At 45.7% G+C, this 53,242-nt stretch overlaps 1 protein-coding gene across 6 annotated transcripts; it reads left to right on the top strand.

The window, feature by feature from the left end:
* The first annotated feature begins 2,063 nt into the window (after window positions 1-2,063).
* Window positions 2,064-45,983, top strand: USP36 (ubiquitin specific peptidase 36). 6 transcript variants are annotated; one of them, XM_037808794.1, is made up of 22 exons: window positions 2,064-2,198; window positions 4,312-4,481; window positions 6,809-7,070; window positions 8,296-8,517; window positions 15,313-15,423; window positions 16,121-16,223; window positions 21,365-21,432; window positions 21,962-22,032; window positions 22,720-22,802; window positions 24,011-24,122; window positions 31,205-31,345; window positions 31,895-31,995; window positions 32,855-32,993; window positions 34,500-34,630; window positions 36,064-36,730; window positions 37,357-37,487; window positions 39,321-39,887; window positions 40,442-40,665; window positions 42,223-42,324; window positions 42,900-43,015; window positions 43,403-43,554; window positions 43,727-45,983. In XM_037808794.1, exons 3-21 carry the CDS (start codon window positions 6,818-6,820, stop codon window positions 43,532-43,534), a joined length of 3,474 nt encoding a protein of 1,157 aa, XP_037664722.1. In that variant the 5' UTR covers window positions 2,064-2,198; window positions 4,312-4,481; window positions 6,809-6,817; the 3' UTR covers window positions 43,535-43,554; window positions 43,727-45,983. The 6 variants fall into 6 exon arrangements, with proteins under 6 accessions (XP_037664722.1, XP_037664723.1, XP_037664721.1 ...); XM_037808793.1 differs by lacking the exon at window positions 2,064-2,198 and adding an exon at window positions 2,212-2,272; XM_037808795.1 differs by lacking the exon at window positions 4,312-4,481 and having other exon boundaries at window positions 2,112-2,198.
* Window positions 45,984-53,242: the final 7,259 nt, after the last annotated feature.

The raw sequence follows: 53,242 nt of genomic DNA, 5'->3' as shown, positions 1-53,242 counted from the left end.
GGATGAGCTCATCGGGTAGGGGGCTGTTTCACTTAAAAGAAGCATCATTCTACACGCCCAGCAGCAAAACAGGAGGTTGTAGGTGCTCTACATTCTCTCTGACCTGGAATCTTGATAACTGCTGCTATTCCGGTGTGTGTGAAATGTTCCTCCTTGTGGTTTTAATTTGCCCTCCTCTGGCGACCTTTGAGCCTGAGCACCTTTGACTTGTAAATTGCTCTTCACGACTGTTTCACCAGGAATTCCTGCTCTGAAGGCTTCTCGCAGGGAATGTGAAGGAGGGGGAGGGGAGGAGTGTGGGTGGCCAAAGACTCCTCCCAATCTCTAGATCTCACACCCAAGCGGAACACAGGCCTTTCAGTCAATTCCTTTGTCACCGCTTAAGAACTGTGGAATACCTCAGAGGCCCTGAGCTAGAGGGGTAAACTTGGAGGCTGACAGACCTGAGTTTAAACCCTTACTTCACCACTTGCTTGCTGGGATCTTGCACAAGACTCTAACCAGACTCGGATTTCACATCTGTATGGGAACCATGGTACCCTTCTGTGAAGTTATGAGGATTACATTAGTTAACATTGGTCAAGTGGCCAGTTTGGTATCTGGCACATTAAATTTGAGCTCAGCAATGGTAGAAAATGTCAATTTTGTTACTAGAAGAATTAAAGAGATGTTGATCGTCTTTATTTCACAGAGGAGGAAATTTAGGCCCGGGTAATTTAAAAGAGGCAACCAGCTAATTAGGGCAGAGGTGGGATAAAACTCAAGTCTCCTGATTCCCCTGCCATTGCCGGTGCTCCCTGCTCCCCAACTTTTAATATCATCTTGTACATTGTATCAAGCCCAGAAGAGTTCGAGTAGCCTTTGTTTGAGTCGTTGCACGGCGCAGGAAGGACTGATCGAAACTTGTGCTATGCAGAATCAGGCTCAATGTAAAGCTAACAGGTGAGGATTCTCACAGGCAAGAGGGCATACGCTCAATTTTGGACTAGTATCACATTCTGCTTTTGTTTTGCTTGTCTTTTTTTTTTTCCTAAATCACCAGCACCAAATAAGTAATGCAAGTTGAATTTTGTTCTGATTACATCTATTCTCTCTCTCCATTCCCAGTCCTTATTTAAGGACTGTGGGGAGGGATGAGATTAGCTTCAGGGGGTTCACCCCACTCATTACTCCTATTTATTTCTCAAGAAAGACACAGCAGATAGGATTGTGTGTGCAAAGCCAGGACTTTTGGAAATAGTAGTTTATTCCCATCCTCTGCCTCTGAGCAGTCGGGCCAGGAAGTGTACACTCTCTCTCCACTTACCCTGGGCAATGGGGAGGAAGCCAACTCAGGAACTCCAGGTGAATGCCACTTTGAAAAATCCTGCGAGAGCAATACGTTTTTGTAAAAACTCAGCCAAGCCCTTAATGCACAGTTGTCAAGAGGTGATGCTTTAGGAGGGAGGAGTGGGGCTAGGGAACGCGCAGGGGTCTCCGGACACTTCAAAGGTCGAATGTCAACACTTCCTGACCCCTTCATCGAGAAAAGCCCTCTTGACTTGCTATCCCCTGGCTTCTACTGAGCATGCTGCGCTCATCACGCACGCCCTTGAACTACAGGCAAGTCCCCAGAGCTTGGAGATCCAGGCTCCTACGTCTTTGCACCCGCTTCTCCCCAGAACTAGCCCACGATGCTCAAAAAGCTCACTTGCACCAGGATGGCCAGGTGCAAGACAGCAACACTTCATCAATAGGTCACTACCTCCCTCCAGGCCTGGGGAGACGGGTCAGGAGCCCGCCTACGGCTGAGGGCGGAGCTTAGCCGAGCACCTCCCCCTGGAGGGGCGTGGGGCGCGCGCTGCAGTCGGAAGGCGAAGGAAGAAGGCTGCTGCTGCCTGGTGACTCGGCCCCAGGCGCGCGCGCCCCAGCCCGACCCGGAAGTGGCGGCCGCATCACGTGCTCTGCGGGAACTGATTGCGCGTCGGCTTTGGCGCTGCGTGCTTGCGTCATTGCGTAGGCTGACTGGGGCCCGGGATGGGCTGGTGACGCCTCCGGCGCGTAGAGCGGCTGCGGGCGGGCCCAGGAAACTGGGGGCGAAGATAGCTCCGCCTCTTAAAGCTGCGGGGGCCTCTGAGTGTCCGTGCAGCGCGCGCCGCGGGGCGAGGCGCCTTTAAGCGTCGCTGTGACACGTGTGTGAGGCGCCGGAGGCCCGGATGGTGAGTGTGCGGGGCCGCGGGCCGGGGGGACGCCAGCGCCTTGCGGGCCCGCTGCAGGCCGCCCCCGGGCCCCGGTAGGCTGGGGGCCGGTCGTGGCCACTCGCAGGGTTGCCGCCGCGGGGACCTCGCGAGGCCCGGGGCTAGGGGCGGGGGTGTCGCCGGGCGCCGGGCGCTGGAAGGGGTGGCGGGGCGCTCCGAGGGGCCGCGGGCTCGCGTCCGCGCGGGGCCCGGGGTGTCCCCGTGGAGGGGCCGGGAGGAGCGCGCGTGCCGCTGCGTGAGGTCCCCCGTGAACCCCGACCGGACCCAGGGCCAGGAGAGCAGGGAACGGTCTGCGTCAGCGCCGGGCACAGTCTTTACCCACGAAAGCATCCCTCACGCCGGACCCCGACCTTTGGTGGAATGGTTTAAGCCAGGGTCGGGGAGAGCTTTGTGCCTGTTTCCTGTGACTGGGGTTCGAGGGGAGGGCGCCCCCCCTGGAGACGGTAACCTTCCTCACGGTCACGGCGGAGGCGGTGCCTGCGCGCCTGGTGCCGGCCCTGGGCTTTTCAAGCACGCGTTGCTGCTGCGGGTAATAGTCGGTCTCCTTGGGCCTCTGCTTGATAGGGCAGCATCTAAAACCCCGGCGGAGCCGGTCGATGAGAATTTCCCGGTGCTCAGAGTCCAGTTTCTATAATGAATGCCAGGAATCCGGCCTCGAAGGAGGAAGATGCTCAGTTTGCTCTTTTCCCAGCAGGGGCTTGGACCTCTGCAGAAAGCCTTGGAGGGCCTGGGGAAGCCCCGCAGCCCCTTCCTACTCCTCCCCCAGCAGCACGTGGCCGATGGTGTCACTCTTGAGTGCAGTTTATCCTGGAAAAGTGAATTTAAAGAGAGAAGGGAGTGAGAATGTGCTTGAATGCTGTTTTGAGGAAGCTATGTTAGAGTACTCTGGGAGGTAGATAAACATATTGATAAGTATAACCCTTTGCTGGACAGTAGGACACCTGAAATGGAGAGAGTATCCTTAGTAAGTTTTGAAGACTATCTGTGTTATCAAATGTGTGCACCAGACGGGTTGCCAGTGATTTCAAGGATGATTTTCTTTGGATTCTTACACTGCAGGGTAGGAAATCATTTTTAGGTTATTTATAATGTTTTGGGTAAAATTTTTAAAGTAGAGGTTGATCTATTTGTTACAACCTCTGGCTCCACATTCAAGAGCAGCTTGGGGAGTGGGTATCTGTTATTTAAGCTTCTTGTCTCAAATTTATCTGAATTAAAGGCATTTAACTCTTCTTCTGTTATGCTAGTTGCCTGTCCTAGACATGAGCCCACGGACTCGGTTGCTCCATGACTGAGTTCTCAGCTGTCGGTAGACGAAGTAATGACCTTGTAGGGAGTTTTGCATAAAGCTGAATATCTTTCAGGTTTATCCTTCCTTCCGAGAGTATGATCATTCTACTATTTTATGTTAATGTGCTTTTATTCATGGGTGAAATATGTCTGGATTTGCTTTAAAGTAATCTGGGGGTGGTAAGGTGAATGAAGGTTGAAATTTCATATGTAGAAATAATTGAAGCTGAATAATGGGAGCACAGGGCTCACTGTGCTGTTCTGTCTACATTTGGGTATGTTTGAACATTTTCACCGTAAAAAGGTTGTTTCCTAAATACCTGAATTCTGAGTAATCACAGTGATTGTATATAATAATTAAAGAAAAAAATCCACACTTAGCAAAACTTTGCAACCCTCATTATTCCTTTGATTTTGTTTTGGGAATTTTATTGGTTCATGAAAACCCAAAGTTTGGGATGGTGATCTGTTACCTTTTATTCTTTGGAAATGAGATTTAGACTGGAGTTGAGTGGCAAGTGAATAGAAATTTTGTTCACTGGAATTGCCATCGTCTGGGTTAAGATACAGAGCAGATGTATTATGCCCACTCTAAGGATTTGTATCTGGTCAGCGCTGTTCTCTGGATTCTTCCTGAACCTGGAGCTCTAGGTATTTCTTTAGCCTCGATGACGATTTGTTCCTGGTAGATGGTCCTAGTTCCTTAGCTGCATCCATGGGGAGGAGCTAGGGAGACAGTGGGAAGGGTTGGCCTCACCTGATGATCTTGCTGTTCGTTCCACAGATTTGCACACCCATTCCACACAAAACACGTGGCAACTTGGTGCTTTAACGGGCCAAGGAGCGCCTGAATGCGTTCACCTAGTATAGCGCTTGCTCTGTCTGACTCGGTCCCTTCCTTGATAACCTGAGTCGATGTTGCAGAGGCAACTGGCCCACGATTACCTGTTCCAGGTAAGCCCTCAAAGGCTTCTGTGTATTTGTTCGTTTTCAACGAGTACCTGCAGTGGTTCTTGAATTGGTGAGGACTCACAGAAGGGTCGCCTGCCAAAAGGATCTTTTAGTTCCTCAAATGAGAATTCACAGGTGCTTTTCTTTTTCTTTAATTAAGCTTCTTACATATCTCTTCTCTGTTTTTTTTTTTTAATTTTTTATTGTGAAGTATATATATAGAAAAGTGGTAACTTTCAAACTACGATTTATTGAGTAATTGGAGAGCAAATTTCAGAGAATGTTATGGGTTACAGTTCCACAGTTTCAGTTATTTCCTTATTGTGATGTATAACGTGTATACAGAAAAGTGGTATCTTTCAAAGTACGATTTCACAAGTAGCTATAGAGCAAATTTCAAAGCCTGTTAACATATCTCTTCTTTACAGAAATTTTTGTAGAAAAAGAATTTGAATCCATGTGCAGCATTAGCTGAATCATGTATGAGATGGTGGAAAAAGTCCTTGCTTTTACCAGAATAGAGTTCTGGGGAACCCCTGACTAGCTGGTTTCCTCCTGGCAAGCTGGATACTAGGCACCAGAGGGAGTCTTGCTTTTCTGATGTGAATGAGGAAGTTAAGGACACATTTTTCTGAGTGTGACTCAAATGGTCTTTGAGCCTTGGCTAAGCAGGTGCAGTTGTGAGGTAGTGAGTGGAGAAGCACTGAAAAGTAGATACAGTGTAGCAGTCGGAGTGTGACTGGGGCTTCCTGCTGGTTACAGTTTCTGTGCTGCTCCACTGGGCAAGCCTCAGGCATCTGCTGGGGATGCTGTGTAGCACTGCTCTCCCCTTACCGAGTGTGTGTTGTCGGGCTACTCCTGACAGCCACCTCAGGAGCTGCTTTATGTCCCCATTCTACAGTGGAAGACAGGGAGGCTTGGAGAAGTTTGGGTGACTTTACCTGGGCTTCCCAACTAATGGTTGATGGGCCGAGGAGTGACCTGGGCCTGCTGTGTTCCAAAGCCTGTGGTCCAGCCACTCGCCCACTTTGCTTCATTGTTCTTCTGTTTTGATAGCTTGTCTGCGGGAAGTTTTGCTTAAGTGTAGCCATCTTATCTATGCTATTTGCTAGTCCTATGATTTTTTTCTTTTCTTCCCCTTATTCCTCTCTCACTGTCTGGTGGACATATAATGCAGGCTAGAATTGTAATTATACAATATTATAGTAAACTCATTAAAAAATGAAAAGAAACAGATGAAATTAATTTTAATAGTATTTTTTATTCAACTCGCTATGTGTAAAATATAATTTTAACATGTAGTCAGTCTAAAAATTATCTAGAAACTCCATATCTTTTCTTATACTAAACTTTTGGAATCCAATGTGGTTTATATCTACAGCACGTTTCAGTTTGGACTGGCTTCATGTGCTCAGTGGGCCCAGGTGGCTTGTGGCCTTCTTAGGGAACAGTTCTGATCTGAAAGTCCATTTGGCGAGACATCCTTATACTAACTTCTTGTGTTAGTATCCTGGGGCTGCTATAACAAATTACTTCTAATTGGGTTACTTAAACAACAGAAATTCATTTTCTCACAATTCCGGACACTAAAAGTCCCAAATCAGGGTGTGACAGGGCTCTGGTCCCTCCAGGCCTCCAGGAGACAACCCTTCCTTGGCTTGTGGCGCGTTGCTCCGCTCCCTGCCGCCATCTTTCTTCTGTGTCTGTCTCTGTCCAAATTTCCTTCTTATAAGGACACCAGTTATATTGGATTCAGGGCTTGCCCTGAATATCACCTTCACTAGTTACGTCTGCAGAGGCCCTTTTTTTGGATGAAATCACATGCTGAGGTTCCAGGTGGACATGAATTTTGGAGGGACTCTATTCGACCCAGCACATTTCTTTGTCACATGGATTTTTGTGTGTGTCTATAACTGAGAACCTTAACCAAATTAGTGTTTCCCTGGTTTTAAGTAGACATTAGGTTCTCATAATGGCCTTTAGAGGGGATATTGGCAGTGGCACCAAGCCTGATATCTGCAGTCGTTGAGACACTTTTTGAAGAGAAGCCTGTGGAGGGGCAGCCTGGCCTCCTCAGTGTGGTTACTGGCCGTTTAGCTCTCCTGCGAAGGCACCTTGTCTTTTTGAGAGGACGAACGGGGACTCGAGCATTTCTGGATGGTCAGCAACGTGCTTCCGTGTATTGTACTTATCTGTAGGGTTGGAAACTTATCTGGAGAAGTTTTCTTGGTGGAGAGTGGCCTTAGTGACCAAGAGGGGATTTTAGGTGAAAAGGTGTTCCAGTTCCTGAGCCTTAGGTATTCACAGCCCGGTGTTCCTTGTCCCCACAGTGACACACCATGCCAATAGTCGATAAGCTGAAGGAGGCTCTAAAACCCACTCGCAAGGATTCGGCTGATGATGGGGACCTGGGGAAGCTCCTGGCCTCCTCTGCCAAGAAGGTCCTTTTACAGAAGATCGAGTTTGAGCCAGCCAGCAAGGGTTTCTCCTACCAGCTAGAGTCACTGAAGAGCAAATATGTGTTGCTGAACCCCAAGACAGAGGGCGTCAGTCGCCACAGGAGTGCTGAGGAAGCACAGATCCGGAGGCAGGGTACGTGCGCTAGGTGACGGGGCCGACGCACCGGGAGATGGGCACATGCCAGAGCTGGCACAGAGGCGCGTGCTGGGGGACTGGGGGGGTGGACTAAATATGGACTAAAATAGGAACAAAAACAGTGTGTTCAGAGGATTGTGAATTTTACTGGGATGGGGGGTGGGTCAGTGATTTTAGTTGAAGAAATATTGATACAGTGTAGGAAAGAGATCTGTGTCTTAGAGCTTCCTTGAGACTTGCTCCCTGCCCCCCCTGCCCCCAGTTTCATAGGATCATAAGCAGGGCCTGGAGATTTAGGGCAGCCTGGGGGGCAGGATAGGGTACAGGGTACCAGGGCCTGCTTCCTGTAGCTTCTCATTCTCTGAATCCTTTTTTTTTTTTTTAAGTATGTACTGCCTTTACATTAATAACACTGAATGTTAATGGATTACACTCCCCAGAAAAATGACACAGATTGGCAGAATTGATTAAAAAAAAAAATCCATGTATGTGCTGCCTATAAGAGACTCATTTTAGACTCAAAGATACAAATACGTTGAAAGTGAAAGGCAACAACTATATAATGGTACCAGGAATAATTGATTGTACACTTTGGATGACTGTATGACATGTGAACAATCTCAATAAAATTGAATTTAAAAAAAAAGAAAAAGAAATAAAAAGCCTCCATATCAGAAGGGAAGAAGTAAAAGTTTCACTGTTTGCAGACAACATAATCTTATATTTAGTAAGTCCTGAAAAGTCTATGACAAAGCTACTAGAGCTAATAAATGAGTTCAGCAAAGTGGTGGGATATAAGATCAACATGCAATAATCAGTAGTGTTTCTATACATTAGTATTGAGCAATCTGAGGAGGAAATCAAGAAAAAAAATCCATTTACAATAGCAGCTAAAAGAATAAAATGTCTAGGAATTAACTTATCCAAGGATGGAGGAGACTTCCGGGGAGATGGTGGAGGAGTAAGGTAGAACGGGCTTCTCGCCCATCATTCTCTGAATCTTGTCCTCTTGTCCATGGAAGGGTGCGAATCCTAGACCTGAGTGGTCTCGGTGGCTCCATTGGGTGATCACCTTTACTCCCAGGCTTTCTAGGAACTTCCAGTAAAGGGGAGCACTGGAACTCTCAGTGTTTATATAAGCAGTTTCTTTTTGTGGTCTAGCTGAAAGTACACCCGTGCCTAGACTTAGGCTGCCACTTTTCTCCCCTTGCCTCCTTCTCAGGCAGCGAGCATGGATATGAAAGCTGCAGCGATGGTGTCCCAGCCCCACAGAAGGTGCTCTTCCCCATGGAGCGGCTGTCTTTGAAGTGGGAGCGTGTTTACCGGGTCGGAGCGGGACTCCACAACCTCGGCAACACCTGCTTCCTGAACTCGACCATCCAGTGTCTGACCTACACGCCGCCTCTGGCCAACTACCTGCTGTCCAGGGAGCACGCCCGCCACTGTGAGTGGGCTCGGGGGTGGGGGCTTGGCTCTGGGCCCCTGGACTGGCCAGTGTCTGAGGCAGGCAGAGCCGTGCACTTGTGGCACAGCCGGTCTCGGTCTGGGGCTAAGTTTGGGGTAAGGTTCACGTATGTAGTAACCCACAAAGCCTAAATTTGAATTGTGCCTGCTGGGAGACTGGGTTGTGAAACGAATCATTCAGGTGGACTAGTAGTTTCTAGGCTTTTCTGATGATAATTACCCAAAGAGTAAAAATGTTTTCAAAAAAATCCCTCCAAAGTACGTATAGTCTGCTGTTTACAAATTCTATACACTTATCACTGTACCAGCATTTTATCTACATATAAAAGATACTTCAAAGTAGAAACTAAAAATGGGTGAAATAAAGACAAAATTAGGTATAACTTACCAAAACTGAGGAAAATAGAGTCTAGTCTTTGACAATTAAGGAAATTATGAAGCAATGGTAAAAATCTTTTCATAAAACACCATGTTGAGAGGGTTTTACGGTGACTGGTGTGGAACTTTGAAGGAACAGGTCATCCTGACCCTTCTCAAACTCTCCTATAGACTAGGAAGAGAGAGAATACTTGGATAACAAAAGTAAACAAGTACAATATGGGAAAGAAGCTTGTCTTATTCATGACTAGAGATATGAAAGTTCTTGACAAAGTGCCAGCAAATCGAATTCAAGTCTTAAAACACTATGAGCAAGTTGTGTTCATCCCAGAAATGTGAGAATGTGCTAAGATTAGAAAGTCTCCAGCTGTCCTTTACTGAGAGAGCACAGCACTGGAGTTGAGAAGCAAAAATTCTAGAGCTGGGCCTTCTGGGGTCACACCGTGGCTCAGCGTTGTGGTAGCTGTGAGTCCTGAACCTCTTTCTGTGTCTTGTTCCTCACCTGTGAAATAGTAATACTGTCGTCTTCATAGGAAATGAATTATATGAAGAGCTTAGAAGAGTACTTGGCACACAGGAGGTACTATATAAGCGATTGTGAATTCTGCAACTTTAGTTAATTACTTTTATATTAACACATTAAAGGAGAAAGTTCACTGTTCTAGTTTGCTAATGCTGCTGGGATGCAAAATACCAGAAATGGATTGGCTTTTATAAAGAGGATTTATTTGGTTACACAGTCACAGTCTTAAGGCCATAAAGTGTCCAAGGTAAGGCTTCAACAAAGGGTAACTTCACTGGAGGATGGCCAGTGGCGTCCAGAAAACCTCTGTTAGCTGGGAAGGCATGTGACTGGCGTCTTCTCCAAGTTCTGGTTTCAGAATGGCTTTCTCCCAGGGCATTCCTCTCTAGGCCGCAGCTCCTCTTCAGAATGTCTCTCTTGGTTGCTCTTGGGGCATTTGTCCTCTCTTAGCTTTTCCGGAGCAAGAGGCCATCTTCAAACTGTCTCTCATCTGCAGCTCCTCTCTCAGTTTCTGTGTGTTCTTCAAAGTGTCCCTCTCGACTGTAGCAAGCTTGCTCCTTCTGTCTGAGTTTATACAGTGCTCCAGTAAACTAATCAGAGCCCATGCTGAATGGGTGGGCACACCTCCATGGAAATTATCCAGTGAAAGCTCTCGCCCACAGTTGAGTGATCAGATCCCCATGGAAACATCCAATCAAAAGTTTCCAACCCAGTCAACACCAATACATTTCCTGCCCACATAAGACTGCATCAAAGATAATGGCATTTTGGGGGACATAATAAATCCAAACCAGCACAGTCACCTAAAAGTAGATGCTAAAAAGGAAAACCGTGACAAAATACTCTTAGCAAAATAGCAGTAGAAGGAAGTTTTCTTAAGTTGATACAGGGTATCTATTAAAAAAAACACAGAAAGCATCATTCTAAATAGGGAAATATTGGAGGCATCTTCCCTAAAACCAGGAGTGAGACAAGGATGGCTGCTGTCAGCCCTTCTGTTCACTTTTGTGCTCCCTAGCCACAACGGGGAAGTACAAGAGAGAAAGGTGGGATAACACTGTCGCGGTTGGCAAACAATATGCCTGTCTGCACAGGAAACCAAAAGAATAGTTAGATAAATTACCAGGAACTTGGCAAGGGGAATTTGGCAGCATGGCTAGATATAACATCAGTATACAAAAGTCAGTTGAAGTTCTCTACACCAACAATAAGCAAATTTAAAAATTTGCTATTATAGAAAAATTACAACAGCAACACAAAGGATAAAGTACATAGACCTAAATTTAGTGAGATGTGCAAGACTTGTATGTGGAAAATCTTTACTGAAAGACATTAAATGATACCTGCATAAATGGAGAGAGAGCATCTGTTCACAGAAGGAAGGCTCAATGTCATAAAAATGTCACTTCTCCCCAAATTAATGTAAAGGTTTAATGTAGCTCCAGTAAAAAACAAAAACAAAAACCAACAGAGTTTCAGTGGATCATAAGTTGAATCTAAAATGTGTATAGAAAAGGAAACCAAAGGACCCAAAATAGCCAAGACACTTCTAAAGAAGAAGAATGAGAAGAGACATGCCCTGCCAGCTATACAAGGTTCCTGTAAAGTCATAGAAATTAAGGCATCATAGTATTGGGTCAGGGAGAGACAGACAGACCAATGGAATAGAATAGAGCCCAGAAACAGACCTGCATATACTTGGGAATGTGATGTTTCAAAGCAATTTTTTGCATATAAGAGGACCTGCAGTTTTAAATAAATAGAGCTGAAAAAAATTGTTTTCCCATATTTCATATGGAAAAAAATGAAATGACTCCCATTTCATAGCATATACAAAAGTAAACATCAGATTCATTAAATACTTAATATCAAAAGTAAAACTTAAAAGTAAGAACTTTTGTTCATCACAAAACACCTAAAGAGAATTAAAAGGCCAACTACAAACTGGGAGAAGCACCTATGACACATAAACAACCAAGGGCTTGGTATCAAGAATATATAAAGAACCAAAAAATCAACAAGGAAAAGACAGAGACCTGGCCTGCCCTCAGGAGTGCCATTGGAGCCATGATGGTTGCTGTCTCATAGGTTTGTGATCGATAGGGACCCAGGAGCCTCACAACATGGCATGTGGTGGAGAGGATGTAGATCCCTGAGGTTCCTTGGAAACAATTTGTCACTCTCCTCATCTATTACCCATCGATCCTACTACCGAAAAGCTCTTGTACACGTATGCCAGGAGAGCCACTTGAAAATGTCTATAACAAAAAACTGAGCAATCCAGCTGCCCATCAACAGGGTGGAGATGGGAGTTAAGGTCGAGTCATGTGGTGGAATATTACACGGCAGTGAGAAGCATGAAGCAGTCATGTGAATGAGTCTTGGGACCACGAAGTTGAACGACTGCATGCAGCACAAATTCCTTTTACAAAGTCTAAAAACAAGCAGGACGAGAATGGAGTATTTAAGGATTCATATATGCGATAAAACCTAAAAAAACCGCACAAAAGCAACAAAAAAGAGGATAATTAAAAGATAGTGATCGAAGATCAGGATATGGCCAGACACTGGAAGGTGGGGGAGATGGGGTCGGAGTGTGGGAGGAGCATGCTACAATAAAGTGCTGGATCGCATGGCGTGCTCAGGGGTGTGATATTATTTAGAAAAATGAATGAAGGAAGGATGACCTTGCAGCAGAAATAATATTTCTAAATGTCTTTTAATTGTAATGAGTTCATAGTAGCAGTGGTTAGTCTCTTAAGGCACGATGTACACTTTTCAGATGGAGTTGACTGCTATAAATCTATTTCAAATAGACACCTTGCCAATTTTGAGGTTTAGTGTGGCAGACTTCTTGTAATATTTTACTGGATTGTCTTTGTTTTTATCTTGTGATGTTGATGACAAGATCCTACCAGTGGTAGGTTTGTTAGCTCTGCCGTTTATTTGTTAAAACTATGCTTCCACTATCTTCCATTCTTGGTTTTTCTGTAGGAATCTTTTTGAGCCATTTGTCAACTTTGTGAAGGTTAATATAATTAAAACTAGATGACGTCTGTAAATCCGCTTGACCTGACTTGCATAAGTCCGGGTGTGTTACAATATATTGATAGCAAGCAGAGTGTTAATAAACCTTAATTTATTAACTTTTTTAGAATAAAACATATGAAGAGAAGTCTTTGTACTTCTGCCTCTACACCGCTGCATCTCAGTGGCCCCTAGGTGAGCCTGGCTCTTCTCTCCTCCTCCTTGAGTTACACTGTTTGAAGATTCTCAGAGACCCTGCGATGTGCCCTTGAGCATGACAGGGTCTGCTGTCCATGCAGCACAGAGCACCAGCTCCTGCCGGGTGCTGCTGACCACCAATATGTAGCTAGAAAATAAAGACTTTTTGTAAAAAACCCAAAAGGAACATACAATTAAATCCTATTCTTTGGTACATTAAAATGTCTGTCTTGTAAGTGTTTGTCCACATGCCACCTAAATTAATCTCGAGTGCTGTGAGAGCTTTGGGAGACCTGAATCAGGTATTTCTGTCTCGAGTGTTACTTGCTCTGTTTGGGAGCGGCGCCTCTCAGGCTGACAGCAGCATTTTACGTATGTATAAAGGGTCGAGTCCACAGAGCTTTTATAGTAAATAACTTATCTCCAGTTAGGTATTTGGAAATAAGAGCTCTGCTTGTTTGTTTAACATTTGTTAAGCTTTACATTTTAAGATATTTTAAATGATGTGTTAGGTTTTTGCTTAATTTTGAGCCCCCCCCCAAAAAAAACCACCACTTTTGTCAGTTAAAAATAAATGTAATACAGATGAGGTTAGAAAAGCCCAAGAAGAAACGTTACAGTGAAAAACAAAAGTCTCTCCTTTATATAAAGGTAATCATGTGAACATTTTTGGGTGACTTCCCAAGATTTTTTTTATGTAAATACTAGCATTTTTATGTTTATGTAGTAAATAATAGTAAATAAGCTGTGTGACATTCCATTATTGATTTTTTTTTTTTAATTCAGTTTTATTGAAATATATTCACAAACCATACAGTCATCCATGGTATACAATCAACTGTTCACAGTATGATCATATAGTTATGTGTTCATCACCACAATCTATTTCTGAACATTTTCCTTACATCAGAAAGAATCAGAATAAGAATAAAAAATAAAAGTGAAAAGAGAATACCCAAACCATCCCCCCATCCCACCCTATTTGTCATTTAGTTTTTACTCCCATTTTTCTACTGATTTTTTTTTCAATTTTTTAACTTTGTTTATCAAAAAATTAAAAACAAACAGGCAAACAACAACCAAAAAAACCCCACAACATTTCAAACAAAGCAATGGATTAAGGAAAACAAATAACCTAAAATAATTACTTTGCTTCCAATATGTTCCTACCATACCCCAAGAAAATTAATAAACCATGTCCAAACAGAGGAGTAAGAAAAACAAATAATCTAAAATAACTACATTGCTTCCAACATGTTCCTACCATACCCCAAGAAAATTAACAACCCCTAAGAAAACAAAGGAATATGAGCCATTATTGATTTTGAGATGAGGTTTTAAAAGGAATAATTGATGCGTGTTGAATTTTATGTTATGAGATAGATCTTTTTGTGAAGCTTGCATACTGTTGAGTATATCTAGACAGCAGTGGCTTGCAGAATTGAAGATGTGTTTGCCCTTTGACCCAGAAACTTCTCTTGTAGGCGTACACCTTAGAGAAACTCACGTATGCACAAGGAAACGGGTCCAGGAGCACTCCCTACAACGTTGTTTGTTCTCGCACAAAACGAGCAATGTATAAACAAACTGTGATCAGTTCATCCAGTGAAATACCTAGCTGTAAGAATGAGCTAGGCTTAAGTCTTGCTCTTTTAAAAGAGCAAGTTGCCAAATGACACATAATACATGGTACAGTTCTATGAAGTAGGTTTGTAGAAATGCAGTGTAATGCTGTGTATTGTTTATGCACACATACATGGGTATCAATACAGTAAATGTGTTTTGGGGAGTGATAATTACCGAATTTGGGATAGTAGTTCCCTCTGAAGGAAGGATCGGGAGTCGAGAAGAGAGTTCCACTGCTGCACCAATTTTTTTTGTATAAAAAATTCCTAAATTTGGTGTTATGTTCTTTGTACTTCTCTTTTTGTCTAAAATATTTCATTATTTTAAAGAATCTAAAAGTTTACCGCTGTCCAGCCTAATGCCTAAGGAGGAGCAAGTAGCTTCACATACAGCAGAGGCTCACTAACTGCCCCAAGGCTAAGTCCCGCCCTCTGCCTGTTTTTGTAAATTACCTTTGGGTGGAACATAGCCACGCCTGTTTGCTTAGACCTTGTCTAAGGTGCAGAATTAGATAGTTTTAACAGAGACCATCTGGCCCATGAAGCCAAAAAATACTCACAGTCTGGCTCTTTACAGAAGGCTGTGCTGACCCTGATCTGTAGCAATAAGGGGTTGGCTGGAAGCCCCAAGTCCACCAGCCTACTGACCATGTGGCGCAGCTTGGAAATCAGAAAAAAATGTTCTTCTGAACTCTGTTTTGAAAATCAGACTTCTTTTTTATAAGTAAATAGTACCCATGAAATATAGAAAGAATTTCACGCAGTCCCAAAACATCAACCCGGAGTGATAGTGTGAGATCGTCAGAATCAGCAGCTCTGGATGAGTCATGGCGTCCAGCAGCAAAGAACATTTCCTCGGCCATGGCAGGCCGACTTTGGGAGCCTTGGCTCCGTGTGGCTCAGCGGTCCCTTCACAGGCTGGTTTGCCCCCATTGCTTTTCCTCTGTCATGTCGGGGCAGGCTGTCATCACGTGCTCTCTTGGAAGCTCTCGACTTAAGGTGACCGCTGCTCCCATTTCCGCAGGTCATCAGGGTGGTTTCTGCATGCTGTGCGTCATGCAGAATCACATTGTTCAGGCCTTCGCCAACAGCGGCAACGCCATCAAGCCCGTCTCCTTCATCCGAGATCTGAAAAGTAAGAGCTGGCGAGGGGTGGTGGGAGAGGAAGGTCATGAACCGAGTCCCAGGGTCTTGTTCTTTGGAGCTTGTCTGCTTGTGGTGGATGAATATGCCCGTGTTTTGGGGTGCAGACTAAAGGAGCAGTGTTTCCGAGACTCCCGGGAGGGGGCAGCACATGACCTTGAAGGGTCAGGCCGAGGGCTGGTGGGGTGTTTCCGGCAGGCCAGTCAGTGTGGGCGAGAGCTGGAGGATGGAGCATCATGCGGAGTGCGTGGTGAAGTCCTGCTTGCTGGGGGAACCCAGTGCCCAGTGTGTCATCACATGTCCCTGTCACCTGGCAGGAATGATCTGTTGGTTGCTTTCGAAAACCTGGTAAATTGCAGCGCGGCAGCATGGTTGTAATCTATTTGCATTCTCTATGGGTTCTCTGGAAAGCCAGTGTGGTTGGTGGATTTTGTGTTCTTCATGGCTTGATATTCTGTGGCATTTGAGGTTTTCTCAGATATTGAGTCTTTGACCCCTTAGGTCTCACTGAGAAGCCGAAAGTGGTGATGAGTCGTGGTTGGGAGGTCGAATGTTCACGTGGCGCTCTCGTTTTCCTTGTTTGCTGTGTGGAAGGGTGTACTGTTCCACACTGTGACCGTGAGGAGGTGATTCTGGGAACAGCAGGTGCTCTCCCTACTGATCTGATGCTTCTCTCCTTCCGGTTTTAGAAATCGCCCGGCACTTCCGCTTTGGGAACCAGGAGGATGCCCATGAGTTCCTCCGGTACACCATTGACGCCATGCAGAAGGCCTGCCTGAACGGCTGTGCCAAGTAAGTGTGCCACCCGCCCTCGGGGTGCGGCGCTCCTGTACTGCAGAGAAGGCAGGGCGCTGTGAGAGCGGCGCCGGACCATGGGGCAGCCGGCCCCCCATCTTGGGCTGCCCAGGCTTTCCCATTGTAGGTGGGGTGGGATTTACATCAGGGCCATTTCCCAGCTGAAGCCCCAGCCTGGGACTGCACTTGCTTCCAGGAAAAGGGCTGCCCACTTCGGCCTCCCTGCTGAGGGCACTCTGTGGGGGTCCGGCCATGGGGCAGGCGCTCCGTTTCAGCAGCTCCGTGAGCGGAAGACGCGTCAGCAGATCTGCTAGGATGCTCAGCTGTCACCATGGACTTTCTCTCTTTTTCTAATCACCATGTTAGTTTCGGGTCTCTTAAATCAGAGACTGTCAGCTTACTGGAGGCAGGGGGTGGTAGGAATTATGTGACTATAAAATAAGTTGAAAGCATACAGGAAAATTTGAGGTTAGGAAGTTGATAATTTTCAAGATTTTACTCTGCCCAGTTACTGTTTCTTACTTTCACATTTGAAAGCCTGATTCATACACGTGACTGATGGATTATGTTATGTCCCATGTTCCTTCACGTCTAGAGAAATACAGTTACCATCAAGAATTGTTTTTGAGATAGAAGAAAACAGGCAGGAGATGTGCACTCTTTTATGGTTATTGCCTAGGCTTAAACAAAACAGAATCCTTGATTCTGGAAATAATTCCTCAGACAACTTGGGAAACATAACTGGAATGTTCTTCAGAAAAGTTGCCCAAGTTACAGCAGTAAGTGATTGAAAAGGGAAAGCCCCTGGCAAAGGTTTCCACAGGATTCTTTGGACACTCACCTGCTGGTCTGAGATGATCTGGCCTGGTCACGTGTTCTTCCCGGAAGGGCCCCACGTCTCCGTCCCTTCTGTGCACATTATGGGGGTGCCCTTTCCTGCTGGCCCCAGTTAACTGACTGACTGAATAGCTGTCTGGTGAATACCTCCTGTGTGCCAGGCACTGGATGAGGCCCTGGGTACCTGGAGATCAAAGCCAAGGTCCTTGAGTTTGAGGAGCTCTGGTGCAATTGGTTAAGATAAACCAGTTGGCCTGCACACCCTCACATGCCAGGTGCTGTGGTGGGGGAGCTTCTGGGACCACCCCCAAGAGGAGCCTCCCGCACAGTGGAGCTTCCCAAAACGGGTGACCCCTAAGGGTGAGGTTGGAAGGAATTAGACCAGGAATGTGGCCTCGAGAGGAGCATGCCTGCAGCCTGGGTTCTCAGTGCCCTGGTCACAGGTGGAATCACCTGGGGAACTTTTAAGACAGTGACTGACACCCAGGCCCCGTCCCAAGCCAGTGAAACCAGAATCTCTGGAGGTAGGAGAAATGGGAAGCAATGGGCAGTAGATGGAGAAGTTGATGTGGGGATTTCGGGGTAGGAGCCCAGGTGTGTGGTGTGGTCGTGGTGCAGATGGTGGTGAGCTGTCCACTGAAATCGGGAGAACTTGGGGCAGGGGGGCAGGAGTGGAGCTGGGCAATAGCCCCGAGAGAGTTGGGCACTTAGCAGACACCAGGCCGTGAATAGAACGGTGCAATTACTGAGTTTTCATAAAGCTAAATTTATTCAATTTAATTTGCATGTGCAAGGGCCTTTTTGGTTTTTTGATTTTGTTAATGTTTATTTTACCTTGCATTGTGATTAGAGAGTGTTCGTAACATTTCTACTTCGTGGAACTTACTGATGTTTTCTCTGTGACCTGATGGATGATCAGTTTTTGTGACTGCCCGCTGTGCACTTGGGAAGATGGTTACCAGGGTGTAGGGTCCAAGGTGCATGTCCCTGAGTTCTGGCCTGTTGACTCATGTCCTTGTCGTCTGTGTGATCTGCTTTGGATGAGAATGGTGGGTTCAGGGCTCCTCTTACGGTGTGTTTCTATCTGTCCCCTTGCAGTTTCTGTAGCTTCTGCCTTATCCAGGTGGTTGCTGCTCCATGTTCCTAAATGTCCTATCTTAGGTGAGAACTGTAGCGTTTAGCCCTACTGAGCGTCTTTCTTGGTCACATTGGTTGCCTGTGGCTTGGATTCTGCTGGGCCCAATCCGAGGCTCACGACCCCTGCTTTCTTAATGAGATTTTCATCTGCCCGTCATTTCTTGGCTGGCCCCCTTCTGAAACACTTGGTTTTAGGCGTGCTGCAAGTGTACAGTGTATCGTTCTGGCTCGCTTTGTGAGATAAACTGAAAATCATCTTTTAGTAGGCGAGTTAAGCCCAAACACAATTATTGAAATGACCGCAAAGCTTGGTCTCAGCTGTCTTATTACTGTGTGTTACAATCACCATGCAGAGTTCGTTTGCTTTGCTTCTTTTTGATTCTCCGTACCATGGGTGCTGCTCTCTTGACCCATACTGTCTGATCTGTCAGCTTTTCTTGGTATCCTTCACTGCCAGCCTCTTTTCCCTCGCCTCTCTCTTGTCATTTTTCAGTTATATTGTTTCCTTCTGCTGGGACACAGAGGATTTATGTATTATTATTCTCCATTCATCCCTGCCTTTTTTCATCTAGTGTTTGATCTCTGGTTTAATAGATTCAGTGCTTGTCGTCCATCCTGCTGGATTTCCCAGTGACTCTGGTTTGGGTGCAGCCTGTCTGCTGGGAGATCCCTCAAGGAGGGCCCAGGGTTGTCAGATTCCCTGGCTTTGAGAAGTTTGTGGCTGTCTTCTTCTCTTGACCTTGTGAGTTATTTGAGGACCTTTTTATCTTTAAAATCTAATACTTTTATAGGAATGTACTTGGAGCAGAGTGTTGGAGGCCAGTTTTCCCAGGCTCCTGGAGGATTCTTTTAGTATGTCCATTCAGGTTGGGTTTTCCCCCTTGTCACCTGAACAGTGACAATTAGAGGTTGAATCTGCGGCATAGACTGACTCTGGACTCGGGACGCATGCAGGCAGAAACTTCTTGGTAGCATCAGAATAAACCTTCAGCAACAGTAGGCCTGTACACTGTCACTTTTAAGTTAGCTCGATTTCAATATCATGGTTTAAAAACATGCAAGTGAAAATGAGGAAAACACTAAGTCAGTATGTTGTGTTGCCAAACTTAGTGTTTGTTTTGCAAAATGTATGTGGTTAATGTGTCTGTTCCTGGGAAAGTGATCTTTGCTTGGTGAGATTCTGCAATGAGCTGAAGGGTCTTCACCCCTCGTGAATACGTGCCGGTGTTAGTTTTTGTTTGTTTGTTTTAAAGGCATGCTTTCAATTTCTGGAAAGTTTTCTTAAATTATAATGTGTTCAGTTGTTACCTTTACTTTTTTAGCATCTCCAGTTTTTGTCTGTCTTTCATTTCAACTACTGGCCTGGCTGTGCTTTCTTCATCTCATTTTCATTCTCTTGGTCGTTCTCCTGCCTTAATTCATTGCCCTTTATTAAGTTTTTATTTGACTCTTTCTTCTCTCTTGGGCCCTTTGTAATTCACTCTTCATTTCTGAAGTGACTGTTTAAATTTTTGCCTTTTCTTTCCAGAGTTCAATTAACTTTTCTTTTTTTTTCTTTAATTTTTAAATTTGTTATTCATATTTTCAAATGCTTGTTTGAGGATATTTAATTCATTTTGGAGTTTTGTGTTGCCATTTTCTTCTACTTTTTTTGCTTGTGAAGGGGGGATAACTGTCATCGATTGAAGGGTTTTGATTCAAGTACCCTTGCGTAGATTTGGGTTGCTTTCATCTGTTTGTCTCATGGATTTGGGCAAGTTGCAAGTTGCCTAATTCAAGGGCCCCACCTTCTGTCAGCATTGCAAAGTACAGTTCCTTGAATGGATGGCTTTTTCTGTGGTAGGGGAAGGGTTGGAGAGCCTCTCTTTTTTTTTGTTTTTCTTTTACGCCCCTGAATTTCTCCCATTCGCTCCTCTTGCCCTTCACCCAGTCTCCCAGGGATGTGCCAGCTTCCTTTTTACATTCTGCCCCCAGCCTTGGTCCCTTTGGGGACTGCCATCTTGACCTGTGCACCTGGAAGTCCGGGGGTGTTGCCCCCCGCTGCCCCCGCTAATGCATAACCTGCCAGGACACCCCAGAGCCCTCGCACCTCAATGACCGTGGCATCCTCTCTCTGGTGGGGATTTTGGAGACTCGGGCTGGCCTCTGGTTTTCCTCTTCTCTCTCTTGCCCAGCTTTCCCCAGCTGCCCAGGGCTCAGGGTGGGTTCATGATCCCTTGTAGGTGTAATTTGAAGATCCCCCTTTCTCTGCTCCTGGCTATGCTGAGAGATGGGTTCTGCGGGGTTCTGTTTGCTCCTGTTCTAAATGGCTTCTGGACAACTTGGGTCAATCTTAATTTCAGCTGCTGCCGTTATGCACACTACCCAGAAGTCTGCACTTTGTTTTGAGGTCTTGTCCTTGCTAGTTGTTTGGAGTTAAAATGTCCTTTCTTTGGGTGAAATGGTGGTGGTAGTGGATGGTGGCAGTTGATGTTTCTTTTCCAAACTTTGCAGAATAAGAATTTGGTAACCCTGTGTTGGTACCCCAGTTGTTTAGGAATTAGGCTGCTCATAACAGCCTCACGTCCTTGACACACACAGATGAGAGCAGCCTAAATCTATGCTGACCCTGGGTCCGCCCCTTGGCCTCCACTGTCCTCTACCAAAAAGATGTACGGAGCTGGGGGTTCTTTGTCCTTGATGGCTCTTCCTCCCTCCCTCTCCTTTTTACCAGCTGTGAGAGGGCCTTGTGCCTGCAGCCAGGGAGAAGTAGGGTTGGTGTGCAGAGCTGAGGGAGGGAATGTGGGTGAGGGGGTGCCATGGCTTGGGGAGAGCCAGCCTGCAGGAAGGTTTGGGATACTTTTATTGACTGAGAAGAATGAGTGTGACCTGGTGAGGCTGCTGGTACATTTCTCAAGGTGTTTTACCTGGGTGGGGTGGAGGCCAGGCGTCCTGCTGAGAGGGTGGAGGAGCATCCTGGAGCGTCCTGCAGGGTGGGAGGGGCCTCGGCGGGGAGTGGGGCAGGTGGAGGGTAGAGCTATGTAGAGCGAACACCAGGCAGTGCAGGGGTCCAGCGAGGATGGGGCTAATGAACGTGTCCCACAGGGCCTTGTGTGATGTCACTTTTAGGGGGTGGGAGCTGCTATGTTGCATCAGCCGCTTGAAGTTTGTGGCTTAATTTGCAGGTTGGATCGTCAGACACAGGCTACTACTTTGGTCCATCAAATTTTTGGAGGTTATCTCAGATCACGTGGTAAGTGGAGGAGGCGTTTTTTCTCCCCCTCCTGTTGAGGACTGGAGGATTAGCCCAGGAGACCCCAGGCATGCCCGCCCTGGCCGGGGCTGTTGACCAGCTCTGTGGACCTGGGCACGTCAGTAACATCTGGGGCCTTGGTTTCCTCATTGGTGAGACTCTCGCTTGCCGGTCTGCTCTGCCTGGGTGTAATAAGACTCATCTGATGAGAAAGTTGGGCCAAAGTGCTTGCGCTTAAAGTGTTGAACTCTTCCTTAGTTCCTGAATTGGTGCCATTGTCCTTCAACAGGCTGCAGTCACCAAGGCCCCTGTGGGTGAGGCAGGGGGACCCCACGAGCGGCCCTAGCGTGGTGCTGGCCTGTCGGTGGCACTAGGACTGTCCTGGGCAGGCCCCTGAAGGAGAACTCTCTCCAGGAGGGGCTGTGGCATTGCCCCCTTGTCAGAAGCCCGGTTCACAGTAGACCTCCCAGCAGTGGGTCTGGGCCTGGGGGAGGCCGCACTCCACCCCACCCCCTCTGTTCTGTTGCAGTGAAGTGTTCGGTGTGCAAGAGTGTCTCCGACACCTACGACCCCTACCTGGACGTGGCGCTGGAGATTCGGGTACAGAACGGGTTCTACCATTTCATGTCTGGATAGGGAAAGTGAGACCAGAGGGCAAAAAAGAAGGAAAGAAAAAGAGACTCAATAAAAGCTTAAAATAGATTAAAAAAAATATATTTAGAATCCTACCACCTTAAAGTACAAACTGTCACTTTGGCATATTTTTTTCTGACATGGCATGCATGGCTTTCGTTTAAACGAAAAATGAAATGCCGTTCTGTGTCCTGAGGCATGGCTGGTGACGACACTGAGTGCAGAGCTTGTGAAGGGAGTCTGTGGTGTGTTCAGGGTGCCGGCCCTCCGGGACAGGCAGACTTGGGGAGCGCAGGGCTTGGGGCTCCTGGAGAGCAGCCTCTGTTTTATTCTAGCACTTGTTGCTGCTCCTGGCAGGAAGTGGGGCAGTCTAGTTTGGAGCGGACCCAGCAGTCTGGATAAAAGTGGCGGGCTGGAGAAGTAAATTCCCAAGGCTGGGGTTTCTCACCAATTCTGCATAATTCAGAAGGGGCTCACAGCCACGGCTCCCCTGCTCCTTTCCCAGCCACTCAAGGGAGCAGTGAGCGGGCACATTTTTATGTAGGTAGTTTTGTGATTTGCTGCCTCCGCCTGGAAACGACCTTAAAGTTGGTTTTTCTTGAGTCAGCTTTTTCTTCTGCTATTTATTCTATTCTCTGGTTTTGTCCTCCTCAGCAAGCTGCTAATATTGTGCGTGCTCTGGAACTTTTTGTGAAACCAGATGTCCTGAGCGGCGAGAATGCCTATATGTGTGCTAAGTAAGTTTCATTTTTCACTTGGAAAAAAGCTCAGACTGTCCAGAAACATGCAGAAAAATTCACCTACCCGATACCTGCTCTGTCCCATTCCCTGCCTCCCTCAGAGGTGACCATTGTTCACATTTTAGTTGCACGTTGTCTTAAAAATAAAACCCTCTGTGTTCTTTTTTACTTTTATTTTTTATTCTTATTCTGATTCTTTCTGATGTAAGGAAAATGTTCAAAAATAGATTGGGGTGATGAATGCATAACTATATGATGGTACTGTGATTGTACACCATAGATGATTGTAGGGTATGTGAATATATTTCAATAAAACTGAATTTAAATAAAAAAAAAAATAAAGCCCTCTGAATGCCAATAATGCAAGGATAACCATGCTTTTTGTAACATTTACATGGCTTTCAGATGTGCAAGCTACTGTTCTGAATGTTGTACACATATTAACTTGTGAGTTTCACAAGATGGGGAAATGAGCCCAGAGAGATTCAGCAACCAGCCTAAGGTCACACAGCCAGGGCCAGTTCAGCTGAGGGGTCTGCAGCGGAGACTGAGCTCCTGCCTGAGACCTACCTTCTTGGCTCACATCCTTAATCTGCTTTGTTGTGGGCATTTTTCCATTTCAGGAGACGTACCTTGCATTCTTTCAGTGGCTGCATGGTCTTACCATATGGAGGCCTTTCTATCTACGTCATTTTAAAGCTGTGGTCACTAAAGGGTGCTTTCTTAATTCTGCCTTTCAGGTTTATCTTTCTTTGCCAAAACACTGCTTTCATCCTTCTTTAAATTCATTTCCCTTAGCTCTTGAAGCTATCTAATTTTGCCTCTTATTTTCTCCACCTTCATTTGCTTGTTTTTTTAGTGTGGCTTAAATTTGTTTCCTGCATGTCCTTTTTATATATTTGGCCACATCGGTTTTAATTTGTTCTTTCCTGTAAATGTTATCCCTGCGTAACTTGTTCTGCATTTTGTTTGGTCTCCTAGTTGGTAAATTAGTTTATCTGCTTTAGGATCCACAGCTTTTCTCTAGTCTTTGTTCCCCTGTGGTCGTTTTCCTTATGTAACGTTGATTTAATTTTGGGGGTGCCGAGGGCAAACCTATCTGTGGAGACTCCCTTGCACTGGGCTGGAGTAAACATCTTTAACCGAGCATGAGGGCATCTTTCCTCAGCATTCACCAGCACATTTCTCACTCACCTTCCTCACAGATGCAAGAAGAAGGTTCCAGCGAGCAAGCGCTTCACCATCCACAGAACGTCCAACGTCTTAACCCTTTCTCTCAAGCGCTTTGCCAACTTCAGTGGGGGTAAGATCACCAAGGTGAGTGGGCTTTCCACCGCTTCCCAGGGTGCCCTTGGCTGCAGTTTGCATTAGAGTCATCTGGGGTCCTGATCCAGAGCCATTAAATTGGAATTTCTGAGGGCTGGGCCCAAGAGTCTGAATTTTTATTTTTATTTTTATTTTTGCAAAATTGCTAAACAGCTATAATCACGGTCCAGTTTAGTTACTGTTGTTGTACTGGATTTTTTTTGTCCTCAACCTCTGTGTGTGCTTCCTGTATTCCTGTTAATGGAAGGCAAGATTTCCTTACGAGTGAGTGTGACTGGGGGAGAAACTAAGTGTGGTGAGCACTGGAGTGCCTCACCCGGCTAGATCCTGCCATGTCTCTAGAATGTGGTCTGGGGCTAGGCCCTGCTGAGCCGCCCTTTTCCCCCCAACAACAAGGGGTAGGGGCTTTTTCAGACCAGTACCTCCCAAGGTGGTGGTCTGTGGAATGTTGCTATACTTGGGAAACAAGTGTTCCATGTGCAACTGAATTTGGGAAGTGCCAAACTGATGTTAAATATAAGGTTTGTATTTTTAAGGCAGGGCCCTTCAGAGTCTTTATGTTGCATTTAGAATTCCAGGAGGGGAGTTTCGCATGAAGAATCTTCTGACCTTAATTGTCCCTGGAACCATCCACGGTATTATTTCCTGAGCGCTTGCACCACCGCTGCTGTGGTAGGCCCCTGGTTGTCAGCAGCCAGTGGGTAGGTGGGGTTTGCTGGGGGAATCGAGGTTCCACAGGTTAACAGCTCCCAGGACTGGCTTCCCAGTGGAACACAGTTTGAGACACAGTGGCCTGTTCCATTTTGGGGTTCCCTATCTAATTGGATTAGGGCTCATGACCTATTATGTGTATTTTTTGTTTTGTTTTTTTAATTATAAAAATTGTAGGTGTACAGAAAGTCATGCAGAAAATACAGAATTCCTATATACCCCTCCCAGCACACATAAAGATTTCCCTATTGTTGACACTCTGCATTAGTGTGTTAGCTTTGTTACAGTTCATGAAACAATAGTATTATAATTATACTATCATCTAGAGTCCATTGTTTACAGTAGGGTTTACTATTTATGTTGTATGTTCTGTTTTTAAAATTCGTATTCTGTTTACACATACACAACCTAAAATTTCCCCTTTCAACCACATTCAAATATATAATTTAGTGCTGTTAATTACACTCATGGTGTTGGGCTACCATCACTACCATCCATTACCAAAAGTTTGTCACCCCAACCAGAAACTGTACCAATTAAACATTAACCCCCCATTCCCAGTCCCTAGTAACCTATGTTCAAAATTCTGACTCTATGACTTTGTTTTTTCCTAATTATTTCTTTTCAGTGAGATCATACAGTATTTTTCCTTTTGTATCTGGCTCTTTTTCACTCAACCTAATGTCCTCCAGGTTCATCCATGTTGTCACATGTATCAGAACTTCATTCCTTTTCACGGCTGAATAATATTCCATTGTACATATAAACCACATACTGTTTATCCATTCATCTGTTACTGGACACTTGAGTTCTTCCACCTTCTGGCAGTTGTGAATAAAGCCGAAGTGGATGTTGGTGTGCTGGCACATGTCGAGTCCCTGTTTCCAGTTCTTCAGGATATTTACCTAGAAGTGGGATTGCTGGCTCATATGGTAATTCTGTACTTAGTTTTCTGAGGAACCACCAAACTGTCTTCCACAGCAGCCGCACTGTTTCAGATTTCCACCGACAGTGGATGAGTGTTCCTACTTTTCCATTCCTCTCCAGTGCTTGTAATTTTCCGTTTTTGGAGTAGTAGCCGTTCTAGTAGGTGTGAAGTGGTAGCTCATTGTGGTTTTGATTTGCATTTCCCTGATGAACAGTGATGTTGAGCATCTTTTCATGTGCCTTTTGTCCATTTGTATATTTTCTTTGGGAGATGTCTGTTGAAGTCTTTTGTGCATTTTTAAATCGAGTTATTTGTCTTTTGGTAGCTGCAGTGTAGGATTTCTGTATATACTCTGGATATTTATTTATCTGTAAATGTATCCAGGATTTTCCAGTATTTTCTGCATTTTTTAGGTTATCTTTCATGATAAAGTCCTTTGATGCACAGTTTTTAATTTTGATAAGATCCCATTTATCTCTGTTTTCTTTGGTATAAAGTCTAAGAAACCCTTGCCTAACACAAGGTCCTGAAGATACTTTCCTATGTTTTCGTTTAAGAATTTTATTCTTTTGGTTATTATATTTAGGTCTTTGATCCACTTTGAGTTCATCTTTGTAAATGGTACTATGTAAGAGTCCACTTTCATTCTTTGTAATCAGTTTTAAAATCTGGAAGTGTGAAGTCCTCCAGCTTCATTCTTTTTTTTTTTCCAGGATGGGTTTTGCCTATGGGGCCCCTGACCTTCCTTATAAATTTGATGATTGGCTTTTCCATTTCTGCAATGAACACTGTTGGAATTTTGATTGCAGTTATGTTTAATCTGTAAATTGCCTTCAGTAGAATTGGCATCTTAACAATATTTAGTCTTATAATCCATGGACATGGCATGTCCTTCCATTCATTTAGGACTTCTTTTATTTCTTGTAGAACTGTTGTGTAGTTTTCCTTGTACAAGTCCATTATATCCTTCATTAAACTTATTCCTAGATATTTGATTCTTTTAGTTGCTCTTGTAGGTGGAATTTTCTTCATTTCTTCTTCAGGTTGTTCACTGCTGGTTTATAGAAACTATTGATTTTGCATGTTTATCTTGTACCCCACCACTTGGCTGCTTATTAGCTCTAGTAGCTTTGTTGTGGCTTTTTCAGTATTTTCTATCTATAAGATCATGTCTTCTGCATATTTCTATTTGGATGACTTCTATTTCTCTTTCTTGCCTAATTGTCCTGGCTAGAACTTCCAGTATAGTGCTAAATAACAGTGGGCATCGTTGTCTTGTTCCTGGTTTTCTAGTTTGCTAACGCTGCTAGAATACAAAACACCAGAGACGGATAGGCTTTTATAAAAGGGGGTTTATTTGGTTACACAGTTACCGTCTTAAAGTCATACAGTGTCCAAGGTAACGCATCAGCAATCGGGTACCTTCACTGGAGGATGGCCAATGGTGTTCGGAAAACCTCTGTTAGCTGGGAAGGCACGTGGCTGGTGTCTGCTCCAAAGTTTTGGGTTCAAAATAGCTTTCTCTCAGGACGTTCCTCTCTAGGCTGCAGTTCCTAAAAAATGTCACTCTTAGTTGCTCTTGGGGTGTTTGTCCTCTCTTAGCTGCTCTGGAGCAAGAGTCTGCTTTCAACGGCCGTCTTCAGACTGTCTCTCATCTGCAGCTACTCTCTCAGCTTCTGTGCATTCTTCAAAGTGTCCCTCTTGGCTGTAGCAAGCTCACTCCTTCTGTCTGAGCTTATATAGTATCCAGTAATCAAGGCCCACCCTGAATGGGTGGGGCCATACCTCCATAGAAATTACCTCATCAGAGTTATCACCTAGTAATCAAGGCCCAGTAATCAAGGCCCACGCTGAATGGGTTGGATAACACCTCCATAGAAATTACCTCATCAGAGTTATCACCTACAGTTGGGTGGGTCACATCTCCATGGAAATACTCAAAGGATTCCAATCTAATCAGCACTAAAACATCTGCTTCACAAGATTACATCAAAGATAATGGCGTTTGGGGGGACATGATACATTCAAACCAGCACACCAGTCTTCAGGGGAAAGCTTTCGGTCTTTCACCATTGAGTATGATGTTAGCTATGAGTGTTTCACTATATGCCCTTTATCACATTGAGGAAGTTTCCTTCTATTCCTAGTTTTCTCTTTTTTTTTTTTTTCCAAGAAGGGGTGCTGGATTTTGTCAAATGCCTTTTCTGAGTCAGTCAAGATAATCATGTGTTTTTTCCCCTTCATTCTGTTAATGTGATATGTTACACTGATTGATTTTCTTATGTGAACCACGTTTGCATACCTGGATAAATCCCACTTGATCATGGTGAATAATTTTTTTAATGTGCTTTTAGATTCAGTTTGCCAGTATATTGTTGAGGATTTTTGCATCTATTTTCATAAGAGATATTGGCCTGTAATTTTCTTTTCTTAAGGTATCTTTATTCGGCTTTGGTATGAGGGTGATTTTGGCCTCGTAGAATGAATTTAGGGCATGTTTCCTCCTCTGCACTTTTTTGGAAGAGTTTGAGCATGATTGCTGTTAATTTTCTTAGAATGTTTGGTAAAGTTCACCAATGAAGCCATCTCGTCCTGGGCTTTTCTTTGAAGGTTTTTGATAACTTTGCTTCTTATTATTGGTCTGTTGCGATCTTCTGTTTCTTCTTGAGTCAGTGTAGGTAGTTTGTGTGTTTCCAGAAAGTTGTCCATTTTATCTAGGTTATCTAATTTGTTGGCATACAGTTGTTCATAATATCCTCTTATAGTCCTTTTTATTTCTGTGTGGTCAGTAGTAACATCCCACCTTTCATTACTCATTTTACTTCTTCACATCCTCTCCCTTTTCATTGTCAGTCTAGCTAAGGGTTTATCGGTTTTATTAATGTTTTCAACAAACCAACTTCTGGTTTTATTGATTGTATTGTTTTTCTATTCTCTATTTCATTTATCTTCACTTGGATCTTTATTTCCTTTCTGTCTCCCATTCTCTCTGGGTTTAGTTTGCTCTTTTTCTACTTCCTCCAGTTATAAGGTTAGTTGATTTGAGATCTTTCTTTTTTTAATGTAATCATTTAGAGGTATAGATTTCCTTCTCAGCACTGCCCTTGCTGCATCCCGTTAGCTTTAGTGTATTCTATTTCATATTCATTCGCCTCAGGATATTTCCTAATTTCCCTTGTGATTTCTTCTTTGACCACATTGGTTGTTTGAGTGTGTTAATTTCTACTTACTTGTGAATTTTCCAGTTCTGCCTCTGTTATTGATTTCTGGCCTCATTCCTTTGTGGTCAGAGGAGATTCATTGTATGGTTTCAATATTTTTTAATTTATTGTGACTTATTTAGTGACATAACATATGGTTATTCCTGGAGCATGTCTGTTAGATCTAGCTGATTTAGAGTATCATTCAGTTCTTCTGTTTCCTTACTAATTCTTCTGTCTAGATGTTCTATCTGTTATTAAAAGTGGCGTATCGAAGTCTCCTACTATTAATGTAGGACCATCAATTTCTCCCTTCAAATCTGTCGATATTTGTTTCATGCGTTTTGGGGCTCTGCCATTTGGTGCATGTATATTTAAAATTGTTTTATGTTGTGTTGACCCCTTTTTCAGTATATTTTGACCTTCTTGTCCCTTATAATAATTTTTTATTTAAACTTTATTTTACTAGTATAGCTACTCCAGATCTCTTTTGGCTATTTATTTGCATGGTATATATATTTTTTTCTTCCTTTCACTTTCTGCGTCCTTGTATCTTTGAATTTCAGAATGTTTTCTGGTAAATAGCATATAATCAGGCCTTTTTTTTCTTTTTTTTTTTTTAATCTATTCGCCAGTCTCTGCCTTTTGACCCTCAGAGAGTTTAATCCGTTTAAAGTCGCTACTGATAATTCATGACTTTCTTCTCTGCCATTTTGCTGTTTGCTCTTTGTAAGTCTTACACCTTTTTTTGCCTCTGATTTTCTTCCGTTAACGCCTACTTTCATGTTATTTGATCTTTTTGTTAACCGTTTTCGGTCCCTTCTCATTCTTTCTGTGTACATTTTCATATATTTTCTTTGTGGTTACCTTGGGACAGTCTGTAATGAATATAACAAATCTATAACAATCATGTTTGATTTGCTAGTAACTTAATTTCAATAGCATATACATACATTGTTCCTGTACCCTTCTTGTCCTGCCACCGTTTTCTTGTATTTGTTACAGACTATATCTTTATACATTATATTCCAAAACCCATAGAGCTATCATTACTTTTTTTTTTTTTTTGCATTTGCATTTGCATTCTAGAACCTGTAAAAAGTGGAGTTATGTACCAACTAATACAATACAGTAGTATTGGCATTTATAATTACCCATATGGTTACCTTTACTGGAGATCTTTATTTGTGTATGCCACTTTGATCTGCTGTATAGTGTCCTTTCCTTTCAATCTAAAGAGTTAAATCAACAGTTTTTGTTAGTTGTTGAAAGATTCTGTGGGGGAAAGATACCCTGAAACGTCTGCTGCTGCCACCTTGGTTGATCAGAAGTCTATTGGCCTTTCAGATTTTGAGTTTGTCAATAGAAGGAAAAAGACAGAGGTAAATCTCACAGATCTCATGTTGCTCTAAAGAAGCCAGGCACAAAAAAAGTATATGATGTATGAGCTCAGTTGTGTCAAGTTCAGGAGCAGACAGAACTAATCTGTGGTGATAGAAGTCAGAACAGTGGCTATTTGAGATGGGGAAGTGATCAGATAGGGAATTTTCTGGGTTTTTGAAAATGTTCTGTATCTTGATTGGGTTATGGGTTACATTTGTGAATACATGTCAGAACTCATTGAACTGTGTACTTGGGACCTATGTATTTCATTCAGTGTAAATTATATCTCAGTAAAAAAAATATGTGCATAGGCAGGCATGCAGGTATATTACATCTCCAATCATTCAACAATCATCTTAAAAATCTTTTTCCAATGAAAGATTGTCTCTTTTTGGAATAAATTTTGCAATGACCTTTGTTCAGACCCAGTCCATTAACAGTTACGGACTGCAGCAGTCGACTGTGTTGATTCCGCCTCTTTTTCAAACTAAAGATCTGAAAGCCAGTATTCTCTTGAATGATTATTTTTCTCATTTTACAATTGGGAACCAGGTAGTGAGAGAACTAATTTAGATGCATGGCAAAGCCAAGAGTAGAGCATACATCATTTGATGGGACAGTAAAATAAAAATAGTTTACCATAGGGCAGTTGGAAAAGACTCACTTCTCTGGTTCTTCATTTTTAATCATTAATTAAGAGAGGCTTCCACCACGGCATTGCTGCATGACTGATTGCCCCAAATTAAGAGACCAACTGCATTATCAATTTTGTGTAATTGTGGATGGAAAGGCAGGTGGATCTCTCTCTCAATGATGGATTTTATTTGCCTTTTCCTTGGCTTTTTAAACAGGATGTCGGCTATCCGGAATTCCTCAACATCCGTCCGTATATGTCCCAGAGCAGTGGCGAAGCGGTCACGTATGGGCTGTATGCTGTCCTGGTCCATTCAGGCTATAGTTGCCATGCGGGGCACTATTACTGCTACGTGAAGGTGAGGCACTTAAGGGTGCAGGTCAGTGGCCTGGGGCAGCAGTGGGTGAGTTTGCAGAACCTATCCAGGTCCACATTGGGTTTCTGCAGAACATGTATTGTGTGGAAAGTGGTGATGTTTTGTAGTTTTCAGCTCCTGGTTTTGCTTTGGTGCATGGAGTGGAGTGACAAGATGTCTTTTAAAAACACTTCCAGTGGAATCGGTAATACTGAAGTGGCAGTGAGACCTGGAAAGGGGGGGTCATAGCTGCAGGAGATTTGTCCTCAGTGCCCTGGAGAAATCTTGGAGAAGGCAGAGTAGTGGCAGGAGACATCGTGGAGATTAGACTTGCCTCAGTTTCCTTTAGAATAGGAAAGTTTGTATGTATTGGAACCCTAGGAAGGAACTGGGGTTCAAATCACAATTTGGGGATCACATTCAAATATTAGACGTTACTTCACTGCTCCTTAACTATCACTTAGACATCTTTGGCAATTAACTTTAAAAAGCTAAGGACCATGGACTGTTTGTTGATTGTTTTGTGTTCTGCAACTCCCCTTGCTACTTTAGGCAAGCAGCGGACAGTGGTACCAGATGAACGACTCGTTGGTCCACTCCAGCAATGTCAAGGTGGTGCTGAACCAGCAGGCCTACCTGCTCTTCTATCTCCGGTAATTTGCTCCACCCTCCATGAGGTCTCCCCGCTTTGTTGTTCTTTTCTTGTACTAATGATCTCCAGAACCTTTTTCCATCTGAGAGTAATCAGGAATGCACAGGAGATAATATTTGGCAAATGTTATCTCACAGCATGTGTAGTGGGAGCCTCAATTCAGAAGGACCCTTCTAGATCTAGTCTGCCTCATTGTTGAGTAATAGCCAGAGCCTCTGGGAAAGGCTGGTTAGGAGTCCACTTGCACCGGCATTTGATGCTGCTTTGAATGTAAATGGGAGACTCTGCCAATTATTTTTCTGTATTTTTTCCCCAAAATAGATGCATTGCCTCTGGCTGGTGGCCAGGCACTATACCTTCCTCTGTGGCGTAAGCTAACGCTGTTCTTGAGTAGAAGCCTGCAGCAGAGCTCTTTGGAAGCACCTTTTCTCGGGCTGGGGTGGTTATTGATGCATTACGGCTGGGGCTGTGGAGAGTAGGGGCGTTTGTGCTGCTTTGCACTTTTCCTGCTGAGTTTTGTTGAGGCAGGTGAGAGCTGTATTTTGCTTTCTGATAAGTTGAGCATCCTCTCCTGGAGGATCCTGACTCTGAGCTCTATGCTTGCACTGGGCTGGGTGTCAGAGGCTCTGATTGAAACTGCCAGGCTGGGTCAGGGGCAGAGCAGGTTAAGAGATGCTCTCAGGACACTTGGGGCTCTCGCTGGCCATTTTTCTGCCCCTGGCCCTCTTTTCTTTCTTTTCTTTTTCTTTTTTTTTTTTCTGTAATCTTGATGTTAACTTGTTCTGATTCTTCCTCATGATCGGTTTCTGTGGTGACTTCAGCTTTGGTGAGAGACTCCACCTGCTTTGTTTCTCTGACAGAATCCCAGGCTCTAAGAAGGGCCCCGAGGGCCCCACCTCCAGGACCGTCCCCACCTTTCCCAGCCGCCCGAGCATGGTTCCAGGCCATGTCAAGAAGAGCATGAGCAACGGGGTTGTGTCCCCCACTGCAGCGGGAAAGGTACTCTTCCCAGTGGTCACTGCCACAGAGCTGACCCTTCCGCCAGGGCCCCGGGAGGTGGTGGATCCACAGAACTGTGAGCTCAGGAACTCTGCCAGGGGGAAAAAGTTTGCAGCCAGTACGCACTGTTTATCCAGTGTTACCTCTTGAAACCTGGTCGTTCACCAACACCAGGTATAGAGGAAGAGGGGACAGTAGGGAGCGAGCCTGGCTGGTGAGTCAGACGGCAGTGCTCGGTCACGTGTCCTGCTGGACCAGCATGGCCAAGGAGCACGCCAGAGCAGCTGGCAGGAGGCCCAGCGCACGGGCGCCAGCCTCTGGGAAGAGCATTTTAATCCTCACATTTTAGCACCAAAAATAGTAGTAGTTTGCATCAGTGTTAATTTCCTGCCCTGGGTCATTATACTGTGGTTATGTGAGAGGATGGCCTTGTATTTAGGAAATAAACACAGAGGTATTTGAGGTATTTGGGGACATCATGTCTGCAACTTTCTCAAATGGTTCAGAAAAAGAAATAGATGTGTATGTGTGCGTATACATGTACACAGAAAGGATGATAAAACTAATGTGGTAAAATGTTAAGTCAGGAAATACACTTGAATTTTCTGTGTGTATTTGAAATTTTCTGTTTAAAAAGTTAAAAAAGAAATCAGAGTATTACTAGCAAAGTAATGAGTAATTTCCTTATTTACGACACAGTTTATAATTTTAAAATGGAATAAACGCCCCCGTTCTGTTTCTTAGTGCTGCCCTTCTCTGAAGTTACACCCAGACGCAGCCTTGAAGGGCGTTTCACAATGTGAGGTTTTAGTTATTTACGTAACTGTTCCCCGTCCAGCAGTTAAGAAAATAGAAACCAAAATTAAGTGTATTGGAATTGATGTAGCAATTAAGATACATGATCTGATTGCAAAGTTGATTATCACGATAGCCTAGTCACACCCTGCCGTGTAGCATTAGGCTGCAGATGAAGTGTGTCTGTCCCAAAGAGTGTGTCCGTCTGTTGTCATTTGTCATTGGCACCTACAGGACTGTCTAGGTTATCATGAATGTTTTTATGACAAAAGCAGTCATCCAGATGCATTGCAGCTGTGCAAAAGCCACTTTACTCTGAATAAAATTATGTAAGTTCCATATACTTAAACACTCAACAAATGAAAAGGCTTTGCAGTGCAGTGAAAAGATGTATTCCATTTAGAAAAATGTTAGTAAAGACTAAACTTTTAAAACAAAAGGAAAAAAACTGAGAAGTAGATGGAAGTGAATGCCTATCAAACCTCTGGGAGAGGGAAGACTTTGTAAGCTTAAAACTGAGAGGTGAAATATAGAAAAACAAATTTAACTGCACTAACCTAAAGTTTAAATAAAATGTTGCTTAAAATATTTATTAATTTATTTTAAATATTAAAATACTTAAAATTATGAAATGTTACTGGTACAAAAGAAGCTATCAGACTTCTAAAAATATTTACAACCCATACAACAGAAGGTTCCCGTTTGTGACAGATGACGCACTCGTTGAAATGGCTGCCAGCCACCGGTGCAGGTGCAGAGGGGATGAAGGCCAGAGAGAGCAGAGGGGCAGCGATGAGCAGAAAGGCACGCCCCGGTAGGAGTGCAGAGAGTGCGATCCAGCAGTATGTATCACAGTTCCTGAAAGTAGTCCTAGCCTAGTGTCACGTCCCAGCGGCTAAAACAAAGACCCTTACATGGTTGGGCCTAAGCAATGGAAATCTTATTGGCTCACGGTTTCGAGGCTCGATGAATTCCCAAAGGGAGACCTCAGCTGGGTGATGCTTTCTCCCCAAACTGTAGCATCCTGGGACCCACTGCCGGCAATCCTCGGTCCTGGGCTTTTCCAGCACATGACCGTGCTCGCAATGGCGTTTTCCCCTTTCTCTTCTGGGTTCTGTGGACTTACAGTTTCCCGCTCTTCCCATGGCTGCTGCTTTTGCTATAAGGACTCCAGCCCTAACGGATGAAGTCCCCCGCCCCGTTCACTTTGGGCACTCCTGAACTCATAATGTCTGCAGGGGTCCTGTTGCAAATGGGTTCACACCCACAGGACCAGGAGCTGGGACCAATTGCCTTTTGTGGGGGGCAGGACTCAATCCCGAACACTTAGTAATTCCATTTCTAGAAAATTAGCATGGGGAAGCAAATACAAAAAATGCTTTATTCTTTTGTCCATTCAACAAATATTTTTTTAAGCACTTACTGAGTGGAAGCCCCTGAACTAGTTTCTGGGACTGTCACAGTGGACAAGACGGACATGGGTACTGCCTCCTGGGGCTTTATGTGCCAGCTGGAAGGCCAGCGATAAGTATTTAAATGCCGAGTAAGTTATTTAGATAGGATTGTAATAAGCATCATTACAGAGAAGGATGCGCTATTTAGCGCTACGTTATTAATTTCAGTGAAATCTGAAGACAATATTTAGGTCATATAAACTAATTTTGTACAATGAATTGTTAGGTAAACATTCAAGATACTTATTGCAGAGAATCTAAGCAATAAAAATGCTTCAGATAATAGCGTTGTGGTAAAACCAGGGTAACAAATGTTCCACACTAGTGCACGGTGTTCTTGGTAGGAGAGTATATGGGAGTCCTGTATTTGATGTCTGATTGTTCTGCAAACCCACAACTTCTCTAATTTAAAAAAAAAAAAAAAAAAGGTGAAGTAGGCTGCAACCATACAGGCCACTGCCATGCAGAAGAAAAGACAAATGGGGAATATAACAGGGCTTTAATAAATAGTTACGTCAGTGATGGGACAGTGGGTGAAATTTTTTTTTTTTGTATTTTTTAAATCTTGATGAGAGTATACTGTTTGCATCTTAAAGAGAGACACAAACACGTTCTCATATGCACATAAATCACAAAAGACTAAAATTGTTCAAATAAATGGATATAAAAATGTCTTTTGACATATCCATGTAGTAATTTCTCTTGAGCTGCCAATCAGGCCATGCCTGCAGCCTCGGAGACACTTACCTCATACAAGAAATCACCTCACCTGCCTGTCCTCTTAAGTTTCAGATTGTGTTTTCTGCTTTGTTCTCCTAGAGGCAAGACCCATTGACAGTGAAAAAACGACAAATCACAGAAGAGATTGGTGTGCCAATTCCCAGGAATGGCTCCCTGGCCAGCCTGAAGTCACAGAACGGGGGTGTTCCTCCAAAGCCACCCTCGGGGTCCCCACCCCCCAGAGTCTCCAAAACACCCATACGCATGCCGACTATTCTGGATGAGCCTGGGAAAAAGGTCAAGAAGTCTGTTCCCCTGCAGCACTGCTCTCCATCACTCAAAACTTCTCAGGGGTCACATGGTCCCAGCGACTGGAATAGCAGCAGATCTGAGAGCCGCAGGCCAGGCCCCTGGGACAGCAGGGACACCGTCCTCTCTACCTCACCCAAGCTCCTGGCAGAAGTGATGGCCACCGGGCCCGGGCTGAAGGGACATGCGGAGGGCTCCGACCTTGAGAGGAAGGGCCCTGGTAGTCCCTGCTCACAGCACTCGGCCAGTGGTGTCGCTGCCAGGACCCCCCAGACCTCCAAGAGTGGAGCTGCCAATTTCCATGATTCTCAGGAAACGAACGGTGCTGCTGGTGTTCACCCCAAAGCCCTGCTGAATGGAGAAGAGTCCAAGGCCCCTGTCTCCAGCAACACCACCGCTGAACCCACAAACACCATGTCTCCTCCACCAGCCAAGAAACTGGCTCTTTCTGCCAAGAAGGTGGGTATCTGGGGTCTTGTCCCTGGGAGGGTGTCCGTCGGGCTAAAGCAGGAGGTTTGCTGGTAGTTTGGGGGTGGGGTGGGAAAATCGTTGAGGGGCTCTAGCCTCCCTCCATTCAGAGGGACGAAGGTTACCTTAAGCATTCCCAGCAAGTTGCATGTCACGAAAGGGATGTCCTGGGATGAAGGTTTTGAGGGAACCCTGGTTTGTCACTTGGGGAGGTGGGGTGAGGTAGCTGCATAGTGGTACCTGCAGATGATGCCCCCTCAAGGGGCTGGATGATAGTGTTGGGAGAGTCTGGGGGAGCTCTCAGCTGGGCGAGCCGGAGGCATGGGGCTGCCTAGACTCTTCCCAGAGCCCGAGGTGTAGGCATGGTCGTGCTGAGATTTTTGTTTAAATTTCCTTCCTTTTTTCCTTTTTGTTTCTAACCAAAAACACTTCTGATTCTTCTTCTACCATTCCCCAACCCTTCCCTCCTTCCCTTGTTTTTCCTTCTGCCTCTCATCCTTCTTTCTGGGCTCTTTTGTTTTTTTATTTTTTTATTTGTCTTTTATTTTTATTTTCCCTCTCCACTCACGGAAACCTTTTTTAGACCACCAAGTTTTTATTTATGTCAATAACTGCAGGCCAGCACCCCGTGGAGGGCGACCGGCAGTGAGCTCCGTCCGCCTCCCCACTCAGCATCCTCCGACCTCACCCACCCCATGAAAGCCACCCGCCCTGTCGTCGCCTCCACCTGGCCTGTCGGTAACACCAGGTGAGCCGTGGGCGTTGGGCCCCGGGGTGCCGGCCGGTGCTCTCTGGGGTTCACATGCACTTGACCTGGTGAAGAGATGGATTCCCAGCCGTAGAGGATGGAGGAGGCAATGGTGGAGCCGAAAAGGAACGGGGAGGAGGCCAGCGGGCCAGCCTCATCCTGCGTCTTCTCCGTAGCCACCTGTGGACGGCATGGCAGGATCCGAGGGCAGTGGGGTCTCCACAGGCCGATGTTCTGTTGTCAACTTTAGTTTTCACCTGTCTTCCCCGTCCATATGGCATCTCCGGAGTGCAGTAAGCAGGTCTGTCCTGGAGCTTCTCCGTGAGCCCCAGGACGGTGCTCTCACAGTAGAAGAGGAGGATGGGGTTCTGAGGGGTTCCGGGATCCTCGAGTAAGCCTGGAGTCCTGAGTATGAGTCGAGGGATGTTTTCTTGTTTGCCACTGCCGTTGAGGTCCCCAGACAATGAGGGGGCTGGGGTTCTGTCTCCTGGGCCCTGCGGAGCCTCCCTGGGTGGGTCAGCTCAGTTTGTGGCACAGGCAAGGGCTGCTTTGTGGGCTCGTGGGAACTTGCCCCCCACAGTGGGCCCATCGGGAGAGGTCACTCCCCTTGGGTGTGCGAGCAGCAGAAAAGTGGGCAGTTGTTGACAGTGGTCATCTGGTGGCCGGTGGGGAGGGAGCAGGAGAGCCGGGGTGAGGCCTGGCAGTTGGTTGGGGGCTGCGTCCAGGTGCTGCCCGCCCTGACCTTGATCCTGGCTGTGTGGAGCAGCCTCTCCCATCTCGCTCACTTGCTCACACCCCTCCCCTGCCCATGGTGGGCCTGGAAGCATCTGAGGGGGTTGTGCGGTATTTCTTCTTAGTTTCTTTGTCATATCACTTTTGAAAGGGTTCCTAAAAAGCGTCAAGTGACGTGACTGCAGTGTGTTGGGGTGGGCTGACCGCTGCTGGCTTGGCCTGGGCAGGGGCAGTGCTGCTTCTTCAGTGCTCACTCGGCAGCCCTTTGGGGTGGGCACTGTTGTCACCCACTTACAAATGGGAAAATTAGCTTAAGGTTACAGCCAGCAGGAGGTAGATGGAAAAGTCCAAGCCAATGCAGTGCTGAATCCTGCCCTTACGCATCTTCCTGCGTGACTCAGCCGCACAGCTCTGTGTCCCTGGCATTTCAGGCCCCGTCAGGGAAATAGTGGTGAAAGGTGCAGAGGCCAGCCCTCACTTTCCTCACGAGGCTCACCCCACACGTGCGCTCGCTGGGGCTTGGGGGGCTTGGGGGGTACAGGTGCTGGCAGGTTCCTTACGGACAGTGCGCAGGGTGATCTTCCACTTGTCACGTGTTCGCATCAAATAATAAAAGTGTTCGAGTTTGCAAAAATATTTTGAACTGCTTGTGACAAGAAACTTAAACATAATGATTTTTTTGCATGTGCGGTAACAGATACATAACATAAAGTATGTCCTTCTGACTGTTTTTAGGTGCCCCGTTCAGTAGTCTTAGACACATACACGACGTTGTGGATCCCCACCCTCCGTGACCCACACTTTTGCTCATCCCCCCAGACAGAAACTCTGCCCTCATTAAGCATTAACTCCCCAGCCCCTGATAACCTCTAATCTACTTTCTGACCCTACAAATTTGGTTCTTAGTAACTTTGACCTTAAGTGGACTGAGTTTTATTGCTAGTCTGTTTTTTCTAGCATGCATATAATTTACATCTATCGGAGAATTTCCGGAAGAAATATTTAAAATTCTTGGGTGAAAGTGGGGGGTGAGGGTGGGCAGAAAGGGGTTCTCTCGGGTCTCCCAGGGCTGCTGCGCCTGATACCTGCCTGTTGTTCCAGGGCTGTCTCGCCTGCCCCCCCATCGTGCAGCTGCCTGAAGCCTCCCCACACCCCGCACCCCACGGTCCCCCCTCCGCCCGCCAGCACCCCACCCCTGGGGGCGGCAGGACCACAGAGCCGCACCTCCACCTCTGCACCCGGGCCACAGGGACCCAGAGCCTTCTCATCCCCTCTGCACCAGCCACTGGGGGCCAGTGCTTCCCCCCAGAGCATCTCCAAAAAGAGGAAAAGGAGCCGTGGGGGAGAGGCCGAGGAGCGCAGCCCGGAGAAGTGCTTCTCCCAGCAGGTGGGGGGAGCCGCTGCAGGAGCCCGTGTGAAGGAAAGGAAGAGGAGACGCACAGAGGGCAAGGGCAGCTCCCTCCTGCCGGCGGAGCCAACACCCCGGCCGAGCGGGAGCCACAAGAGCAGGAAGGAGCAGCGGGCAGAGCTGCTGCCTGGCAGTCCAGAGGGTGCGGGTGGCCAGCCACAGGGGAATGGGCAGCACGGGGGTGACAAGAAGAGGAGGAGCAGGAGAGCTGAGGGGCTCAGCAGAGAGGGCTGCCCCCACCAGGACCCCACCCGGCCCAGGTGAGCGCTGGGGCAGGGAGACAGGCCGGGTCCTCTCTTGAGCTGGACGTTTGAGGTGGGGGCATACTGTAAAATGTCCTCGGCAGTGGCTGATGGTGGTGTGTCCCTTAGGATTGGGGCGTGGATGGCAGAGCCTTGCCAGCACTCGCTGTGGAAGGTGGTCCTAGGGTGCGGGCTCACGTGACCCCGGCCAGCCTGCACGTCCTGTACACTCTGTGTCCTTGCCTCGGTTAGGGTTAAAAATGGAGTTGTGAAGTTTTTTCCTTAATGTCTTTCCTGCTTGAGTGTGTGGCTGCTGAGTGCAGGTGCTTGAGTGTCTCCATGACTTCTCTCTTGTCAGTGAGTGTCAGCTCCTGCCATGGAGTGAAAGCCACCAGATAAGCAGCTGGCACCCTCCTGTCCTCTTGCTCAAGTTTGGGGTGGTCTTTTCCAGGGGTGCTCTTCTAAATCACTGAAGGCAGATGCCACTTGAAATTAGATGGGGCTGTCTGTATTTGAACTCCTGTCCTTGCTTTCCGTTTACTAAGAGAGCTCACTCTTGACTTTTGTGGCAGCTGCTCTCCCTTGGACAAAGTTGAGCCAGAGATGATTACAGAATCGCCACGGAAAAGGAAAAAGAGAAAAAGAAAGCAAGAGTCCCAGCAGGATGTAGAGGAGAATGGGCATCCAGTAGGCCCGAGGAGTGACAGGCAGGACGACTCTCCAGTCCCTGAGTGCCACAGCCATGCACCGTCTGTGAACGGCCAGCGGCCTGGGGACAGCGTGGGTTTGTACCCAGGTGAGAAGGGGCCTCCCTCCCCTGGCATGTCACAGTGGCCAGGGCCCAGGTGCAGGTGCCAAGGCCTGAGGTCTCATCCTCCCTCCACCCCTTTCTAGCTTCCTTACCTTGAGCCCTTACCCTGTTGGCCCACACCTTCCTCCCCGTGAAAGTGTTTGGCAGAATCTGCCCCATAGGAAGAGATACAGTACCCCAAACCTTAAAATGTTACCTGAGCACCTGCAGGTCTGAGTCAGGGCTCTTGGTGGCTGAACCTTCCCATTGCAGTGGCTCCTGGACCTTCCAACCTAACGTTTTCTGTGTTGCTTAATCTTGGAGGAGTTGGGTTCAGAAGTTCATGTTCTTTTACTCAGTGTCGTTGGCCTCTCTGAAGAGCACGTGGACCTCTTGGTGGTGGGGGTCTTGGGGGCTGCCTGGGGCATGCATCAGAAGATGGACTAAGGGGCTCCAGCTTGAGTGTTAAATGGAGGGAGAGGAAGCCCCGGGCTCAGCAGGGCTTCAGGGAGGCTCCGTGTGGCACCGGGATTCGGCCGGGTTGGTCCTTCACGGGCAGACAGGCCCCCAGGAATCAATTCTTATTCATCAAACTGTCAGGAAATGGATCGTGGGATATGAAAACTACACTGAGAGACACTACTGCTAGGCAGTGAGGAATTCACGTCATCACAGAAAAGGCTGAACGGAAGTAACATTAGAAAAGTGTTTGGTGGAGTAGTCGGGCCGAGGGGGTGGCTTGTAAATGCTCCTTCAGGAGACTGTTCCCCAGCCCTTGAGGGAGGCCCGGGCCATGCTGGGCGCTGATTCCGCTGCTGTGGGGCCCTTGGGGAGGCATCAGAGGGCATTCCCAGGTGAGAGGCAGGAGGGGGCAGGATGTGCCGAGAATGCGTGGCGGGCCCCAGGCCCGAGGCAGGCACGGTGGGGTGGCGGTGGCCTGGGAGCCCGTCGTCCTGAAGGGCATGAGGAGGCTGGAGGAGGAGGGTCGGGGGTTTGTTTCAGGAGGGGAGCACATCCCAGCAGCTGTGGAGTGGGCAGTTAGAGGGCAGGAGCGCGTGGCAGGGGCTGGTTGAGAATTGTCCTGGAGTCCCCAGGAGGGTGCTGGGCACCCTGACGGGCGGTCTCCTCAAACCATGAGGGTTCCAGTGGGCTCGGCAGGTGAGAACCAGGTTTTCCTCCTGATGGTGCTCGGGGAGATGGCAGCATCCCCCTTGTGGCAGTGGTGCTGAGACACTCTTCGTCCCTCCAGAGGCGGGCAGCTGGCCTGGTTCTGGTGAGTGCCGTGTACACTGGCCAAGTCCGAGAGGCGAGAGCCGTGCCCTTCCCCCAGCCGAGCCTGGCTTTTGAATTGTTTCGTTTTTCTTTTTCAAGAATTGATTCAGACAACAGCTTTTTTTATTGAATAATTAAAAAGTAATAATCCACTCCCTTGGCAGGCAGAGCTTGCTTTTACCCATTCTTTAAAGTGTGTATCTTCAGGGGTTCTGCAATTCTGCTGTAAATAAACCGTCCCCGGTGGCTGCCTGCGTGGCTCAGTGTTCAGCGTCCTCTGCTTGCTTGCAGGGCAGGGGCCGGCTCCTCCCGGCTGGTGGGGCAGAGAGAGCGGGTCTGACGTGCTCCAGGTGCTGCTCAGAGACTCCTCAGACAAAGCCTACGGCAGGAAAGGTACAGGCCTGGGGCTGCACTTCCTGGTTTCTTTTGGAGGTGGGGAAAGTATGAAGAGGATCCTGGTATACTGTGAGTGTAGAGGGCAGGAATAGCTTAGAAATGGGGAGAGGAATCTAAGTGTTTGTTGTAATCATCATTAACCAATGTAAGCGGTTTACCAGGGTCGAGAACACTCCCAGGGCCGGTGGGGGTGGGGGGGAGGTTTCTGCCCCTGGAGAGCGTCAAAAACAGCATCTTTTTGGGGTCAGGGGCGGAGCTGCCCCTCTGGGTAGTGTCAGAATCTCATCCAGCGTCTCCAGTACTATAGGAGTTCATATTTGGACCATTATTTTTATAATTCAGACCTAGAAAAAGAATGAAACTCTGGGGTTAAAGGGTTTGATGGCGCGCCTCTGCCTCTGCTGGGGGCCCACGCGCCCTGGAGCACCTGCTCCCCCTTTCCTCTGCAGGTCCCCAAAAGGGTGAGATAACTAGGGGTAAACCCATCTGGTCTATAAACCACATTCTTGAGTTACGTCCCCAGGGCAGCTGGGAGCACACAGAAGGACTGACACATGTGTTATCTTTTGTAGTTTTGACATGGGACGGAGAGGTGTCAGCCGTCAGTCAGGACGCGATTCGAGACAGCAGGCTGGCCCGGACAGCGAGGGTCCTCGATGACTGGGATGAAGAGTTTGATCGAGGGAAGGTCTGATGTGGGCCACGGCTGGGGCTGAGGGCAGGACACCTTGAAACTGGCTTTTAGAGCAGTTAGTGTGAAGCGCCAGCTGTGCCAAAAAGTGGCCGAAGGCGAGACTGGAGCCAGACACCTGGGTTCAAATCCCAGCTCGTCCACCTACTGATAGTGTGATGCCGTTTGTCCACTCATTGTTTCAGTTCTTTCATCAGTAAAATGGGGTTAATAAGAGAATCTACCATGAGGGTCACTGTGAAGATTAAACTTCGTTAATACTTGCATTGCATTTAGAATTGGGCCACATGTCACAAGTGCTCAGTGGTATTTGCAGTAAGGAGCCCCCGTGGTTCAGGTGAGAGACCTTTTTGGGAGTTGTAATGCCTGTGATTCTTGGTATAGGAAAAGAAAACAAAAAAGTTCAAGAGAGAGAAGAGGAGAAACATCAATGCCTTCCAGAAACTTCAGACTAGATGGAACTTTTGGTCCGTGACTCATCCAGCGAAGGCTGCAAGCCTCAGCTATCGCCGCTGAGTTAGCTGCTGTTGAAGGAGGTCTGTTTGGCGGGTGTTTGTGTGTGTACGTGTCACCTGCAGAAGAGAACATTTTTGAGCTCCACTCAGAAAGCCTTTTGTTGGCTTCCTTATTGGACTTACCCCTGGGGATGGTAGTGGGAGTGTTTGGGATCCAGTTCTTATGTCAGTAATGATGTTGTTTGTTCCACAGTCTCCGGGCAAAAAGGCGTCCCTTCCTGGGAACGGTCTCCCTTTCTGGATCTAAAAGAACAGCCGTGTGAACTCGGACCCTGTCACTTCCCGCCCCTGAAGTGTGAAGCTGCCTTGGTGGGAGGGGCTCTCCCTGCACTGCTGTCTAGGGATGATCCCGAGACTGCATCTTGTGGACTTGTATGATCCGAGTGAGTGAAGTTTTCAGATCAGGCGCTCTTGGTGGCATCTGCAGCAAGCACCGGCGAGCAGCCACGGAGCATCAGCGCAGAGAGGGCTGCAGCCATCCGAGCCGGGGCGGTGTCCTTGCATTCGTGGGCAGTGGAGTCCTCTCTGTGCAGAGGCGCCTGGCCCTGGGCCTGCGGCTGTCAGAGGAGAGCAGGGGGCCGGCGGTCACCTCTCCCGGTGTGTCCTCACGGAGCACGGGGAGCAGGCACTCTGAGGGTGACGAGTGGGGGTGGGCTGCACTTCCTGCCTTCCCTTGTTTCCTGTCCGTGACCCCCACACTGCCGCCGCCTCTTACTTTCTGGAACTGGGGAGATGGGCTGTCAGTGCTTCTCTTCCTTGGAAGTAGCTCTGTGCTCTCTGGGGAGCCAGAGGGGGAGCCCTTGAAATTATGTGTTGTGCGCCTGCTTTTAAGGCTGCTGTTTATTCGGAGGTGTCTTGGCTGCAGCCTCCCTTGCAGCTGCAGTAACCCATGGGTCTTCACTGAGGTGGTGGTCGTGGGGTAGAATTCTTTTATTACTTAATATAAAGCATTTATTTTTGACCAGGCCTGTGATTCTGTTAGCAAAATGTTTCCTGTGCTCCCTTTCCCTACTATGAAAATGCTGGCTTTATTTGCTCAATTTTGTGAGTGCTTTTGGATTTAGATGATTGTATAACTCAAGAAGATAATTTTTTTATCTTGCTCAAGCTGTGCCTGCGAATTTGTAATTTAATAAATATGGGATATCCCTAGTTCTGTTGATGTTTTCAAGAAAAAAGACAAATGACCTGCTGGTGGAAGGTTAGAAGTCAGTCTGAAAACCCCCTCCCCGTCCTGCCCCCTCCTCTTGCTCTTGGATGGTAGCACACGCGGGGATGGAAGCCACGTGGGCCCTTTCTCCAGAGGCTCCTTCCCAGCAGCAGACGGGTGGCACCCTCCCTGGGCCTCGTGCCGCCTCCTCCCCGACCCTGTGGGGCTTCCTGCTCGGCCACCTTATTCTGGGGCCTACGTTGATTGTGATGGTATGGAAGGAAGAGTTGTGTTTTCCATGTGAGGAGGTACATCTGTTTTTTCATGCAGGTGGTCCTTTTTGGCTTTTCACTCTGTTTTTGTATTTCTCTTTTAAAAAGGTGGGAGAGACTTGTCATACCTGGGCCAGAACTGGTAGCCCCGGCAGGAAATGGATGGACGTTCCTCTTCCCTTAGAGGACGATTTCCGAGTGTCGATTCCGACCTTACTAAAAGCAGCCGGAGTGGCTTCGGGGCACCTGTGGCTCGCTTATTCATCACTTGGGGAGGGAAAGCAGAGGATGTATAGGCGGGGTTTTCCCCCTTAAGGTGTTGACATTGATTCCTGTATGAGCTATTTACGTTACCAGACTTTTCTATAATGTTCTGTAGTTGAAAAAGAAAAATTTAGTTGTCTGCTAGCACAGAATTTGTCTCCTTCATTCTGTTCCCTCCTGTCCTCCAAATTAATGTTTTCCTTTCTCCTCCATATAATTGTAAAACCTACTTTTCACTCCTGAACTTTGGAAATAATCCACTATCTTTTCAGCAGTTAGGAGCACTGGCCTGCCTGTATGGCAGTTTATCACTGTTAAGTAGAGGCTCATTCTTTCCTTTCACAAAATAATCATTGGACAAACTGGGAAGGGAAAGGATAAGTCCCAGAAAATTAATCCAAACTCGAGGTGACATGTACATATATAAATATATTTACATAACTAAAACTTTTATAATGGCAGCCATCTGGTCGACTTGGAGTATGGGTTTAATTTAACTTTGTATTTAGGAGCCGAGCTGGAGGGCACCGGTCTGGGCGGGCACGCCGCCTCACCAGGTAGTCTGTGTTTTCTCTCCCGTGGACGAGGCCCCTCGGCACTGGTTCTGTCAGCTGGCTTTTCCTGGCAGATCCAGTGCCCTGGGTCAGTGGCTGTGTCTGCCTGCGCGGACGCCATGTCTCCTGGCTCGGCTTCTCCTCCCCCCGGGGCTGGGAACCTCGGGTGTTGCCGAGGTCTTGGTGCAATAAAATAATGAGTTTTTTTGAGCCCTGCCTGTGTCCTTGTTTTTTTTTCCTTTGATTTTTAAAAAGTTGTATCCAAACGTCCAGTTCAAATAAAAGATTATCTTTGATGCACTTTCATGTAACTGTCATTACAGAGAAGTGGGCTCTCAGGGATCTGTGGTGGGAGAATTTGAGCGTGGCCCGCTAAACTGCGGGTGATGGAAAATGAGCACTGTGTTAAGAGTACTTGGAAAGAATTTGTCTTTCAAAGAGGTTCTTTGTTGTTGGTTTTCTTTGTTTTTAACTTTTTATTTTGAAATAATCTTAAACTTACAGGACAGTTGCAAAAGTAATATAAACCAGAGGAGAACTGTGGGAAGATGGCAGAGTAGGAAGCTCCAGAAATCAATCCCTTCACCAGGACAACTGTTAAACAGTCTCGAAACAACTGTTTCAAAACTCCCAAGTCCAACAGAACAGTATACTTACCTAGGGAAAAGCAGGAGGAGCAGGCTGGTAAATCACGGTGAAGACTAGTGTGTTCCTCCCTCCCTAGGTGGTCCCTGGCACCCAGTCCCCTCTTGCAGCGGCAGCAGTGGGGTCCGGCCCCTGGCATAGCTTCCTGGTACTAGAAAGGGACACAAAAATCCACATCCCCAAGACCCAGGGCTGGGGGTGGAGGGGGTGTGGGCTTCTGAGGAGCTACCTCAAATAGCCGGGGGCAGGGGGATCCGAGGGCAGAAAAGGAGACGTAAAGATGTCACGAGCCCTCAGAGCCCTCAGAGCCCTTGGAGCTGGGGTGGGCAGGGGAAGGGCTGCGTCAGCTGGGCAGGGCCCAGTCAGGAAAGCGCAGCTTTGGGATCTATGGAAGCATCTCCTGCTACCCTTCCCTCATCCCTTTTCCAGGGCGGTTCAAAGCTAGCCAGCACCCCCTTTTTGGTTCCCTGGCCTTGTTCCAGCTGGGAAAGACTGATGTGGGAAACTCCTTTCTAGCATGCACCCCTTTCACCTCCAAATTTGCCTCACCCCCCACCCTCCAGGCAAAAGGAGCCTGAGACGGTGAAAGCAGTGTAAGAAGCAATTGAGGTGGCCAGCCTGGGGCAAAGGCTTCCTTGCTTCAAATCCTGCGGTGGAAGACCCGGGAGAGGGAGATCTGTTTCCAGGGAAGTAGGGGGGCATTCAGACCCCTGACACAGGACATCCTAAGGCCACCAGCACAGGCCCAGGACAAGACAGAGTGGACCCTGCACTGTGCATTCGCCCGGGCTGAACGCTGACGGGGAGTGCCAACTGACAGAGCCAATGTGCAAAGATGGCAGAAGGTGCTTTGTGCTTAGATTTGGTTTTGTTAGCTCCTGACACTCAAAATCTCTGTCATATCCTCAGCTGGTTATAAAGTCAAGAAACAGACATCTCAGAGAATAAATCCCAGAGGTAACATTTAAAAATACTAAAATGTACAGTATGCAATAAAAGATTAGAAGACAAACAGGAAACATGGACAATGGTCCATCCAGAGGAAGAGGGTAAAAATCCAGAAAACGACAAAGACCGGACTGTGGACATAACAGACAAAAGATTTTTGAAAAATGGTCTTCAGTATACTCAAGGAGATGAAGGAAATACAGAGAAAGAACTAAATATCAGAAAAACAATGAATGAACAATATGAAAATCTCAGTAAAGAAAATTTCTAAAGGAACCAAGCAGAACTGCTGGAGTTGAAGACAATAACTGAAATGAAAAATCCCCGGGAGGATTTCAGCAGCAGATTGGAGCTGACAGAAGAAAGAATCAGCAAACTCGAAGACAACACAATTGAAATGAGGTTGAAGAGCAGAAAGAAAAATTTAAAAAGGGAAAATAGCCTAAGAGACCCCTGGGACACTATCAAGTTTGCCAAAATACGTGTTACGGGAGTTGAAAGAGAGAAAGGGGCAGAAGGAATATTCAAAGAAATGATAGAAAACTTCCCAAACTTAGCAAAAGATGTGAATTTGCACATCCAAGAAGCCCAGAGAACACCAAACAGAATGAACTTGAAGAAAAATACACCCTGGCCCATACTGATGAATACAAAGGACAAGGAGAGTGTTCTGAAGCTGCAAGAGAAAAGCAACGTGTTTTGGACCAGGGAGTCCCAATTAGATTAAGTACCGATTTCTCATCAGAAACCATGGAGACAAGAAGGCTGTGGCAGTGGGTTGAAATACTTTCAAGTGCTGAAGGAAAACAACTGCCAACCAAGAATTTTATATTTGGCAAGACTTTCTTTCAAAGATGGGGTAGAAATTAAGACATTCCCGATCAGCAGAAGCTGAGGGGGTTCGTCACCTTCAGACCTGCCCCACAAGCAGTGCCAAAGGGAGTTCTTCAGACTGAAAGAAAAAGGACCCTAGACAGTGGCTCAAAGCAGCAGAAAGAAGGAACGACCTCCAGTAAAGGGAAAACGTTTGGGTAAATATAAATGCCAGTACGATTATATTGTATTTTTTGGTCTGTAATTCCATTTCTTACTTCTTACAAGTGCTAAATGCAAGTATATAAAAAATAATGAAAATCCTATGGCTTTGGACATTCAGTGTACAAAGAATTTGTAACAAGTATAAAAAAGGTGGGGGGACGGGTATAGGAACAGTGTTTGTATATCCTATCAAGTTGGTTTCAAATCAAATACGATTGCTACATACTTAAACCCATGATAATCACAAGAGAAATAGATGAAAAATATACCTAGATAGAAATGAGAAGGGACTCAATCTCATTCAGTACAGAGAATCGAATAAATATGAAGTGAGCATACTTAATTGTCTCTGGAGGGCCAAAAAAAAAAGTATGAAACTTAGACCAAATCACAAAATGGCAGGAGAACGTCGTGCATTATCAGTAGGGAATCACATTGAGGAAATAAGCCAGACACAAAAGAAAAATGTGATCTCAACTGATACGATGTAATTAGAATAAGCAACCTCAGAGTCGAGTCAGAATCTAGGATATAGGTTATCAGGGGAAAGAATGGGAATAGGGAATAGGGAGCTAAGGCTAAAAATGTAGAATTTCAATTTGAGATGGTGGAAGAGTCTTGGTAATGGGTGGTGCAACATTGTGAGCGTGATTAACAGCACTGAATGTATTTGAATGGGGTTAAAGGGAAATTTTAGGCTGTATATGTGTTACTCGAATAAATATTAAAAAAAAAAAACAAACTGTGGAAATGTACAGCACAGTGAGCTCTAAGCTAAACCACGGAGTATAGTTAATAGTACAACTATGAAAGTGTACCTTCTTCAGTTGTAACAAATGTACCACACCAATGCACGCAAGGTGTTAGTAACGGGGTTCTACAAGGGAACCCTGGATTTATGCATGATTTTTTTTTTAAATACACAACTTCTCTAATAAAAATTACAAACCCAATACAGAGAACTCCAACATACCCACCCCCCCAGCCAGATACTCAGATCCACCAACTTTAACATTTTACCATCTTTGCCATATTGTTCTATTTATCATCTTTTTTCTGAACATTTGAGAACAGGTTGCACATTATACTCCTTGAAAATGTATTTCTATGTACATTTCCTACAAACAAGGATATTCACTTATATAATCACCTTATCTGCAGTTATCAACTTCAAAAATTTAACATTGATGTAAAAACATTATATATATATACTTTTTTTTTTTTAGCACGCCAGTAATGCCCTTTTGGGCCTTTTCTCCTCTGCTCTTAGATCCCATTCAGGATCCGATGTGGCATTTACTTGTCATTACTCTTCAGTTCTCTCTCTCTTTTTTTTTAAATTGTGGAACATATATGTAGCATAAATCTTCCCATCCAAACCCCTCCCAAGCACACCATTCAGTGGAAGTAATCCCACTCCCAAGGTTGCAGCTCTCTCACCACCATCCATTCCCAAACTCTTTCTTCTACCCAAGCAGAAACCCCACACTCATTTGGCATTAACTCCCCATTCCCTCTGCCTCTGCCCCCAGCAACCTGTACTCTGCTCTCTTTCTCTGTGGGTTTACATATTCTCTGATATTTTCCCTATGATTACCATGGGGCTTAAATCTAACATGCTAAATTTTTAACAATCTCGTTTGCTTTGATACCAACTTAACTTCAATAGCATCCGTGATCTGTGTTCCAATACCCCTCTGCCTCCCCCTTCTTCATGTAATTCTTATCACTAATTACATATTTATACAGCATGTCTCCAAAATCTTTGATTTATCATTAGATTTTATGCATTTGCCGTTTAGAGTCTGTAGAAGTAAAAAGTGGAATTAAAAATTTTTAATGCAGTAGTGCTGGTATTTATATTTATCCATGTCATCTTCACTGGAGATCTTGATTTCTTCTTGATGCTTCAAGCTATTGTCTAGTGTCCTTTCACCTCGCAGAGCTCCCTTTTGCCTCTCTGGTAGGGCCGGTCCAGTGTTGACGAAATCGCTCAGCTTTTATTTAGCTGGGAATGTCTTAATCCCTCCCTCATTTTTTAAAAAAATTTTTATTAGGGAAGTTGTGGGTTTACAGAACAATCATGCAAAAAATACAGGACTCCCATATACCACCCTACAACCAACACTTGCATTGGTGTGGAAAACTTGTTAAAATTGATAACACTTTTTTTTTTTTTTGTAATTGTTTTTTTAACAGTAGTTACGTTTGTTGCAATTGATGATAGATTATTAAAGTATTACTATTGTCCATAGTTTACATAGGGGTATTTTTCCCCCACATTCCTAACCCATTATTTTTTTTCATGGATGTCTTTATTTTATTACTCATGTACCCATACACTGGATAAAGGGAGTGTCAGTCAGAAGGTTTTTACAATCACGTGGTCACATGAAAGAGCTATATAATTATGCAATCATCATCAAAGATCAAGGCCACTGGATTACAGTTCAACAATTTTAGGTATTTCCTTCTGGCTATTCTGATACACTAGAAATTAAAAAGAAATGTCTATATAATGAGTCAGTAGTCATAATCATTTGTCAAATCCTAATTTCTCAGTTAAACCTCTTCCCTCTCATTTGATCATTCTCTCAGTCTTCAGGGGATATCTGGGTGTACTGATTTGAATCTATTATGTACCCCACAAAAGCCATGTTCTTTTAATCCAATCTTGTGGGGGCAGACCGATTGTGGGTGGGAACTTTGATTAGGTTATTTCCATGGAGATGTGACCCAGCCCACTCAAGGTGAGTCTTAGTTTACTGGTGTCCTCTATGAGAGGATAACAGGCAGAGACATTTTGAAGAGAGTCCAGAGATGCTTAGAAAATACTCAGAGACATTTTGGAGACAGCCATTGAAACCAGAACCAGGAGAGAAGCTAAGAGATGAAATCCAGTGTTTGCCCCAAAGAAGCTACGGGAGGACCCCCAGACACCTTAGAGAAAAACGCCCCAAGAGAAACAAGCAAGGATGCACAGGAGCTGAGAGAGAGAAGCTAAGACAGAAGCCCAGAGATATTTTGGAGAAAGCAACAGAAACCAAGAACTAACCCTGGGAGAAGCCCAGCAGACTCCAGCCGAGTGGCTTCCCGTGTGACAGAGGAACCTCAAATGCCATCGGCCTTTCTTCAGAGAAGGTATCATCCTATTGATGCCTTAATTGGGACATTTTCATGGCCTTAGAGCTATAAATTTGTGAAGTAATAAACCCCCATTGTGAAAGCCAGCCCATTTCTGGTATTTTGCATTTCGACAGCTTTAGCAAACCGGAACACTGGGTAATGAACGTTATTTAGGTTCTTCATGCTAGAAAGGGGTGTCAACCTTATGGGGTAGAGGAATAGAACTGGTTGATATTCTTGGAGAGACTGGTACCTCTGGGTTTCAGGGCTTATCTGGCATGAGAACAATCTGGCGGTCTTAAGTTTCTGAAAAAATAAACTTACTAACTAATACATTTATAGAGTCTTAGATAGAGCCCACGGTATCCTTTAGGGTTTTCAGGAATACTGTTGGTTGGGGCTTGGCATATTGTGGCAATTTGCAATATCTGGTTGCAACTTGCAGAAGAATAACCTCCAGAATGACCTCTTGACTATTTGAAATCTCTTAGCCACTAAAACTTTATTTTGTTTCATTTCTTTTCCCCCCTTTTGTCAAGAAGGTATTCTCAATCCCACGATGCCAGGGCCAGGCTTATCCCTGGGAGTCATGTCCCACGTTGCCAAGGAGATTTACACCCCGGGAGTCGTCCCACACTGGCGGGGGGAGGGCAGTGCAGAGTTGGTTTAGAGAGAGAGGCCACATTTGAGCAGCAAAAGAGGTCCTTTGGGGTTGATTCTTAGGCATAATATAAGTAGGATTAGCTTCACCATTGCAGAAATAAGTTTCATAAGGGCAGGCCTCAAGATCAAGGGCTTGGCTTATTAAGTTGGGAGTCCCATATGTCTTGTGGGCAGGGTTGATGGACAGAATATCAGGAATTCCCCAGGTGAGGAAGTTTAATAGTTCCACATTTTATTCTCCAGTCTCTCAAGATGACTTTGCAAATACTTTTTGTTTTCTGCCACCAATACTCAGGAATATGTCAGAATATTACATTAACCTGTATAGAATAACAGGATGTCGTTCCATATTCTAGGCTTCCATGTTATTAGCAGAGCCCCTTCATTTTTGAAAGATACTTTTGCTGGATATAGAATTCTTGGTTGGCATTTTGTGTGTTTGTGCTTTCAGCCTTTTAAATGTCTTCCCACTGCCTTCTTGCCTCCATGGTATCGAGTGAGAAATCAGCACTTAAATTTATTGAGGCTCTCTTGCACGTGACACGTTGCCTCTCATGGCATTCAGAATTCTCCCTTCATATTGGCATTCGGCAGTTTTATTATAATATGGTGTTGTGTGGGTCTATTTGAGCTTATCCTGTTTGGACTTCATTAAGCATCTTGGATGTGTGTGTTCATGTTTTTTTGTTATATTTGGGAAGTTTTTAGGATTTATTTCTTTGAATAGTCTCTTTGCTCCTTTCTTTCTTCTCCTCCTGGGACTCCTACAATGAGTATATTGGGATGCCTGATGATGTCCCGTGCGTTCCTCATGCTCTGTGCACTTTTCTTCATTCTTCTTTCTGCTCCTCCGACTGGATGATTTCAATTGTCCTATCTTCAAGGTCACTGATTCTTTCTTCTGCCAGCTCCAAACTGTTATTGAATCCCTCTGGGGAAGTTTTAATTTCTGTTATTATGGTCTTCAGCTCTGTTTGGCTCATTTTGATAATTTCCATATCTAGATTGATATTCTTTTTGTGTTCATCTGTCATTTTCCTCATTTTCTT

The sequence above is a fragment of the Choloepus didactylus genome, chromosome 18, assembly GCF_015220235.1.
Source record: "Choloepus didactylus isolate mChoDid1 chromosome 18, mChoDid1.pri, whole genome shotgun sequence".
NCBI lineage: Eukaryota > Metazoa > Chordata > Mammalia > Pilosa > Megalonychidae > Choloepus > Choloepus didactylus.
The sequence above is the reverse complement of the archived record's forward strand: the minus strand, read 5'-3'. Positions and strand labels throughout refer to the sequence as shown.

Excerpts from the sequence above, each read along its gene's own strand:
- USP36 (XM_037808794.1), top strand. The coding sequence starts at position 6,818 with ATGCCAATAGTCGATAAGCTGAAGGAGGCTCTAAAACCCACTCGCAAG. Across the intron at positions 40,666-42,222 it reads CAGCGTGGGTTTGTACCCAG|GGCAGGGGCCGGCTCCTCCC; the intron begins GTGAGAAGGGGC and ends GCTTGCTTGCAG. Across the intron at positions 42,325-42,899 it reads CAAAGCCTACGGCAGGAAAG|TTTTGACATGGGACGGAGAG; the intron begins GTACAGGCCTGG and ends TATCTTTTGTAG.